At 54.6% G+C, this 66,255-nt stretch overlaps 19 protein-coding genes across 19 annotated transcripts in view; 6 read left to right on the plus strand and 13 right to left on the minus strand.

Moving 5' to 3' along the window:
- The window catches only part of GMORB2_3100 (vacuolar protein sorting-associated protein 72), a gene marked incomplete at both ends in the record, with an annotated part of 2,793 nt that extends 2,745 nt beyond the window's left edge, over positions 1-48 (minus strand). The window contains one exon of the mRNA XM_035465076.1: positions 43-48. Coding sequence (XP_035318951.1) covers positions 43-48 — 6 coding nt within the window. The remainder of the gene's footprint in view (positions 1-42) is intronic.
- Positions 49-462: 414 nt separating this feature from the next.
- On the minus strand, positions 463-2,424 carry GMORB2_3101 (lipase ATG15; the record flags this gene model as incomplete). Its single annotated transcript, XM_035465077.1, has 1 exon — positions 463-2,424. One exon carries the CDS (start codon positions 2,422-2,424, stop codon positions 463-465), a length of 1,962 nt encoding a protein of 653 aa, XP_035318952.1.
- A 966-nt stretch (positions 2,425-3,390) lies between these two features.
- On the plus strand, positions 3,391-5,346 carry GMORB2_3102 (uncharacterized protein; the record flags this gene model as incomplete). Its single annotated transcript, XM_035465078.1, has 3 exons — positions 3,391-4,208; positions 4,276-4,647; positions 4,701-5,346. 3 exons carry the CDS (start codon positions 3,391-3,393, stop codon positions 5,344-5,346), a joined length of 1,836 nt encoding a protein of 611 aa, XP_035318953.1.
- A 978-nt stretch (positions 5,347-6,324) lies between these two features.
- GMORB2_3103 (sphinganine C4-monooxygenase) lies at positions 6,325-7,543 on the minus strand (the record flags this gene model as incomplete). Its single annotated transcript, XM_035465079.1, has 2 exons — positions 6,325-6,731; positions 6,829-7,543. 2 exons carry the CDS (start codon positions 7,541-7,543, stop codon positions 6,325-6,327), a joined length of 1,122 nt encoding a protein of 373 aa, XP_035318954.1.
- Positions 7,544-9,570: 2,027 nt separating this feature from the next.
- GMORB2_3104 (Translationally controlled tumor protein) lies at positions 9,571-10,599 on the plus strand (the record flags this gene model as incomplete). Its single annotated transcript, XM_035465080.1, has 5 exons — positions 9,571-9,585; positions 9,797-9,908; positions 10,045-10,182; positions 10,256-10,418; positions 10,515-10,599. 5 exons carry the CDS (start codon positions 9,571-9,573, stop codon positions 10,597-10,599), a joined length of 513 nt encoding a protein of 170 aa, XP_035318955.1.
- A 346-nt stretch (positions 10,600-10,945) lies between these two features.
- GMORB2_3105 (uncharacterized protein) lies at positions 10,946-12,426 on the minus strand (the record flags this gene model as incomplete). The annotated part of the gene is made up of 3 exons (XM_035465081.1): positions 10,946-10,971; positions 11,293-12,292; positions 12,355-12,426. The coding sequence occupies 3 exons, from the start codon at positions 12,424-12,426 to the stop codon at positions 10,946-10,948; spliced, it is 1,098 nt and encodes a 365-aa protein (XP_035318956.1).
- A 431-nt stretch (positions 12,427-12,857) lies between these two features.
- Positions 12,858-14,022, plus strand: GMORB2_3106 (kinetochore protein Mis12/MTW1; the record flags this gene model as incomplete). Its single annotated transcript, XM_035465082.1, has 2 exons — positions 12,858-12,917; positions 12,985-14,022. The coding sequence occupies 2 exons, from the start codon at positions 12,858-12,860 to the stop codon at positions 14,020-14,022; spliced, it is 1,098 nt and encodes a 365-aa protein (XP_035318957.1).
- Positions 14,023-14,263: 241 nt separating this feature from the next.
- Positions 14,264-16,813, minus strand: GMORB2_3107 (PPR repeat; the record flags this gene model as incomplete). The annotated part of the gene is made up of 1 exon (XM_035465083.1): positions 14,264-16,813. The coding sequence occupies one exon, from the start codon at positions 16,811-16,813 to the stop codon at positions 14,264-14,266; it is 2,550 nt and encodes an 849-aa protein (XP_035318958.1).
- A 2,771-nt stretch (positions 16,814-19,584) lies between these two features.
- On the minus strand, positions 19,585-20,623 carry GMORB2_3108 (glutathione S-transferase; the record flags this gene model as incomplete). Its single annotated transcript, XM_035465084.1, has 3 exons — positions 19,585-19,988; positions 20,051-20,433; positions 20,577-20,623. The coding sequence occupies 3 exons, from the start codon at positions 20,621-20,623 to the stop codon at positions 19,585-19,587; spliced, it is 834 nt and encodes a 277-aa protein (XP_035318959.1).
- A 1,015-nt stretch (positions 20,624-21,638) lies between these two features.
- GMORB2_3109 (DDT domain) lies at positions 21,639-25,752 on the minus strand (the record flags this gene model as incomplete). Its single annotated transcript, XM_035465085.1, is given in 6 exon segments — positions 21,639-22,704; positions 22,799-24,546; positions 24,632-24,697; positions 24,711-24,878; positions 25,038-25,103; positions 25,723-25,752. Coding segments are annotated over 6 exon segments (3,144 nt in total), but the record flags the coding sequence as incomplete, so codon positions are not given.
- A 385-nt stretch (positions 25,753-26,137) lies between these two features.
- On the minus strand, positions 26,138-28,341 carry GMORB2_3110 (alpha-1,3-glucosyltransferase; the record flags this gene model as incomplete). The annotated part of the gene is made up of 4 exons (XM_035465086.1): positions 26,138-26,206; positions 26,578-27,212; positions 27,275-28,041; positions 28,277-28,341. The coding sequence occupies 4 exons, from the start codon at positions 28,339-28,341 to the stop codon at positions 26,138-26,140; spliced, it is 1,536 nt and encodes a 511-aa protein (XP_035318961.1).
- Positions 28,342-29,269: 928 nt separating this feature from the next.
- GMORB2_3111 (lectin, mannose-binding 1) lies at positions 29,270-30,710 on the plus strand (the record flags this gene model as incomplete). The annotated part of the gene is made up of 2 exons (XM_035465087.1): positions 29,270-29,325; positions 29,411-30,710. 2 exons carry the CDS (start codon positions 29,270-29,272, stop codon positions 30,708-30,710), a joined length of 1,356 nt encoding a protein of 451 aa, XP_035318962.1.
- Positions 30,711-31,309: 599 nt separating this feature from the next.
- On the minus strand, positions 31,310-33,293 carry GMORB2_3112 (uncharacterized protein; the record flags this gene model as incomplete). The annotated part of the gene is made up of 5 exons (XM_035465088.1): positions 31,310-31,526; positions 31,623-32,771; positions 32,867-33,011; positions 33,082-33,140; positions 33,244-33,293. The coding sequence occupies 5 exons, from the start codon at positions 33,291-33,293 to the stop codon at positions 31,310-31,312; spliced, it is 1,620 nt and encodes a 539-aa protein (XP_035318963.1).
- A 1,404-nt stretch (positions 33,294-34,697) lies between these two features.
- Positions 34,698-35,144, minus strand: GMORB2_3113 (uncharacterized protein; the record flags this gene model as incomplete). Its single annotated transcript, XM_035465089.1, has 1 exon — positions 34,698-35,144. The coding sequence occupies one exon, from the start codon at positions 35,142-35,144 to the stop codon at positions 34,698-34,700; it is 447 nt and encodes a 148-aa protein (XP_035318964.1).
- A 1,219-nt stretch (positions 35,145-36,363) lies between these two features.
- GMORB2_3114 (Fungal trans) lies at positions 36,364-39,807 on the minus strand (the record flags this gene model as incomplete). Its single annotated transcript, XM_035465090.1, has 4 exons — positions 36,364-37,350; positions 37,525-38,512; positions 38,687-39,510; positions 39,670-39,807. 4 exons carry the CDS (start codon positions 39,805-39,807, stop codon positions 36,364-36,366), a joined length of 2,937 nt encoding a protein of 978 aa, XP_035318965.1.
- Positions 39,808-44,863: 5,056 nt separating this feature from the next.
- Positions 44,864-46,543, plus strand: GMORB2_3115 (COP9 signalosome complex subunit 1; the record flags this gene model as incomplete). Its single annotated transcript, XM_035465091.1, has 3 exons — positions 44,864-45,364; positions 45,469-46,230; positions 46,328-46,543. Coding segments are annotated over 3 exons (1,479 nt in total), but the record flags the coding sequence as incomplete, so codon positions are not given.
- Positions 46,544-47,218: 675 nt separating this feature from the next.
- On the minus strand, positions 47,219-48,105 carry GMORB2_3116 (pre-mRNA-splicing factor 18; the record flags this gene model as incomplete). Its single annotated transcript, XM_035465092.1, has 2 exons — positions 47,219-47,263; positions 47,353-48,105. 2 exons carry the CDS (start codon positions 48,103-48,105, stop codon positions 47,219-47,221), a joined length of 798 nt encoding a protein of 265 aa, XP_035318967.1.
- A 1,156-nt stretch (positions 48,106-49,261) lies between these two features.
- GMORB2_3117 (uncharacterized protein) lies at positions 49,262-49,780 on the minus strand (the record flags this gene model as incomplete). The annotated part of the gene is made up of 4 exons (XM_035465093.1): positions 49,262-49,315; positions 49,401-49,516; positions 49,669-49,704; positions 49,768-49,780. 4 exons carry the CDS (start codon positions 49,778-49,780, stop codon positions 49,262-49,264), a joined length of 219 nt encoding a protein of 72 aa, XP_035318968.1.
- Positions 49,781-50,896: 1,116 nt separating this feature from the next.
- GMORB2_3118 (pre-mRNA-processing factor 8) lies at positions 50,897-58,465 on the plus strand (the record flags this gene model as incomplete). The annotated part of the gene is made up of 2 exons (XM_035465094.1): positions 50,897-55,488; positions 55,972-58,465. The coding sequence occupies 2 exons, from the start codon at positions 50,897-50,899 to the stop codon at positions 58,463-58,465; spliced, it is 7,086 nt and encodes a 2,361-aa protein (XP_035318969.1).
- Positions 58,466-66,255: the final 7,790 nt, after the last annotated feature.

Here is a 66,255-nt window from a genome sequence, read left to right on the forward strand (position 1 = left end):
GTGGCACGCGATCGAGGTTCCCAAAAAGTTCAAAGGCCCCACGCGCATCTCCGCATGACGTCTAATGCCGGCTGGCATATTCTCGTAAGCCGCACGGCACAGAATGCATTCAAGGCTTTACTTGTCCGGAAATTATCCAAATTTTCTGAAATCTAACTCATTCTTCGCTTATATACAGATGTAGTTAGGCTACAAAAGAGAGGGCATGTATATCGCCCTGAAAGTCTGGTAGTCCTTATGAACACCATTCGTTTCCTCGTGTACACGGGACCGACCTGGGATGCCACAACCTCCCATCCCATGTATTCGTCATGATGCCCATTTAACCAAGATAGAAGGAGGGAAAACCCAAGTTTCGATGCAAATCAATGATTCAATGGTCAATGGCCACGCATGCCAGTAGTCGTGAACACCTCTTCAGGCTAATAGATAAAGCAAGCAGCCAAACAAGATGGAGAAACGCTATATCTCGTCAAAGAGGGAGCCGTTCTCCACATCTTCCAATTTGTCCTTACATATTCCGAGCCAGTTTCGATGGCGGCATCCTTGCGGTTGCGTCGGCGTCTCCGTCTGCTGTGGCCCTGTGTATGTAGGACCGGCTGTGATGGGGGGCGTGGAGACGGCAGTCGACGTGGCTTCAGGCTTGTCCCGGCAGCCGCCGAACCATCCAGGAATCTTGCAAGTAGTTGTTGATGCTGTTGTTGTTGTGGGGTAAGTCTGCGCCGTAGTCGTCGTGGTCGGGTCGTTGCATCCAAACCATCCTGGTGTCTCGCAGGTTGACGTAGGCTTCGGCGTGGTGCTCGTGGATGTGGGTGTGGTTGTAGTGGTCGGGTCCTTGCACCCGAACCACCCGGGCGTCTTACAAGTCGATGTCGACGTAGTCGTCGTCGTCGGGATGGTCGACACCGATGTCGTAGTCGTCTTATCGTCGCAGCCCCACCATCCGGGCGTCTCGCAAGTGGCCGTCCGAGTCCTGGTACGCGAGGTAGTGGGCGGTGACGATGTCGTCGTCGTCAGAGTGCCGTTAGACTCGTACATATCCCATTGAGCGCAGTCCCTGCACTCAGGCGTAAAATGGCACTCCGGCACGTCGTCATATTCCATGATGACGTCACTGATGACGGAGCGGATCCTGTGAGAGCCGATGCCCACGCGCCATCCCTTGTCGGCAACAACATCGTAGACACACTCCTGACCGGAGTGACAGGCCGTCTCCATAGCGTATCCGGCGAACGAGCAGGAAGCAGTGGCACCGTTGCATGTTCCTATGTAGACGGGGTCCGCTGTGTGGCCGAAATGGTAGGCGCCGGTGTTCTGACGCGTCTGCGGCGTACGAGGGTCAGCGCCGGGTGGCACAGGGAGACCCAGGCGGGACGCTGGGAGGGCCTCTGGGACGGCTTCGAATGTCACGGCGGGAAGACCGTATGTCAGGCCCAAGAATGATGTGATGGCACCGCCGAGTGAGTGCCCGGTCAGCCAGATGTTGGCGTCGGGGTACCGCTCCGTGACGTTTGAGTACAGCTCACGGGCAGCGGCGTAGTAGCGATTCTCCTCCATCAGTGCTCCGGCAACGCAAGTGTTGTTGCACGAGTACGTGCCCGTTGCGCAGTCACAGACCTGATGCCATGTCCACTGACCCTGCTGACCACAGCAGCAGCTGAAGAAGAGGTTATCGTTTACCTTGTCGTTGGTCGTGGTGCCATCGCCGTCAAACACAGCCATCGAAGTACCCTTGAGACCGACGACGAGCGTCGAGTTGGTCTCGTCCATGAAGATGTGGCCCCTCAGCCCGTCACTCTCCCAGCCAAAGTCGTCTGTGGGGTCGTAATGGTCGCCGACATCTACCCAGTCGCTCTGGTCCTTGTCCGCCACATAGGCATCGGCAGCCATGTACGCCAGGGTCAAGACGGTCTCCTTATCTGTGATGTCGGGTGACGGCACCTCTTCAGTAGTCCAGGCTGAGGCATCCAACACTGCCGCACCACCCCGGAGCCTGGCCTCGGCGACCATCGGATCTACAACCGAGGGCCGCCGATCCCTCAGGCGCTCTATCGGGTCGCCCCGACTCTTTGCGGCGAGGATGTCGATATCCTGTGCGGCAAAGCCATCCTCAGCAGCTAGTCGGATGCCTGAAGTGGTGTGAAGGACGTCCCGTGTGCGGTGAAGGCCGGGATGTTGGTTCGTTCCGTGGTGATAAACATGTCGGAGGGTGAAGATGTGATCTGACGGAGTGATGACGCTGGGATCTGAAGGGATAATAGGAATAGGCCCCGGCGCCGAAAGCAAGTCGTTAGCTGAAGGGTCCCGTTGAGGAGCCAGAGCAGCTGCTACGGGGGAGATGGCTAGGCAAGAGAGTAGGATGTTGGCCGTGACTCGACTGGTAGATGTGCATCGGCGGCCCGAGGGCCTCGAGAGGTGTACCATGGTAGGTCAGAGGCAGGTCGTTCTCCGTTTCCCGTGGTTTCCGGCTGGGACCATAGGGACAGAGTTCGAGTTCGAATGGGTAACGGAGGTGGCAGGGGGGTGATAGGCTCGTCGGAACGTAGGAGAGGATAAAGGATCAGGTGAGAGGAGAGAGTTGGGAGAGGGGAGAGTTGAGATGAGGGCGATAACGGGGACGGTCACGGACTCTGTCGTCACCGGGTGACTTTGAGCGTTCCGGGGAGGGGGTATTGCATGACGCACTGGCTTGTATCTACTAGCAAAAATATTAAGGGATACTATGACGAATGAGTGAGGGTGCTAACACGGCCAGATAAATAGGCACCTACTTCAGGTACTCGAGTACCACATCTAGGCAGGGACATGTGACACTTCCCCAACAGAGTAAACTTCCAGCGCCGGGGAAGTCTATTGCTAGCGCTATTTGTACTGCGTGTTAGCGGGTGAGACGGAAGCCACAGGGGATGCAAAATGCAGGCACAACCAGCCTGCTAGAGATGCGGAGGTACGTACTGCAGCCCGTGGGCGGTGAGATCCATGGACGGGAGTGTCCATGCCTGGGGACTCACCTGTAATACTCTGTAGAGGCAGGGCCCCCTAGAATCACCCACCAGCGATGCCTTGGAGCTGTCGTCTACAGCAGTACCTAAGCAGAACAGGTTGCTACAGCCACTCCCAGCACAATACCGCCTAATGGTTGCCACACGTTAGAGGCGCGCTTTCCCTTCTCCCAGCGCGTGCGCCTCTACCGTGAAGCTCAAATTTCGTGTGCTGCTAGTTACACGGACACTGAACAAGTCCTATCACTTCAACCTCGCTCGTCCCCTTTTCCTATCAACTCACTCTAGGCCTATCTTCGTTCTTCACCCAAGATGGCCGCAATGTAAGTACAACAGCAATGCATGCTCTCTTCTGACGAGATGCATGGCCGTCCCCTTTGCTTCGAAGATGGCCCAGCGCATGGCACGACGACGAGACGAGGAGACTAACGAGCTTGCGCATGTTGCGCTCCCATCACGACGTAGCGAGAGCTTCGACAACATCTACCTAGACCTCTCCAAGCAGAGTGGCAAGTGCAGGTTCGCCGAGACGGGGTTCGGATGGAAACCGACGAGCGGCGGCGAAACCTTCACCCTCGATCATAGCAACATTGGCGGAGCGCACTGGTCCCGCGCAGCCAAGGGGTACGAGGTGCGCATTCTACAGCGCAACTCGTCGGCCATCATACAGCTCGACGGTTTCCAGCAGGACGACTATGACCGCCTTAGCAAGGTCTTCAAGAACTGGTACAGCACCCCGCTCGACAACAAGGAGCACGCCCTGCGCGGATGGAACTGGGGCAAGGCCGAGTTCTCCAAGGCCGAGCTCACCTTCAACGTCCAGAACAGGCCGGCATTCGAGATTCCCTACACCGAGATCGGCAACACCAACTTGGCCGGTCGCAATGAAGTGGCCGTCGAGATGGCCTTGCCCCTCCGCCCCGAGGACGTAAACGCAAATGGCCACCTTGGCGGCGCTAGAACCGGCGGCAAGAAGGCTGGCGGCGGCAAGGACCAGCTCGTCGAGATGCGATTCTACATCCCCGGCATGACGACGACGAAGAAAGAGGCCGACGGTGATGATGCCGGCAGCGACGCAGGTGAAGAGGAGCAGGAGAAGAGTGCTGCCACCATGTTTTACGACACGCTCATGGAGAAGGCCGACATTGGCGACTCGGCCGGTGATGCCATTGCCACATTCCTCGACGTCCTGCATCTCACACCCAGGTGAGTTGATCCCTCTGTTGGCTCATCCGGATGCCATCTACTGAGTACTGACCACGAACACCTGCAGAGGCCGTTTTGATATCGACATGTACGAGTCGTCATTCCGCCTGCGCGGTAAGACGTACGACTACAAGATCCAGTACGAAGCCATCAAGAAGTTCATGGTGCTGCCCAAGCCCGACGAGATGCATTATCTACTGTGCATAGGCCTCGACCCGCCGCTACGCCAGGGCCAGACGCGCTACCCCTTTGTCGTGATGCAGTTCAAGAAGGACGAGGAGGTCACCATCGACCTCAACTTCGAGGAGGAGGAGCTGCGCAGAAGGTACCAGGACAAGCTGGAGCCTCACTACGAGGAACCCTTGCACCACGTCATGGCCAAGATCTTCCGTGGCCTTGCCAACAAGAAGATTTCTTCTCCAGCCAAGGACTTCCTAACGTATGTTTACGCACTGCCCTCGAAACCCAAAGCGGAGAACCCGAGAGAAAAAGAGAAGAAAGCTTACTGACAGAACCTAGCCACCGCAACCAATACGGCATCAAGTGCTCCATCAAGGCAAGCGAAGGATTCCTGTACTGTCTCGAAAAGGCCTTTATGTTCGTGCCCAAGCCGGCCACGTACATTGCCTATGAGCAGACGCAGAGCATCACCTTCTCTCGCGTCAGCGGCGCCGTGTCAGCCCTGTCGACCTTTGACATCACTGTCGCCCTCAAGGGCGGAGCCGGCTCCTCGCAGTTCAGCAACATCTCGCGAGAGGACCTCAAGTCCCTCGAGGCCTTCTTCAAGCTCAAGGGCCTGCGCGTCAAGAACGAGATTGACGAGGACGCCAAGCTCCTCGCCACGGCCCTGCGCGACGGAGACGACCAGATGGATGATTCGGACGACGACGTCGTCAATGCCCACGCCGACCGTGGCTCCGCCGACGAGGACGAGGAGAGCGTCGACGAGGACTTCCAGACCGACAGTGACAGCGACGTTGCCGAGGAATTCGACAGTGCCCACGAGAGTTCCGGAGGCAGTGACGACGAGGACGCGTCCGACGGCGGCGACGACGACGATGACGCCGTCGACGAGGACGATGATGAGGAGGAGGAGGAAGAAGAGGAGCGGCCCAAGAAGAAGTCCAAAACCGGTTGAAGTCCTCTTGTCGTGTAAAGAAGAAACAGAAAAAAAAGTGTGCGTTCTGGCGTTTCGGAAAGGGGAACAAGACTTGGGGGTTCTCAACTCGGGTTGGGGTATTTGGCCCTGCCCTCATAGTTTTGTTTGTTTCAGGGTATGACTGTAATCTACATCCATCGATCGTATTGATATTGTTTCCCATTCCCTTGACCATCATGTGACTTATCAGGCACGTTCTGCTAGCATTGCTACTACTGGTATACCGTCATAGAGGGTAAATACTAGTAATAGTACTCATGGTAGGAATATAAAGGATCAAAACACCATGTATTACGAATAGACAGCAACGCAGTAAGCATCTGTATTATCGTGCAAAAGAAAATAAAGCATAGCAAAGATAGCACAACATAGCTCGCTCCACGAGCCATCCCGTTCTCTGATTGATAACGACAGATAATACACCCCTTTTTATTTCTTTTCACAAAGGGATTACAGTTCTCTCCGCATTATAACCACCACGTATACAAAAGACGAACAAGGAAAGGGAAAAGAAAAGGGGGGGGAGAAGCCTCTATCTGAATGACGAGACCTCGTTCACGACCAAAGCGTTCCCCTGAATTATTAAGTGATGCGGTTGTTTCCTGAAAAAAGACTCCCCTTCAACAAGTGCTAGACATCAACCAGATAAGGAAAAAAGAAAAAGGAAATGGGAAACGTTTGTCTCCCCAAAAAAAAAGAAACACGAAAAGTGTTGTACATCTGGTGGGTGTCTATCCCTGAGGGACAGAAACCCATTGTTTTGAAGGAAGTGGAAAGAAAAAATAAATAATAATAAACAAGGTGACGTCGTGTAGAATAAAAATGAGAGGAAAAAAGAAAAAAAAGAGAAATCGTGGTTTCATCGCTTGTTTTGAAAATGTATGCAGAGTACCTCGAAAAAAAAAGATTTTTTTCGGCCGTGTTTTTTGTTTTCCCCGTCTTCATCATGTGCGCCATTTATTGAGCCTTCTTCCCGGTCTCAGACTCCTTCTTGGCTGCGTGGACGCGGTTGGTACGCGTGCCCTTGTACATTGTGCCAAGGACGCGGTCCCAGAAGGTGAAGAAGGGCTGAGAGAAATTGGTCTTGATGCCCCAATTCTGATGGTGAATGTCGTGGTACTCAGCGTTGTTGTTGGTAATGAGCTGGAGAGGGTCCCAAGGGAAGGCGTATCCGCAATGGTCGTCGACAGTTTTGATCGAGGAGACGACGAAGAAGACGATTCCCTGACGAAGCGTCATGAAGGAGACCTTGAAGGCGATGCTGGCACCGAGGGTGTCGAGCAGGAAGCCCTCAAAGGGATGGTTGTAAAGGGCACCGTACGCGTAGGGAACGTACAGACGGTGGTGGCGTGAGTGGAAGGTAGCTGTTGAAGGGTCCTTTGCGTCAGTGACAGAAACAATCACATACTATCACTGCGCACAGGAGAGAGGGGCGTGAGGACAGAAGGGAGGAAGACGTACTGTACATCCACTTGTTCATGTGCATGAGACGATGGAGGAAGTACTGCCAAGAGTCGAGGAAGAAGATGGCGACGAAGAACTGAATGCCCGGGATGGCGATATGGTAGATGAAGCTAGCGGCGGCCATCTCCCAAGGAGCAAAGGCGGGCACATCGGAAGCACCGGACGAGGCTGAGAGGAACGGGTAGTAGCCCCCGGCGAGCGCACCGGCGAGGAAGGGATGCGAGGCGGCGAGGTTCTTGGAGACGGCAGTGGCGTTGAGACCGAGAAGGCTGAGGAAGCCGGGGAGGGCGCGCTGGAGGAGACGGAGGCGGGTAGCCCAGACGGCGACATTATAGGCATCCTTGCCAGTCATCTCGGGAGGCTCGGTCAGGGCGAGAAGGGCACCGGTGCTAACCTGGATGACCTGCTGGATGATGACGTCGCGAGCAACCTGGTAGCGCGAGACGTGGTTCCGTCGCGTAATCTCCTCGGGGGTGTGAAGGCGGTACTGGGGGAAGAGGTCGTAGACGTCTATCATGTGGAAAAAGATGGAAACGACCCAGTAAACGACGACAGGCGACAGAAGGTTGAGCCAAAAGTCCGAGATGAAGGGTAAGATATCGCCCTGAGGAGTCAAAGTGTATTCGGGGAGAGGTGGGAGACTAGTGTCGAAGAGGGAGTGGTTGGCGGGCGTCATGGCTTCTAGGCCGACGGCGGCCGAAGAGTTGGCCATGCTATGAGTAGCAGATCGCGTGTGGACTACCGCGAGAAAGATGCGGAGGTCGGTATTATATAACAGCAAAAATATCGTAGTTTGCGAGCCCTCGGAGGGGGGGAAAGAGGATTTTAAAGAGAAAAAGTTGGTGTTGGAGTTGTGGTGTGATGTTTGGTAACGCGAAGAAAAGGAAGGCGTGGGTCTCAAAAGGTCCAAAGGGGGGGCAGGAGGGACAAAAATGAAAATGAAGAAGGAGCGACTGGGTAAGGGGGATACAATATGGGAGACGACTGTTTTCGGATGGCTTTGGGAGGGCGACAATTAGCTCGGTCAATAAAGGTGACGAGATGAAGAAGGAGGAGAAGAGAAAAGGAGAGGGAAAAAAAATCAAAGCATTAGTAAAAGGAGAGTAGGGCGTTTGTATGTGTGTGCATAGAAAGAAGAAAGAGCATGGTAGGAAAGTTGAAGGTAGCGAGTATTGGCCCAGAGTGCGGGAGGCGGCACGCGGAAGACTGGGAGTCCGGGTCTGCTGATAATCTGATGGCTCAGGGAAAAGTCTCCAGTTAATTATTGGGCGCTACAGCGCATTGGTCCATGCGAGTCTTGGTTCATCTCCGGTTCTGGCAGCGTACGAGGGAGTCGAGGACTGGCTCACTGAGTACGAGAATACGTACTGCTACTGTACTCGTAGTCTGCACAGGTAGTGTAGTAGTTGTAGAAGTACTCGTACACCACCAAACTTCCTACGACTACCTGGACAGCCGTTGACGCATCGAAAGCGGCGCGGCATCGGGTCCATTCTACTCCACGAGTCCATTACCTGGAATCTTGTACTCATTAATCTGTACATGTACGGAGTAATATTACTTTACAGCCCAATGGCAACCCCCGTTCTCGGGGCTCCGAGCATGTTGCCCCTCGGTGAACATCATCATTCATGTCCCCGTAATACTGTAGGTCCTGATTCCTAATATGCTTGGCGTAGATCTAGAGTTATTATTGAGCCTAACACAAATAATGAATCCTCGATGAATCCCACATTGCATGGGCATGTGCATCCACGGGATGGCACGACCTGGCGTCATCATCTTGGCCGACTTTCAGGCGCTTTCAGGGGGGAAACCATGTGTTTTTCAGCCTTTAGTGCAGGACCGCAGTGCCGTGATCTATGAATGGTGCCACCGAAAGGTGACGCCACAGCAAATGCAACCTCCATGCTCCAATGTATTGCACCGGTCACTGTAACGAGTCCTCGTGCAGCGCCATGCGCGCCGCCACTAGCCACGCCATATGGATATTATTACCAGCCACACCAGTCAATATCAGCCCCATCAACCGTGGTCAGCCATACCACGTCGGCCTGACAGGCAAAGCTACACGAACTCGTGGAGAGCATCCTCGAACACTTTCCTCCCCTCGGCAGAGCTATTTGATAAACTTGTCGGCTCTTGAACCGTGAACTATGACTACAATTTATATTGTGTGCATGGTTGTGTATACATCCAGTATAATTTCTTCATCAGAGCTCCTCCTGTCTGTGTGCTGTGCATGGTTGGCCTGCTCCCCTCTACCCGTTGCCGTACAACCATTTAGATATCAGAGAGGAAGGGTCCAAGACCCCTCTTCATCGCTGCAAGTACTTAACGAGACGTTCTTTAACTGCTTCCCGAGTACTTGTATGAGTAGCTAGTAGTACTCATAGTCTTCATTTTTACTTTAATGTCTTCTATTTTTTTCTTTTCCGTCTTTACTAGTCTCCTCACCCATCGGGGAAGAGAAAAAAAAAAAGGTAAACCAATTGATTACCATTAAATTGCCCACGACCACCAAGGTTTTTGCAGAGGGGCACTACCCATTACAGTTTAGCGCCTAAACCCCCACCAACCCAGCCAAGAGACAAGGACGTTGCCCCCCTCACCCTTCCTTCCCTCTTGAATTTTTGCCCGCCTGCTTTGCCAATTTTCAACCTCGACCCCTCCATCTCTAGATTTTCCCTCTTGCTCCTCAGGTTTTTCTGTTAGTCACGTCCCGACACAACCGCCAATATGATTATCTTCAAGGTACGATACATCCAATACTTGTGGCCCTCCTTTCCTTCGTGTCTCCTACGAAAATCTCCATCATAGTACTTTGCGCGGGGGCGGCGCGCGTTGCTGTTGCCCCTCTTACACTTTTTTTTTTTTTTACCTTTCATTTTTTGCTCCTCCCTGCCCTTGCCCGTGCCACTGCACAACTAAAGGATGATGTTTTTGACTAAAATGATGCCACCAGGACATTATCACCGGTGACGAGATGATCTCGGACTCCTATGATCTCAAGGAGATCGACGGTATCGTCTACGAGGCAGACTGTGCCATGATCAAGGAGGGTGGCGTCGAAGTCGGTCAGTCAACCCCCTCGATGTCATTCCTTGGACAACGTCCTACAATCCAACCCCGCCTACGTATCGCAACCGGGCAGAAGATAGAGGAGACAAGCATCTCGAAATGGGCATGTATGCTAACTCCATCTTCGTTTAGACATTGGTGCCAACGCTTCCGCTGAGGAGGCTGAGGAGGGTGTCGAGGACTCCGCGCAGGTTGTCAACAACGTCGTCTACTCTTTCCGCCTCCAGTCCACCGCCTTCGACAAGAAGTCCTACCTCACCTACCTCAAGGGTATGTAGACAAAATCTATACAAAACAACAAAGACGTGAAGCAGAGCTCCTATAAATTAACACCTTCCTCTAGGCTACATGAAGTCTGTCAAGACCAAGCTCCAGGAGAAGAACGCTCCCGCCGAGACCATCACCGCCTTCGAGAAGGGCGCCCAGGCCTACGTCAAGGAGAAGCTTCTCCCTAACTTCAAGGATCTTGAGTTCTACACTGGCGAGTCCCAGGACCCTGATGGCATGTACGTATATCTCCGACGGAACAAGCACCAAAAGAAGAACGCACAAAAGATACCCCCGTACCCTTTAGAGTTATTTGCTAACGGCCCTTGCCATAGGATTGCCCTTCTCAACTACCGCGAGGATGGTGTCACCCCCTACATCGTCTTCTGGAAGCACGGTCTCACCGAGATGAAGGTCTAAGCGCAACCCTTAGATATCAAGGGATGGAAGCCTGATGACTGAAATCTGGCGATTTGGCATCAGCAAAGAACTTCTTTGCTACGGAGCAAAAAAACACGAGATGAAGTACTCACAATCATGATGATACGAGGCAAAAGAAAAAAAAAGAAAGAATTCAGTACAAGGTTTTTAGGAAATTTATTTAGCCCACTAGTGGTCGCTCTGTCTGCCACGCAATTGAATTTTCCTTTGTGTCAAAGTCGTTCGGTGTGTAGTTTATTGTCTATGCCTGATAACTGTGCGACTGTGCGTGTATGTACAAATTTCAGATGCCAAGAAGCTTACCCCCCCCCCCCCCCCCCCCTTCTTAGTCTGGCATGGCGAAGGTAAGATCTACTTAAAAAGCCGGCTTTGTAGACATAGGCACGGGTGGAGGTTGATCATCGGCCGAGGGTGTAGAAGCATAAGACGTCGTCCTCGAAGTTCCTGCGGAGATGCCACCTAGCGACGCTTTCTTGGGAGGCGGAGGCGGAGGCTTCTTCTTGCCTGCCGCGGCAGACAACATCCCTGACAGAGCTGGTGCTTGCATTTGTTGCTGCTGCTGGTGTTGCTGCTGCTGGTGTTGCTGCTGCTGGTGTTGCTGGTGGTCTTTGGAGCCCATGAGCCCTCCTACCTTGTCGGACAGGCCGTATTTCTGATTCAAGTTGCTGATACTCTTGGCACCAGCAGCGACCTGGTGACCGTGACGCTGACGGAAGTTGTTTACCGTGCCGGCGGCTGTGCGGGCGTCCGACACGGACACGGAGGATGGGTCCTTGTTGAACGACGAGGCCGTGCGCAGGGCGGCCTGCTTCTGCGCCCACGTCGTGCCACCTGACAGCTGACCCTGCTCCTGCTCCTGGGCCGGCTGTGGCTGCTGCTGCTGCTCTTGCTGGACTTGAGGAGTAGCATTAGAACTGGAGATGCCATAGCGCGCGAGGCGGTTCTGAAGCTCGTTGACCTGCCCCTGAGGCTGGTTAGACGGTCGACGAGGCGGAGGGGGCGGCGGAGTCGCTGTCGCTGTCGCTGTCGCCGTCGCCGTCGTCTGTTTCTGTGATCCGATGCCTAGCCCGGGGACTGATACGCCTGCTGAGCCGAGACGGCTGATGGCCTCCTGGTTGAGGTACCGGCTGCTGCTGTCTGCTGACGGCGACTCGGCCATGGATGAGGCTGCCGTGCCGGTGTTTGTGCGGGGTGGCAGGCGCGGCGGCAGACTGGGTCTCCCCGCCGCGGCGGTCTCGTAGGCTGGCGGTGGGGCTGCCTCGATGGCCTGCAGTCCGCCTGCACCGGCAGCGGCATCACCGCCCGTGCCGTCTCTTCTCCCCGGCGGAGGAGGCAGGTGGTCCGTCGACAGGCCAGTAGTGTTGACGCGGTACGGACGCGGTGCCGCCTGTCCCTGCTGCTCGCTCTCATGCTCGTGCTCTTCCTCTCGGATCCCGTCTGTGCTCCCGTATAGGGCCAAGGACTGGCCCGTGCGAGGATCCTGGTACTTCGACGGCGAGGGGACCGTCTTCCGCTTGCCGGTTTCTGTGGGCGCCGGTGCCGGCGCGAGTCCCGACCCGGTACGTTTCGGCGGAGGGGCAAAGCTAGACGGGTCACGCAGCTCGGAAATGGGACGGGCCACGTGGTTGTTTGCGGCGCTGTTGTCGGGCTTGACACGACCCGCGAGGCTGCTCTGAGAGACTACATGTTAGCAGGTGGTGGATGAGAAATCAATGGAAAGTAAAGGAAGCATACTACGTGGCCGCGGAGGCTTCCACCAGGCTTCTCTTGCCATTTGGCCTTGGCCATGTCCTTGTATTTAGACATGATGACAATCGTTTCTCTCTCTCGTTTTTGTTTATGAGAGTCGGCGGCGGCGGCGGTGATGGTTGTAGGAGAGAGACTTAGTAAATATTGGCTGTAGCGCTCGTAATGGGTGCATATGTATGAGTACAAATTTTGGGGTTTTGGTGGGGGAGCGGGACGAGGAGGATAGAGAGGAGGAGCCAGCCTACTAAGGCCGGCCCCTCCCTCCTTGTCAGTTGGCCAGGCCCAAATTACGTCGTCGTCTTGTAGTTCTTCATATGAAACACATGCCCTGTCCAATTCGACGAGACCTTTCTCTGCTGTACACACAAGATTTCTTTCTGTTTCTCCTTGGCTCGATTGAGGGGTGCTTCCGTCCACCTCTTGTGCGCACACGCCGAATCCACAAGTACATATCCTCTCGTGACGCGTCTCGTCGCGTCGCATCCGTCATGGCCCAACCCGACTCCGACTACGAGCTCATAACCGAGCATCTGGGCTATCCCCCTGTAGTATGTCCCCCCCCCTCCCCCACCCCCGCAGCTCTCTCCTCTCCGTCTCTCTAGTCCATCGTGGTAGACACTGACGCCTCTCAAGGCCCTATTAGACGACATCATCAACACCGTCAACGTGCTAGCTGACCGCGCCCTCGACTCGGTAGAGCAGCTCCTCCTGTCTATCCCGCCGTCGAAACTCGGCTTCCGTAAACCGTCGTCCAAAAAGGACGCTCCGTCTGGCGGCGGCGCGGGCGGCGCTGGGAGCAGCGAGGATGAAAAGCCCGAGGATGCGGCCCGTCGCGAGATCGAGTCGGGCACGCACAAGCTCGAGACGCTCCTGACGGCCGCCATCGACCGCAACTTTGACAAGCTGGAGCTGTACGCCATGCAGAACATCCTGACGGTGCAGCCCGTCGACCTGCGGCCGCACGTGCGCCTCGCGCACTATAAGGATCTCGACCTCTCGGGGGACGACCAGCAGGACGGGGACTCCCTCGAGGGCGTCACCGCGCTCCTTCGCAGGGTCGAGGCCTCGCAGCGTCTCGGCCTGTCTCTGCAGCGCGAAAAGGCCCGCAACGACGCTCTCCTCGCCTCCTTGCGCCGCGTGGTCGGTGCCAATGCGCCGCCCACCATCAAGACCGAGGCTGTCGAGTCGCCGCCGCCGCCCGGCCCCCTCGCCTTCCTCAACGACGGCCCCTCCACCCTGTCGTCCGTCGGCTCCGCCACTCCGATCACCACCACGGCCGAGTTCACCCTGTCCCAGCTGACCTCGCTGCGCGCCCTGTCCGCCTCCTTGCGCGACCTGATGCCCGAGCTCACCGCCGCTTCTCTGTCTACCGACAACCCCTCGTCGTGGAGGCGCCAGCGCGCAGAGTACGTCGAGCATTCGTCCCGCAAGTACCTCGAGAAAATTTCCGGTCTCGAACTCGGCCCACAGGGTGAGGTGCGTGACGGCGATTACCAGGGTAGGGGGAGGAATCTGGCCCGTGACGATGTCGAGGGCCTCGAGAAGGCTGCCGGTCTTTTGGGTCAGACTGCCAGGCTACCACCTGATGATCACGGTGATGATCACGGTGATGACGACGGTGACAACGATGATGAAGTCAGAGGCGAATCTTGAGTTTTAAAATTTTGCGGGGGGAGGGGTTTTTCTTTCAGTCCATATTCATTTGGTATACCCACCAGCGTCGGCGTCATCATGTATATATTTGGTCTTGGGGGTCCAGGCCAAGAAATCTATTTCGAACTTTCGTGTGTCTTCTAGTTACTATGTCTATGTAAGAAGAAAGAGGGGGAGAGGCTTGCCGATACAGAAACAAGCATGGTACACTGTTCTACATAAAAGGGTATAACAAAGCAAATTACCTTCTCTCCTGCACATCCGCCAAAAACCGCTGCTCATCCACGACACGCTTGACACCAGCCGGTGCCGTATCCCAGTCAAACAGTCCATACCTGTACGCGCTGTGCCAGAAGTGATGGCGCCACCCCCTGTCGCGGACATCGGTCTCCCCAGCCAACTCAGTAAGTGCGTTATCCACCACGAGGCGGGCATCCTCCCATTCTTCCTTCTCGATGAGCGCGACAAGCAGATCGCGCAGCGAGAACAGGCGAGTAACGGGGCGCCCGTGCCGTTTGAGGTCGTGGTACAGGCCCATCGCGCTAGCCGTGTCGCCCAACCCGGCATACGCGCTCATGACGTGCTCCCACAGTCGCTGATCCCCCGACTGCACCGTCGCAAAGCCGTGGTGTTGCAGCAGGGCCCTGATGCCCGTCGATGAGGGATGCGGGTCCTTGAGATGCCGGCTCACCAGGATGAGGGCCATGTGCGGCGATATCTGGCGGTGGCCCGTAGAGCGCATATGGCCCAGAACCGACTCGATGGCCGCCGCCGCGGAGCCCGAGGGCAGAGACGCCACGGCGTGGAGCATCTTTCCGTACGTCTCGAGGTTGGGCGTCACGTCGGCGGCCTTTATGTCGGCCATGATCTGGTCAATCGCCGCCACCTGCTCTGCAGGTGATGCCTGGCCCAGGTTTCCTAGCACCTCGTCGAGCAGGATGGTAAAGGTGGCGGCGTCGGGCTCGATCCCTTCATCCTTCATGCTTTTGAGGAGCTCCTGCACATCATCTCCCGTGCCGGCGTCGCGGAAGCACTCTCGGAGGAGGATGTTGTACGTCAGCACGTCGGGCTTGATGCCTTCCTGGCCCGCCCACTTGAGCACCGCGTATGCCGTCTGCTTGTCCTTGCGCATCAGAGGCTTGAAGGCAGCGTTGACAACTTGTATGGTGGGCTGAACGGCAGCCGGGGGGGCAGTGAGATCGTGTCCTTCGAGGTCGTCGGCGGTCGCTGGTCCATGGAAGTGGCTGCTGCTGCTGGCCTTCTTCCACCTTTCCATCATGTCACCGAGCGTATCGATGCCCTTCTGCACCTGGCCCAGCTCAATCAGACCCGAGATGCGCTCCGTCCACGAGTGCGTGTCCAGCCTGACGGACGAGGCGATGAGCATATCCCACATGGCGTCAATCTTGCCCGCATCCCGCGACAGCTTCCACCCGTGCATCATGGCCGTGTACGTCTTTATGGTCGGCCTGAGCCCGATACTGTTCATGACATCCTGCGTCTCGCGCAGGAGGTCGGGTCGCCGCTGCGCGCACCACACAAAGTGCCAGAAATCCATGAACTCGCCGTCGTCGCGCATCTCTGACGACCGCGACTCGCTGGCCTCCTGCGACGCACGAAGTTTGCGCCAGATGGACACGATAGCCCCCGTGTTGTCTGTCGCTAGCGCGGAGCGCGCCTGCTTGTGGATATGCGCCAGGGATGACACCGACTCTCGGGCCGGGTTGTGGCTATTCTTGTTGTTGGCTGTGGGTACGCGGCCCTCGTGCCAGATTTTTGGGTCGCCGAGAAGCTTGACGATCCTCGGCCAGCCCTGGTGCAGCAGCCTCTCCAGCTGGGGACGGCGTCTGCCCACGAGGTCTACACTCTTGGTGTTGAGGGCCTGGTCGACAAACGCATCATCCATGCTGCACTGAAGGAGCGCGAGACGCGAGAGGTCGAGGAGCGGCGCAAGCTCCCTGAGCACGTCGTTACTGACTAGTCGGTGGTCGGCGCAGATGGCTAGGGTGGCCAGCAGCCCGGGCACAGCCTTGCGCGCTTCACTGGCGGGGAACTGATTAAGGATAGCACTCACGGCCGCGTTGGTATTGTTGCGCGAGCCCGGTGGACCCGACCGCGCGTCCCGGAGCAGCTCGGAGACGTGGTCGCTGTCTGGGAGGGCCCATTGCGGCGGCATACCCCTTTGCGTAGGCCGTGTCATCTGCGAGACGGACTGCCACATGGTAACAAGGTCATGGCACATGGCTTGGCGAGCAGACGCGTCCCTCTCTCTGGCAATGGCGAGACAGGAGTTGAGAATGATGCCCGTCCTCACGGCCAAGTCGTACTTGCCCAAGGAGTCGTAGATGGCGAACAAGAGGGGCCCCACGGGTCCATTGAGTCCGTTTGTCCGCTGCAGGGCCTCGCATAAGCCCTTGAGAAGCTGGCCGGCGGCCATGTAGACGTGCCGGGGTAACGGAGTTCCCATCTCGCGTATCCGCGGCCATATGTCTGTCTCAAATGTCTGCAATCTCTGAGCGGCAGGAGCCTTGAGGTGGCGTAGCTCGTTGATCTTGGCTGTCAATTCCCATGCGGAGAGAGCGATTCCATCGGATTCGGGGTGCGCTTCTCCAGGGTGTTCCTTGCCGACCACGTCGTTGAAGACGGCCAGGGCGTCCTCATCGCCTGGCCTGGGGCCACCTCGACGGGATGGACGATGTGCCGTCTGGCGGCCTGTCTGTGACTGTTTCCCGAAATTCCTGGTAGGATACGGTGTCGATGATGCGCCGCCCTCTGCTAGCGTCTCACTCATGGACGAGTAGCATGCGACGACGGAGCGGGCGACGGCAGCCCTCCCCAAGGGACGCAATGCCCTGGCGGCGCAAACGGAACGTGATGCTGACATTTACGCTCGCCGCATGCTATTCCTGCGGGGAATCGGATGGTCAGACGAGGAGGGAGGGGTGAAGATCAGGATAACGCAAGTAGAAAACCGTGATGAGAATGAGTGAGGCGGACGTGGTGATCTGAGGAGTGGTGATAGCGGATATTGCGATTTCTCCAGGTTTCCCGTATTCTTATACCGCGATACATGCGGGGAGCCAATGGGGAAAGTTGGAGCTGTCGGTCCACTCGAGGAAAGTCCACTCCACTCCTCTATTAGACAAGTACGTCACTCGTGAAGCCTCACCAGAAGGGAAGCGCATGTGGCGTGGTCTGGAGCTGAATGAGGGTCTTGGTGTTGAGTTATGGACGAATCAATCCCTTGAAATACGTTCCTAGACACTATTTCTCATAGAAAAACAATAAGAAGAACGTGACAGGAACACACATCGAGTAAAAAAAAAAAATAATAATAATACTACTGTCTTCTACCACTTCGATCGTTGCATACCAATGCTTGCTTGTGCCCCGTCCCACTTTATTGGCCACTCGGCTAACCTCAAACCACTACAGGTGGTGCTAGTCACCATCGCGAGCAGATCACCATCGCGAGTAGGATTTTTACCATTCTATTCATCTATCTATCCCCGCTATCAATCCCGCATAGAATAGCCCGTTTTATAGATTGTAAGCGGTCCTAGCCTTCTGATGGCATTCCTCAATTCTCTACCCTTTTTTTTGCAGCTTCAAAAGCGACTTCTTAGCTAGAGATAGTGTCATGATTTTACCGTGCATTTCATCCATAGATTAGGTAAGCAAGATCCAACTATCGTAACGTCGGATCCATCCCTTCGAGCATAGACAAGAACAGCAACCGATACACACATATCAGCCGGCAGAGCCACGAAAGAGCAGGGCAGCGACTCTATTTCCCAATTCTTGAATGGAGTGGATAGGGATGCGATCTCTAGTCTGATGACGAGACGCACCGGACGTCAGAGCTTGGAGTATCGTAAAGGAGTTGCACGGCTGATTCAATGTCGGCTTTTTCATGCGGCTAGACAACGATGGGTTGGAGTATATCGTCCGGATCCCTATCGCCCCTGTCACCACTTCCCCACGGGAAAAGATGCAAAGTGAGGTTGCAACGATGCGGTACGGTCTTCCCTATAACTTCTTTCCTTTAACAGCTGATATGGTGGTGGACACATTGAGCGCAACACCGCTATTCCTACATCTCGGATCTTGGCGTATGGCACGGACGGCTCCCTTCTTCCGAACGCGAAAACGCCCTTGATCGTTATGAGTGTCATTCGTGGATAGCAGCTCGATAACAACGCATTCTTCTCGGAGGCATCGGCAGCCCAGCGTAATAACCTGTTCACCGATCTCGTCGAATTCATGGCTCAGCTACGGCAGCTCAAGCTCTACACTGGGGGTTCCCTCCTACTCAACGACCCACCATCGTGGGTCACGGGCCACGATCCAGACATGGCGCAAGAGTCAGTCTCACGTCCCTACGGGCCTACGAAAGAGACTATGCTAGCCGAGTTCTGTTGCGTTCTTGCTGAAGGGAAGAGATCTCAGGGTTGCCGGGAAGCTTTGTGGGAACGACTGGAGGCTCGACGAGCAGGGGAGAGGATCGCTGCATATGAGATGGGCCATGTTCCATATTTTTTTTTTTTTTTTGCGCGAGCTGTCGAGCTCGGTATATGTCTCTCTGCCGCTCTATCTTCCCTATACTGCATGGGAATAGGATAGAGAGGGAAGCGGCGGTCGAACTGGGGTCAAGCCAGACTCGGCACGCGCAGGTCGGACGACTACTACAATCTTTCGGAGCACTATACACAGTACCTAGAACGCGAGGGGCTGGCCATCGGGGACGAGGCGAGTAATCGCATGAGAGGGTGGAATATAGAGGTCCAGAAATACCTCCGGAAAAAAAACGGGGCGAGTAGAGAGTTATCTTCAATATCAACATAGGGCTCCTACATACACGCAAGCTATCACACAAATAGGACAATCACCACTTTCGTCTTTTCCTGCGGCAAACGCAGAGGAACAATGAACAAACGACAAAAATGACAAAAAAGCAACATACAACAGCGGGTATTCGCTGGTCGTCACCGACCCAACTACTAATCCACCGCTCAGCGGCTTGACTCTGGGGGAGCGGACGGGACCCCGTATTCTCCACTGGCTATGGTCGTATGTGGGAGTACGTGGTGATGATTTGGATTATATTGTATGATGCTTTGACATTATAAAGACAAACTTCCCAAAGCATGAAGCCGGCTATGCTGTTCGGTGCGCTAGGTGGAGAGCACGGCAGATGATGGCATACGAGAGTACTTCCACCGTGCTCTTCTGACTCTTGACGGCCGAGAGAGAGAGAGAGAGGGAGAGAGAGGGAGAGGTAGTGATGAAGCACCCGAGCTACAGCAACAGCCATTGTACAGTCCAGGATGGCGAAAAGTACTCACCGATACTCTACTAGGCTTAGTATGGCCAAAGTATGTAGTAAATCCGGAAACATCCATCGTCGTGTTCTATAGTCTATTAACTATGGCATATACTATCCTCTTCCGATATGACACGTGTCTCCATCTTTACTTCCTTCTCGTATATACCGCATCACCTCGGTGGGCGGGAGAGAGCAGTAGAGAGTAAGGAACGGTACGCCTCGGAGGGCTCGCAGGCTCACAGCGTCGGGGTAAACTCGCCGTCGACCTCCTCAATCTTGCGCACACTCCCGACGTAGCCCTCATGCTTCTCGAGCATGGCAGTGTAGGCGCCGAGGCGAGGAAACTCATCTGTCCAGCAGCCGCCTTCCCAGGGACCGACCTGCCGCAGACGGCCCTTTGACGCGATGAGGGGGAAGCTCATGAGGATGTCGGCGGCGGTGAGATCCCTGCCGCAGAGGTACACCCCCCCGTCGGGCGAGGTGGCCAGCTGATCCTCCAGCATGGCGAGGTGCCTGCGCAGGTTGGGGTAGATGTAGGCCGAGAAGATGCGGCCGGCGGCGGCCGAGGTGATGGGGCGGATGAAGAAGGGGACATTGGGGGATTGGAGGCCTATGTTGTCGTCGTCGTTTCCCCCCCTCTCTGGTCAATGCTGGGCGGAGATTTGAGGGGGAGAGGGAGAGGATCGGTTGAGAAAGACTCACGAGAGATGATTATGGTCATGACGAGAAGAGGCATAAGGCTCCCCTCGCAGTAGTGGAGGTAGTACTGGTACCGGAGATAGGCCTCGGTCTCACCACCGACCTGGTCCTCCTGACCCGCCTTCCAGCGCGGGGGTATCAGCCTCTTGCCCCCGGGGAGGTGCTCGCACAGGTACTGCGTCATGAAGCCGCTCTCGGCCAGGACGACCGGCTCCCCTCCCTGAGGAGGGGTGATGGAGATGACGGGGGACTTGCCCAGGGGGTGGATCTTGGCTAGCTCGGGGGGGGCGAGCATCTCCTTTGTCCGGTGGAATACTTCGATCTCGTAGGGTACTTGCAGTTCTTCCAGGAGCCATACGATTCTCTGAGATCGAGATTGGTTAAGCCTGTTGTGCGTTGTCAGCCATTGACTCTTTCTTCTTCTTTTTTTTTCTTCCTTTTTCAATCCCCCCCCCCCCCCCAGCGAAAAAAAAAAACAAAAAAACATCCAGATTGACATGTTGTCCCTTGAAGCTCAGAATTTCCTTACCAGTACAGCTTAATCTTGGGAAGGCTTTGCTCTGGAGAATCAGCCATTATGGGATACCGGATCTCTCTCTCTCTCTCCAAGAAAAAAAAAAAAAAAAGTTTCTTCTTGAGAAAGGAGAAGAGGAAAAAGAAGAAGAAGAAAACGGAATGGGAAGAAGGGTCGTCATGTACCGGATGATGACGGTGTGATCAATCTCGTATCATGATTCGGAAGTTGAAACCAAGGAGAAATTAAGCACCAAATATCGATGCCCCGCTTTCAGATCTGACATCATCGGACATCATCGGACCCCAGATGAAGAGGTACGAGACTAGACGATTAGATCGAGGGCGAATATATTGCCGAGGTAGGAGATTCTTCCATCATCATCACAGCTGATGCTAGACTCTAGACTCTAGTACACGTACTGGCAGTGCAATTCCAAGTAGCACTCTTTCATCATGTGCAGCTGACAGCTATTGAGCATCTTTGTAATCGTACAAGTACGTGCTGCCTGGTATCGCTACCATTGCACTGTTTTGAGCATCTTCAATCACATTTCTTTCTTCTCCATGAATCTAATCATCAACTTCAATAACAAGTATGCTTTCATTCGCCAATCCCTTTTATGCAAAAAAAAAAAAAAACACAACTCTGTTTCTCTTTCTTTTCTCTCCTTTTTTTTTTCTCTTTTCCAAATGCCGACCATCTATGTTAAAACAGAACTCCACATGCCGAACGGGAACAAGAAAAGGAATAATGAAGAAAAAAAAAAACTCCCCCCAATTTTTTACAAAATCTTTTTTTCTTTTTTTTTAAAAAAAAACTCCTCCAAGAGATATATGTCCAAAAAATAAGAAAGAAAATAAAAAAGAAAAAGAGGGGAGAGGAGCAATGACAGGTTGAGGGAGAGAAGAAGAAGAAGAGAGGAGGGGGGGATCACCTCTTCCTAGTCTTTGCCGGTGGTCCCGTCCCGGCCTCAGTCGTCGCCTCCCTCTTCTTACTCTTCTTAGCCTTCGGTTTAGGCGGCATCTCACTATGGAGGTGGCCCAGCTCCTCGACGGCCGTCGAGTTCTCCCACTCTAGACAATGGTAGCTCGGCGCTTCTGGTGTCTTATCCCTTATGCGCGAGCTGGTACGTTTGCCCACGGCGGACATGGACACGGACATGGACTCGTCGTCGTCGTCATCTTCGTCTTCTTCGTCCTTGTCCTTGTCCTTGTTCTTATCTTTGTCCTTGTCCTTGTCTTTGTTCTTGTCCTCGCCGTTGATCTGGTGCTCGGCAGCGAGGTGCTCCCTCCTCCTGACCATGTTGACCACCATCTGATCGTGAAAGGTGAGGAGTTCCTTCCGCAGCTTGCACTCGCGGTTTCCCCTGGTGTCGAGCCATCGTATCAGCCTGTCCAGGTCGTCCGGATCGGATATGTAGCCCCACTGGCGGGCCGTGGAGACGCGAGTGTCGCCCTCCTCGAGCACCTTGCGCTGGGACACGGTCAGGTCGAAGCGCGACGCGTACTCGTCCGACAGGTCGGCCGGCAGGTCGATGTAGCCCTCGCGCTCGAGGTCGTCCGGGCCCTGGACCCATATGCAGCCGTTGGCGTAGCCGGCAGAGGCCGTCGAGCTGGTCGGCAGCCCGGCGTACGGCATGCCGTTGCGCTCGAACCAGTAGTATCGGTTCCAGAACCGGTCCTTGCCGAGGACCCGCGTGCGCGGGCAGTCGGCCTCGCGCAGGTCGTTGTCGATGACGGCCACCTCTTCCTCGCACTTCCTGATCAAGTCCTCCTTCTTCTGTATCTCCTTGAGCACCTTGGTCAGCTCACGGGACCGCGGGTTCTGCTTGGCCGCCGCCGCCGCCGCCTTTTCGCGCTCCCTCTCGCGTTCCCTCTCCTCGTCGCGCTTCTGCTTCTCCTCTTGCACGCGTCTCCGCTGCTTCTTGCGTGACTTGGCATTGCCGTTGCCGCCGTTGTCTTCTTCTGCCGCCGACTCGCCGCCGCCGGCATCCGTCTGCGTCTCCTCGGGGTCGACCATCTTGGTGTCCTCTTCGGCAGCGCTGCCCTCGACCTTGATGCTGCCATTCTCCACCGGTGACTCCACACGCTGTGGCTCCAGCGTCTTACGCTGCTCGTTAAGCTGTCGAAGCTCCTCGGTTCTAGTTTTATCCCCCCCCCCCCCAATGTTAGCTGATACTCTGTGGGTCCTCCTGCCGGGCTTCTTTCGCGCAAAGGGGGCTGCTTGCTACTCACGCCTGCTTCCTCTGCCTCTGCCACTCGATCTTGTCCTTGCGGTACTTGGTCATGGTCTCGCTACACTCCTCCATGTACCCCCTGACCGTCTTGGTCTCCATGGTGAGCATGCAGATGATCTGGAGGGCCTGGACGCGGCGGTCGACGTCGAGCTCGGCGTATCTGAGCCGGACGCTCTCCTGCGTGGGCTCGTCGTCGTCGATGCTGGAGCGGGGCGGCACCAGCTGCAGGAGGAGGTCCTCGCACTGCTGCTCCCGCCGGGGGTCCTTGGAGAGCTGGTGCAGCAGGCCGACCATGATGCGCTGCCAGCCGCCGTCCTCGAAGTCGCGCTGGCGGAGGTGGTCGATCCAGCTGTAGTCGCGCAGGAGGTGCTCTGCGCGGTGTCGCGTCTCCATCTCGGCCTCCTCCTCTGCCGCCGCCGCCTCGGCGGCCAGCCTCTCGGCCTCGAGCTTGGCCAGACTGCTCCTCGTCGCGCGGCCGGTGGGTTTCGGTTCCGGTTCCGGCGTGGCCTCGTCTCCCTCGTCCTCGTCGTCCTCGTCGTCCTCGTCGGACCCATCCTCGTCATCCAGCTCGGGTAGCGTGATGCGCACCTTGCCGCCGTCGCGCTCAGAGTCCACCAGGACCTTCAGCACGGCGCAGTGCACCTCGTCAAACAGCTGGACGGGGACTTTGTCGGACGCGACAATCATTGCCTCGACAAAGTCGTCAAATGTGAAGGAGTCGAGCTGGAAGATCTCGCAGTAGACGTTGAGCGTGTCCCACGTCTCCAGCAGCAGACCCACCGTGTCCATGCTGATCTTCTGGCTCCTCCAGTCGTCGCCGGCGCCGTAGCCGTGGGGGGGGTCCTTGCACAGGAACTTGAGGGGCGGTCGTCGCGCGGGGGTTCCGTCTTCGAGGAGGTTGGGCGCCAGGTCGAGATCCTCGATCGGGTACTTGGGCGGAGGAGGGGGCGGGGTCGGGGGCGGCGGCGGGGTCGGCTCCCTGGGTGTGACTGCCGGGGGCGCAGCAGCGGCGGTCTGCTGCTGCCTGGCCTTGTGGCTCTTCGGCGCCGCAGGTTTGAGCTCGGGCAGGCGGACGGGACCCGAGTCTCCGTTTGTAGCGGCGGCGGCGGCGGCGGCGGCAGTGGTTTTGTTGTTGCTGTTGCTGTTGTTGCCGTTGCTGTTGTTGTTGGCAGTGTTGGCGGTGAGGAGGCCGTTGATGTCGTTTGACGAGTGGGAGGCGCGCTTCTGGGCCTGGAGCATCTTGCGCTCCTCGCGCTTGGTGTCGTATCGTAGATGTGGCGGGATGCGCGTGTCGATGTGGTACTGGTCAGCGTACTCGTCCTTGACGAGCCAGGGGGCGCCGTTCCAGGCCTCGCGCGTCGTGGTCCGCTTGATGAAGGACCGCAGCATGGCCTTTGTGAAGACGCCCCTGTCGCGCGCCACATCCTCGTCCTTGAACTGGATCTCCTCCTTGCCGTCGTTGAGGGTGACCAGGTACCGCGAGAAGGGGGCCAGCTTGGTGCCGTCGGCCATGATGCGCGCGCCAAACGACGTCTTGTCGCGCACCCGGCCGTGGGTGCGCTGGCCGCCGCTGGCGTCGGATTCGACCACGACCTCTTCGCCGGGGTAGAAGTCGTTCTTGAATTCGTTGAAGAGCGCGTCGACCATGCTGTCGAGGCGCGATGTCGTCTGGAATTGGACTTTGCGGAGGACGGGACCCTTGAGGGCTTCGGGAAAGTTGGCCTCCACTTCTTTGCCGCCGGTGAGCTGGTTGCCAGTGTCAGTTTCCGGGCTCATCCTGTCATCGTGTTCACTCCCTCCCCCCCACTCCTTTCCCGTCTTCCATACACACCTCGCTCTTGAGGGCCTCGAAAAAGGTCATGGCCGACTGTCCTGTTATCTCGTCGTTGAATCGATGCTGTCAGGCACACACGTGTCAGACAAGGCTGTTCAGAGGTCTCGGAGTCTTGCTCCCTCTCTTCCATGATCTCGGAGGGGAGACAGGAGAAGAAAGATGGTGTCTCACCTGCTTGTAAAAGTCCATCCTGCAAAAGACACCACGTCGTCAGCAGAGCCACATGCTTCCGAGGGAGACACGGCTGCAGTCGTTGAAGGGAGAGAGCTCACCGGGTGAGGTAGTCTTCATAAGAGAGAAAGACCTCGCCAGTCTCGCGAATGTACCACACCTATTTTCGCCATCGCGCATATTAGAGACAGGAGAAGGGAAAGAGAGACGGGGTCGGAGTAGAGGGCCGCACCTCGACATCGTCATTCGGGACGTCAACCGGGGGCAGAAACTGCACAGGTTTCCGTTTGTAGAGGACCTAGAAGAGGAGAGAGAGAGCGCGCGGTGCGCAACGGTGTAAGCCCCCCCAAGTCCAAGCTCGTGGTTTTTTGTTTTTCTGTCTCTTTTTTTTTTCCATATAGAGGAGGGGGTTCGAGACAGAGGGAGAGAGCAGCAGTACCATAGCTATGAAGTGAAGGGAAGAGTTTGTCGTGTTTGTCGGTAGGAATTGGTTGGTCGTAGGCAATTGGTCGTGACCAGAATAAGCGCCAGGAGCCCGTGGGCGTCGCGGGTTAAAGTGGCATGGATCGGAGGGGAGCGCGAAGACGGTCCGGGGGGGGGGAGCAGTTTATTTTTTATTGTTCTGATCGGATCCGTGTTTCCAAGAGAGCAGATGTTTTATAAGAGCGTAAGTGCGTTTAAGTATGCGTACGTGTGTGTGTGTGTGTGTGTGTGTGTGTGCGTGCGTGTGTGTGTGTGTTGTTTTGGGTGAAGGAAAGGATTCAAGTGTTGGTGAGAAAAGCGGTGGTAGAAGGGGGGGGGAAAAACGCGGTCCGGTTGTGCGCGCGGCGGTGGGTGGGGAGAGAGAGAGAGAGAGAGAGGGGGGGGGGGGGAGGAGGAGGGAGGGAGAGAGAGAGAGAGAGAGAGAGAACTGTTACCTGTCCTATCCCATGATCATTGTTGCTCATTGGGTCTTCGTATGCCAATCCTCTAGGATTCTACCCAGGATGCTCTGGAGGACTAACCCCCAACCCTCAACCCCAACCCCAACCCCAACCCCCCTCACCCCATCGCGTCATGTCATGTTCCTAATCGGGTAATCTTCAATCAATAGGGTGTATTAATACTTGGCAAAGGAGAAGAAGCCTCTGGCCGAGTCAGATCTGGCAAAAAAAGGTTTAGGATGTATGCGCATGTGTTTGTTATAAAGTCTCAGATTGTAAGAAAGAAAAAAAAAAAGGACGAAAACATGATGAATGAGAGAGTACAGAGATTGCGATTGAAAAGAAAGATTTCTTTTGAGACATTTCAACGCTTCATCGTAAAAAAAAAACAGTTCCTACCAGCAGCGGTTTAGTACTGATTCGGCACTTTGTCTCGCGTGGAAGCTGTCGGCTCGGTCTCCACACGCACAAAAATACTCTTTGCCTCTTTTTTTCTTTTTTTCTTTTCTTTTTTTCTTTGGCGCGTACCTGTGCTGAGTCATCTTTCAATACTGCCATTCATCTGCTACGACGACTAGTAGCTTAGAGAACGATTAACTGATGGATTTTCTTCGTTCCTTTCTTTATTCATCTCTCAACATACATGTATGTATATATGTATATATACATACATACATACACACACACACACACACACACACACACACACATATATATATATATATACACATTTAAACTTCATATCTTTGCATTACATCAGGGTATCCTGCGACACCAGGTCAGCCAATGACCCAGCCTGAACTTCTACGACGTAAAATACACAACCATGTACCCAACCCAGCTCCCCACCACCCCGATAGCACAATAAGAGCTGGTGAACATGAGCGGCAGAAACTCGTACGACTTGCCGAACACGACCGAGTGGAGCAGCGAGCAGTACGCGATCAGCGGTATGCTTACGGCGATGTAGATGGTGCTGAACCGGTCCAGCAGGAAGAACCGCTGCTTGTTCGTGTTGGACGCCGGCGCCAGCCGCTCAAACGCCACCAGGAACGTGATGAGCCAGAAGATGGTGTAGGCCGTCTTGATCGGGAACTCGGCCGGCGTGAAGAGGAGTGGCATGAGCGACACGTGGCCCGCCACCGCGAGCGGCTTGAAAGCGCCAAAGTGCCGTCGGTCGCGCAGGGCCACCAGGCTGAAGGGGATGATGACGAGCAGGATGGCCTTCTCGTGCACGTGCCAGCCAAAGAGGAACGACGCGTACCCGCACAGCGTCACGGCCCCCACAAAGTTCTCCCACGTCGGGGCCCCAAACAGCTTGATCAGCGGGAGCGCCTGGAAGAAGACCGTCAGGAGGAAACACGTGCGTGCGCTGATGTCCGGGAGAACGGCAAACGAGGTGTCGCCCACCAGACCGCGCGTCACGCTCTCCAGGGCCTCGACCCGCACCGTGAGGCCTAGTCTGGGGGCGGCTGCGAGGGGCACTGTCAGCATCAGCTGTCGAGAGAGAGGAGGGAGAGGGGGGAGGAGCAAGAAGAGATCATACCGTGGATCAGCGCCCGGTCGAGAAACGAATACATGGCCCAGACATTGGGAGCCCAGTACGCGTGGCAGAGACCGCGTGAAAAGGGAAACAGCCGACTGAGCAGCTGAGGGATCTGCTCCATGGCGACAAACGGACCGAACGCGGCGCCGGCCACAGCGGCCAGCCCCGTCCCCAGCTTGAGGCAGTTGAGGAGGCGGATGCGGAACAGCGACTTGGGCGAGAGGCAGTAGGTGCGCAGCAAAAAGACAAAGTAGGCCGGCGCGAGGTACAGGTATATGTGCTTGAAGCACAGCAGGGCGGCGAAGAGCAGGCCGCTGGGGAGCAGGGTGGACCTGCTCCGGGCCAGGACGAGCGACCACACGAGAAGGCCGTAGAGGAAGCCGTTGTACTGGAAGTGGATGTGGTCGATGATCAGCAGGCCGGGGGAGAGCATGACGGACACGGCGGCGACGTGGGCGGCGCGGCGCCAGCGGGGCGACGTGGACTCTATGTAGGCCTGCAGGGCGAAGACGAGGACCAGCTCGGTGATGATGACGGAGGCGCGCTGGAAGTAGACGGTGCGCCAGCCGTCGTATTCGAGGTTGTAGATGCGCACCATGGCCGGGTCGAGGAGGTGGCCGACGTGCGAGAGCACCCACTCGAAGTAGGCGAACAGGGGCGGGTAGTCGAGGGTCCATTGCGACGTCTTCTCGTAGTACCACTCTGATATCGGGAGGGAGTATGTCACTGCTAGCCAGTTACGGTGGACTTCGAAATCGGTCGATTTGCTGCCGTTGCCATTGTTAGCTGAGATGTTTTAGAATCTTTTACATGTGCTTATGCCCTTCTCTTTAGCTCAGCATATATATATATATATGTGTGTGTGTGTGTGTGTGAGAGAGAGAGAGAGGGGGGGGGGAGGGAGAGAGAGCACACAAGTCTCTCTGCCTGTCGGATGAGAGAAGAGACGGAAACCCAACGCCGACGACCCGGCCAAGACGGGAAACTCACTATGCAGGGAACAGGAGCACCTTGAATGCAGCCGACACCAAGGTGCACTGGCCCAACGAAGGCCACGACTCTGCCATCAGTGTCCTTTGACCTCTTCTTTTTACCTGTATAATTCAACCGCGTCGTCCTTATGACAACGGCCCCTGCATTGGACGCAGTGTGACGGTGGTGGTGATGGTGGTGGTGGTGGGGACGGCAAAGGAGGAAGACTGAGGCAAGATAGCTTAGGAGGAAGAGTTGGCCACTAGAATATAATAAACTTGGGGAGAGCAAGCTCCGTTCAATGAAACTGGGGCTGGTGTCGGTGATAAGGCTGAGCCACGGGAAATGTCAAGCCACAGACTGTGACAGCTCGAGGTCCCTGTTACCTCAGCCACAACTTCAATGTGGGCTCTTTTTTTTTTTGAGGGGGGGAGGAGAAGATTATATTATAGCAACGATAGTAACGACGTAATGATACCCAAGTACGGATGAATACATACATCCCTAAGCAAGAGCTCACCATTTCTTCTCTCTAATCTCTTGATAAGCTTCACCGCATTTGCCATTGCCATCTCCCCCTCCCCCCCTCTCGACCTTGCCAATTCCCGACTTGCTTTCCTCCACGAACACGCGTTTGGTCTCAGATTGGCTTTCTGCTCCTTTTTACGCGCTGCGCGCCACGAGGGACAGAGTACGGCCAGGTTGGGGAGTCTTTTCCCCCAAATCCTTGGCGTTGTTTGCAAAGTGTCCTCTGCTCGTATTCTCTTTTAGAACCTTTTCAGTCCTACCGCCAACAACAACAGGAACAGAACATATTGGTGCATTTTCTTTTTTCTTTTTCCCGTTCATTCCTTCATTCTTCTTTTTCTTCTTCTTCCTCTTTTGATTCCAGCTCTTTTTCTTGTTTTATATCCACTCCTTTTGCTCCTCACGGAAAAAGAAAAGAAACAGAAAAAGAAGAGAAAACATCCCCCGCCCATCATGCGTTTGACCGGGGCGATGGCAGCTCTGCTGTCGGCGGGCATGGCCCAAGCCCAGCAGGTTCTCATCAGTGAGCTCAGCTTTGGCTACGAGGGGAGGTTGGTTGGCTTGTCCCTCGTTTGGGGGTTCTCTTCCTCCGCACAGGATAGTCGTGTAACTGACAGTTTGTGTGTCCGATCACAGGATAAACCAAGGTGACTCCCGCGGACAGATCCCCAACTTTGCTCTCCAAGGCAGCTCCTACGGCCAACCGCAGCTCCTGTCGAACAAGGTGATACTCACACCCGTGGCCCCCGGAAACCAGCGAGCATCGATCTGGTCGGAAAAGACGCTGGACGAGCCGGCGTGGGTGGCAGACGTGGACCTGCGGGCGACGGGCCCGGAGCGCGGCGGCGGCAACTTCAACATCTGGCTGGCCAGGGACGGCAAGGCCTCGGTCGGTGACAAGAGCATCTACACCGTGGGCAAGTTCGAGGGTCTTGCCCTGGTCATCGACGCCCACGGCGGTTCGGGCGGCATGCTCCGCGGCTTCCTCAACGACGGATCCGTCGACTTCGGCGCCCGGTCATCGGTCGACGAGCTGGCCTTTGGCCACTGCGCGTACTCGTACCGCAACCTCGGCCGACCCTCGCAGGTCAAGCTCAGCCAGTCGCGCGACATGTTCCGCGTCGAGATTGATGGGCGCCTGTGCTTCCAGAGCGACAAGGTCAGTTTGCCGCGCGGGTACAACGTCGGTCTCACCGCCGCCACGCCCGACAACCCCGACTCCTTCGAGGTCTTCAAGCTCGTCGTCCTCTCCGACCGGAGCGGCGGCGGCAGCAGCAGCAATGACAACAGCTACGGCTACGCCAACCCGGCCGCAAAATCGGAAACCAGGTCTCGTATCCAGCAGCAGCCCCCCAAGCGTAACTACAACGACGGTGGCAACGACAGCAATCAGGGTGGCAGAAACGACGACAGTAACGAAGACGGCGACGACTCATTCGACGACGTCATCGATCAGGACCCGGACATCTTCCAGACCTCCAAGCTGCAGTTCCAGGACCTGCACAACCGTCTCCAGTCCACCCACCACCAGCTCTCGTCCGTGTACCGCTCCGTCTCCCGCCACCACCAGCTCGACGAGCAGCGCCACGCCGAGCTCAAGACGCTCATCTCCAACCTGGGCGCCGACGTCGCGTCCATCCGCTCCGACGTGGCCGCCAAGATGGAGCGCGTCGAGGCCCTGGACCAGCGCTTCCAGAAGCTAGAGGGCGAGGTCAGGGGCGTGCGCAACGACGTCAGCCGCAAGATCCGCGACAACGAACGCGCCTTCAAGGGCTACCTGTCCGACCATCATGCCACCCTGTCCCAGACCCTGCTCGACAGCATGCCCAGCCACCGCAAGCTCTTTGCCCTGTTCGTCGTCGCCCAGGTCGTCCTCGTCGGAGCCTACCTGTTTTACAAGTATCGCAAGGCCAATTCACCAAAGAAGTATCTGTGATTCAATCACTCGCTTCCAACACACCCACTTTCTCTTTCCATATAGAAATTCAAAACCACACTACACACAACTACACACACACACACACACACACACACACACACACACACACACGAGGGGGGGGGGGGGGGGGGGGGGGGGGGGGGGGGGGGGAGTTGGAGTTGGCGTCAGCGAGGGAGGAGAATAAGAGGGGGGGAGCTGTACAACATGTAAACACACATTGGCAGAGCGTTACGGGAGATCAATTTATCTACATGTATCTATGAATTCATTTTTTTTCTTCTTTACCAAAAAGCGTACGAGCACAGAGTAAGGCAAAAGGTCGAGCATGCACATCAAATCATCGATCGTCACAACCATGAGAGAAAAAGGGATAAGGGATGGGACAGCATTCATATTCGGGTAAACAAAGCAAGACAAGCATCAACTCCCAGACGCCAGACAGAATAAGACATGGAAAGGTGAGGGAGCAAGCGTCGTAAGAAGGGAAAGATCAAAAAAAAAAAGAGTGTATCCCTGACAACAAATAGACATTCTCCCAATTTCAGTCCAAGTATGGCATCCATCAGACAACAGACAGAGAGGAAAAAGGAGATGGATCAAAGAAACTCGTACGTCCCATTAATGATATCCAGGAGCTCTTCGCCCTTGGGAGCCGTCGTCAGATTTTCATAGCCATCCTTTGTGACGAGGATGTCGTCCTCGATACGTACGCCTCCGACGGGGTAGTAGCGCTGCAGGACGTCGGTGTCGATGAAGCGGGCAATATCCGGCTTGGAGAGGTAGTATCCTTGGAGGTAGTCGCGGTTAAAGTAGCTGTATTTGCACGTCAGAGGAGGTAGACTACATGGATTAAAGGAAGAGGAAGAAGAACGGAGGAGCAGAAGGGGGGGTGGGGGAGGAAAAGCTTACAGTCCAGGCTCAATAGTGACAATCATTCCAGGCTGAAGGACCTGTAGCTGAGGACGCACCTCACCCGCGTGGGCCTGGGAATGGAGAGCAGAATCCTTAGCCAGGGAGATCAGACCCTCGCGCGACATGGACTGCAGCTTGGGGCGACGGGAAGCAGCGTGGCTGCTTGTGTCATAGGTTTCATTATAGACGTCGAGCCCGGTGAGCAGCTTGTCATCTCCGGTAACGTCGTGGACCTCGAGACCGACGTGGTGGCCGAGGCCGTGGGGGAAGAAGGCGGCGACGACGCGGCTGGCGTGGACGTCGGCCTTGGGGCCGCGCAGGATGCCGAGGTCGAGGAGGGCGTCGGTGGCGATCTGGGCGGCGAGGAGGTGGAGGTTCGCGTAGCGGAGGCCGGGGCGGACGGAGCGTATGCATGCGTCCTGCATGCGCTGGACGACGGCGTAGATCGCACCGGACTCGCGGCTCCAGGAGCCGGAGATGGGCAGGGAGCGGGTGATGTCGCTCGCGTAGCAGCGGTACTCGCAGCCGGCGTCGATAACGAGGACGTCGGACGCGCGGAGGGGGGCGTCGTTAGCATCGTAGTGCAACGTCGCGGCGTTGGGGCCGGACCCGGCGATGATGTGGTAGGCCTGCTTGTGGGCGCCACGTCCGATGCAGGTGGCCAGGAAGATGGCCTCGACGTCCTGCTCGTTGCCCAGGCGGAGGAGGTTGGCGGCGACCTTGCGGTGGGCGATGCTGGAGATGGAGTTGGCGCGGCGGATCAGGGCGATCTCGTGGGCATCCTTAACGACGCGGGCGCGGTCCATGGCCGGCCTGAGCCGCGCCCAGTCCACGCGGGGTCTCTTGTCATCGCCGTCCTTGTCGGGAGCCGGCGCCATGAGCATCACTCGGTGCACCTGCGTCCGACTCAGGACGTAGAAGGTCGTCGACGGGTTAGACTTGGCCGCCACGAAGCCCGGGAGCTCCTTGGAGTACCTCACCCTGTCCACGTCGAACATGTCGGACATCCTGGCCGCGTCCGGTACGTTACCGTAGTAGAGGGCCTGGCGGGGCTCGATGTACGGGATCCACAGCGTCAGCGTGTCGCTGCCAACCTCGTACGTCACGGTGCAGTCGGCGTATTCGACGCCGGTGATGTAGTAGAAGCTGATGGAGGGACGTCAATATCAGTGAGGACGCGGGAGACGGGGAGGGGGGGTTTGTCTTGTATAAGAATGAATGGGATGTAGATGGGAGCTTACTAGCGACGCTGACGGAATTCGGGACCTTGATCCGAGTCAACGTACTGCCGAGTCGGCTCGCCGGGGATGTAGATGATGCCCGATTCACAGCCGTGACCAGCCCCGATCTTGAGCTCCTCAGCTACCTTGCGAGCATGAGCTTTGGCTGTTGAGGCTCTCGTGTTAGAGGGGTGACATGGACGGAGAGGGAAAGGTCTAGTGGTAACTAGTCATACCAGGGTATTTCTGACGGAGGAGCTCAGCATCGCTGAATTCAGGCTGGACATCGAGCTTCCTATATCTCGTATAAGCCCTTCATATTCACACAAGAAAATGCTGCTGCTAATGCTGCTGCTGCTGATGCTGTCAGTCAGGAAAAGAACAGTAGTATTTCTCACAAGGCATCAAACTCGAGGTCGAGGACCGCATCAACTCCTAAATGAACCATGGCGTCTGAGATCAGACGTCTGGGTCTACCTCTGATGTTGCGCGGCGTGATAATTCTGCGCCCCCTCCCAAAAAAAGAAAAGACAAACTCTCCACTGTGACCCTCTACTAAATAATAGCTGCTACTTGAGGATAGAAGAACGGGCGTCGTAGAGGATATCAAGTTGGATGGAAACGAGAATGGCGGTGATGCTGTTACTACTAGCCTAGAGTGTCGATCTCGAAATAAGTAAAGTTGGATAGTTTGTGTGGGGTTTAGATACGTGATATTTTCCTAATTGGGTACCGTAATCCTGCCAATACCAGTATATGTAAATCTTGAGCCCTGACCGTTTTCAGCTCTCCGTTTTTCTTTCTATAGCCACTCCGTTTTCTGTTCCGGTTTTTTTTGTACAGTTTATATTCCTTCTCTTTTCGCACAGTCCATAACAGTGTTAATACTGTGTAAAACTTACAGTCTCCACATAGCACGGATATCCCGCGCTCACACCTCCCACCCCCCCCTTATGATAAACCAAGGTTAAGACGATACATTTATTAGGTGCAAATACTAGTTGAAGAATAGCAGGGAGCAGATATTACGAAATACATGTCAAGAACTTTTTATTTTTTTTAATATGTTTCCTAGTCCACCTGGCTAATCGGCTTACCTTTCCCCGGTCGTGACTCGCTCTATCCATGTCATCCCCCGCATTCCCGTACTATACCCGCCGGCTCCGAACAAGTCCATGGCATAAGGCCCTTTTATTTCTCGTCTTTTTTTTTTCTTTAGCTTTTTTTTTTGTGTGTGTGTGTTATCCACACTGTACAAGGTACTCCCATCGGCACCGGTTCGGCAACTATCAATTGAGGTGGATGAGAAGAGCGGAAGCGTAGGTAACCTAATTACACCCGGGCAGCTGTTATTTTCCCCCTTTCCGTGTCACCTTGGCTTCTTTTCTACCAGTAATAATACTATATTATCATATGCGGCGTGGTACTATTGTCGTTGGGGGTGCTTGTACGTTGAAAAACAGAGGCCGCCCGTTGGGAACCCGTTGGGAGGTGGGAGAGGATTCCAGATCCGTGCCTGGCCAACCCACATCCTACTACAGTCAGCCTCCTAGACGATACCTTCCTAATCACAATGTCCCCTATAGTGGTGGCGGATGTAGTTGTATTCACAGATACTTACGCTATAAGGGGTTTGTTGTCGTGTGACCCTCACGTCCCTGATAATTTGGTGTATCTCCGAGGCTACACCCGCCCATGATCCGTCATCACTACGTACCTACACTCCGTATTATTACCACTCGCCCCATGGCCGTAGGAGCAGTATGTCATCAGACAAACCCCGTCGATATTGATACTCACAAATAGATGCGCCATAAAATAAAATAAAAACACCCCCCTGCCTGCGTCGTCATCAAGGCACAGCCCCTTCAATCAACCTATCCATAAACTCCTCCATAGTATCCTCATACCACGCCTGGGTCTGGAACCCCTCGTCGGCCAGCGTCTTCAGGCCCTCGAGCAGGAAGGACTGGCAGTTCCACTCCCTCTCGTGCGTCGGCCCATGTAGCGGCGTGCCGGCCACGATGTCGGCCACGAGCTGGGCCTCGTCGGCCCCTCCCCGCACCGTTATGGCCCCGACGTTGACGTGCCCGATATAGCCGTCGTTCGTGATCCAGTCCATGTCCTCGTGGCTCCGGTGGAGGACCCAGGGATCGTCCTCGCCGTCCCGCTGCACGTGGATGCTCTCGTTCAGCGTGTCGTCGTCCGGCGAGGTGAAGCAGATGATGCAGTGGCGCTTGTAGTATACGTCGGGGTCGCCGCGGAAGATGTAGATTGTTGGGCATATCATCATGGACATCTTTGCCTCCTTTCTCTCTCACTCTCTCTCTCTTTCTTTCTTTCTCTCTCCCGCTTCTCCCCCTCTTTCTCTATATGTATCTCTCTCTCTCTCTCTCTTTTCCCTTGCGTGCGGTCGGTGTGAATGATTCTGTTTCTTTTGTCTCCTTCTCCTCCTTCCCTCCACGCTCTCGCTTTCGCTTCCGTATGTCGAAGCCGTTGTGTTGTAGAGGTGAGTGTGAGTGATGATTTCGAAGATTGGCATGTATCATGTGTGTCATGGACGTGATCCTCCCCCCCCTCTTTTGGTCTTGGGGCTTTGAAATTATTAGCAGCCAACGGGGCGTGGCGAATAGACTTGGCTACCAGGTTTACTACTAGCAGTGTCCATTTTCGATTGCAGGCAACATCAGATCAAGTAACATCGTTCAAGGTGCATCGACTCATCATCACCTTTATTTATACGCATATGCTTCAAATATCTATTACTGATGCACATCATCTTTAATCATCATGGTCAAAAACAGCGTTAGAACATAAGCCAGGCCGATCATCTTTTGTCTGACTTTATTACTCCGTCCAACACCATACACATAGATAAAAGTTTGATTGAAAAACCCCTGGGCGCCTTGCAAAATCCTTTCAAGCCCATTCATATCAACCACCTCATATGTCCATTCCATTCCATCGCCTTTAACCATTGTCCAACAACAACAACATTTACACCCCTTGCCCACTCCTCAAAAACACACAAGACAGATCCCCCGAAAAATAGAACAGAGAGAGAAAACACCGAAACAATGCTCATCCAAAGTGTGCCAGAGCGGGCATGAAAAAGAAAATGGAAAAAAAAAAAAAGACATATAGAAAGTCCACTAGAGAAACGAATAATGTGTGTCGTGGACAGAGGAACCCGGTCCCCGTCCACCACGAAAAATGCCCGTTTTTCGTTTAACATGAGCCCCCCGACACACAGAAGAACCCAAAAAGAAGTCGCCAGTTCGTCCCTTTATCGTGCGACCCCAAGAAAAAAAGGTCTTCTTCTAAACGATGCAACAATGAAAACACAAGACACGAAAAAGGGGAGGGCGTGAGGGGGAAGAAGGGATCCCAAGGTTAACCGATAGACCCGAGAAGGAAGAAGACATGGAAACACCAAGAAAGAGGAAGGTGCAGGGTGAAAAGATGAGATATAAAAAAAAGTATCAAAATAACAATGGGTATCACATAAATCGGCCATTTCACATTCCCTGAAACACACCTCTTCCCGAGCCAAAGAAGCTCCCCCAGTCCGCCTGCATGCCATTCTCTGTAAAGATCTGGTCCATCTGCCTCTCTGCCTGACGGGGCTGCGGCCTCCGAGGGTGGGCAAAGGCCGGGTGGATGGACTGGTTGTGGTGAGAAGGCATACCGTGATGATGGCGTTGGTGCTGCACCTGTGACGGATGCGGTGGCGGCGGTTGCTGTGCGGCCGGGTTGGGAGGGTGGTGGGAACTTCCTTCCGGTCCCCCCGACCCTCCTCCCATCTGTATGCTGAACAGACCAGGGTCGTACATGTTGGCCGCCGGGAAGCCCATGCCCGGGTGCCCGTCGGGCTGCTGCATCATATATGGCGGCGGCTGGCCTAGCAGCTGGCTGTCTACGTCGTCCATGGGACCCGTCATGAAGAAGCTGTTGGCGTCGTTGTGGGGTCCGGGGCCGCTGGTGCTGTCGATGCTGACCCCACCTGCCGTCGACGAGGAGGGGGTCTGCTGGAAATTGAGTTCCATCATCGGCTGGTTCGGGTACGCGAATGGGTCGGCCGACGGGAACATCAGGTTGTCCAGCTTGTTGACGGCATTCTGCGAGCCGATATGCTGATGCTGTTGCTGTGATACGGGGAATGAGGGAGGATGAGAGCTCGATGCCGTGCTTGGCGAGCCCGAGGTGGCCCGCGACGACATGTCGTAGCCCAGCAGGTCCATGCTTGTCGCGAAACCAGGGTCATGGATCCTCGGGTCCACCATCTGCGATGAGGGAGTTCCAAACGGCGGGGGTGCCGTCCTGCCACCCTGGCGGGCTCGCGAGAGCTCGTCTGTCCGCTGGGAGCCGACGCTCGACTGGCGGGGCGGCGGAAACATGGGGTTGGAGATGTCCTTTGATACCGGGGGTGCTGACCTCTTCTTGCTGGAGGACTGCTTCTGAAATGTAGCCGTATCAGGTTTCTCCGGTAGTTGATCGAAGAGGGCCTGTAATATCTGAGTTAGCTGGTTCTTGCTTTCCTCTACCGATGTTTCGTTCATTCCTTCTTTATACCAACCACTGTTCCGATTTTCTTCGAGAGAGAAGACCAAGGACAAGGAGCGAGAAAGGAGGAGGAGAGGGGGGGTCAGGAAAAAGGAAGGGAGTGAGGAATAGCACACCTGCAATGACTCCGTTACCCTGTCTGCCGAGAGACTCCTGTCCGCCAACTCGGCAATCATCCTGCGCCCTGCCCACGCATCAGCCAACACCTCGGCCGACCCAGGCTTCTCCGGGTTCTCGATGGCATAGAAGACCAGAGAGAGGACGGCGAAGAACTCGGTGTACAGCATGAACCAGTAGGGGCCGCTGAGGACGCGCTGCTTGCGAATCTCCAGACCAATGTGCACGATGTTGCGGGAGACGCTGATGGCCGCGGCGGCGCAGGCATACGATAGCTCGTCGACTTTTGTGCCCTGCCCCAGACGCGGAGACACGTAGTGCAGGAACGGACGGTACAGGACAAGTTGGACGTGGGCGTAGATGAAGCGGAGGAGATGGCGCACGCGGACGACCTCGACTGACCCGTCTGGGCTGGGCCGCCAGTGCTCGGGTAGCTGTTCGTACCACGAGTGGAGATCGGCTTCGATATCCTTTATGCGCGAGTAGCTGACTGAGTAGGACGAGACGGGGTTGCTGCTCTTGACGCCCTGAGCAGGCCCGTTCATCGGGTAGACGTATTTAGTGATCTTGGCGAGGATCTCCATCAACCGTGTGTGGGCGTTGAAGGCCACGAAGAAGGACGTCGCTCCCGGTTGCGGTTGCGGTATCCTGCCGGGGAGAAGATACTCGTCGTCAACTTCTGACGGGTACGGTTGGTCGATGTCTTCGATGCTCAGGAGTAAGGGGAACCCCAGAAGCGTAGACACGTAGATGTCCATCTGGCGGATCACGTAAAAGACTCGCCGGCGCGTCTCATCCTCGATGGTGTCGATGTGCGAATGTTTGAGGTGACGGTGGAGTCCCATGCGCAGGGCCGACCGAAGAGCGATGCCCACAAAGGCGTAACATGCGCTAAGATTCGATGAGGCCTGCATGAAGAAGATGGTGAAGACGAGCGCTTGTAGCGATGTGAGGTCGCGACAATCAGTAATGTCCTGCAAGAGTACCCTGGCGCTTTTGTAGTATTTCATGCTTTTTTTTCCCTCCTGTCAGCATCGTTCCGTCTTTTCGTTTACACCCCCTGCCCTGCTTCTCCTTCTTCATTCTTTCCACAGATATAGCAGCTACCGTGAGCTGCTCATAAGAGGGAAGGGCGGTGCGCATGTGCATGTGAAAACTTACCCTTCGTCGATGGAGTCTCTATATGCCATCTTGGAGGTATTCGCGTCGTCGAGGCTGTTATACATGCATCCAAGTGCCAGCACAGAATATACCAAGGCCATAAAGTGCGACTCTTCCTGGTTGAGGCTCTCTATGGGCCTGTCGTAGATCTTGTCGAGCTTGTCGTAGAACGACGGTACATGGACTACCCGCTCCAGGCACGTGGCGCAGCTGAGTGAGTAGTAGCACAGGTTACGGGCAACCTCCCTTGACGGCAGCTCCGTGTAGCTCGTAGACGTGGAGGAGAAGGGTGATGCACCAGCCGGGGTAGGTGGGTCGAGATTTGTCAGGCCGGACGGCTGCTTCTCCGGGCGTGACAGGAAATTGAGCCTCGTCGAGGGGCCCAGCTTCCCACGGAAATGCTCCTTCATGCGCCTGAGGAAGACAGATCCGGATGATCGACCCTGAAAATCCCAACCGCCCTTGTCGTCTAGATCAAGCTGGCCGGTCGAGTCAATCATGGACACGAGCTGGGCATCCTGTGAGGCCCTGGAGGGAGGGGGGTGATGTTGCTGCGGCGTCTGCAGATGCTGGCCGGGAGGGAGTGGCCTGCCACCAGCTCGAGCACGGGCCTGTTCACGGTTGTGGAACTCTTGCTGGATGGCAGGGTCGAGGTTGGGGTCGGCGAGGTCGACGTCGGGGACGAACTTGCGGAGAAGGTTCTCGGCGCGCTGCAGTCGACCCTCTAAGGCCTCTATATACTGAGGGGCAGGATTTCGCCTCCTATTCGAAGGCTTGTCATATGTGCATTCTTTTGGTTTCTGGTCAGTTGATGGGACGGCAGACTTGATATATCAAAGAACGCGTGCCGTAGGGTGAACAGAGGGGGGCGGAGAGAGGGAGAGAAGAGGCGAACCATAGCTGTATACGGAGCAATGTGTGCAAGGCTGCTTTCCGTCGCATTTAATCTTTTTTCGACGGCACTCGTCGCAGGCGCGCGTGACTCGACGTCGCTTCTGGATGGGTTGCGAGGGACCATCGGGACCGCCGATGCCATCTTGTTCGTGCTCGGAGTCGCTGTTGGCCGGCGATACCTGGGCGGTCCATTCATGGGCGGGCAAGCCGCCGTCGTCCTCGGACATTTCCGTGGGCGCGGAAGCCTTTTAGGTCGTCGAGGGTTAGCAAATAGTCGAGCACTTTCCCGTCCTCCAGTATGTCCTCTCTGCTGAGAAAAACAAGATGGTGGTAATCATCTGGCTGGGAACGGTCGCATGCGGCAGGCGGGGCTCGGTGCTCACCATATGGTACGCGTAAGGAGGAAGAAGAGGATGCTGAGAATTCGACGGAAATGGATATATATGTAGCAGAATATCCGGGTCGCTCTTCGAGCGGCAGGACAGTTTATTCTCTGGCTCGACCGGCCCGTGGGCTTGCTGAGATTACGTCGGTCGTCCTGTTTTTTTTTTTTGGGGGGGGGGACGACGAGAGAGAGGAGGGCAAGAGGGATTGGGAAGAAGACGCCGAACTACCACAAGTCGATCGGCTCTGTCACGGCCAAGTCGCGGGCGGCCAGCAGAATGCCCATGTCCCAATTGCCTTTAGGGTTGGCAATTTATGCCACGGGCAGTCGGTCGGGATTCATGTGTCGTCGAGTTCGCAATGTTGTCGTCGCGTCGAAAGGTTATGTGTCGTTGGTTGGTTTAAATGCGGGATCCGTATTGTAAAGATGACTGGGAAGTACGGCGTAGGAGGTTTTTGGGGGGGGTCCAGGTTGGATGACCAAATGGGAGGGAGGGGGGGGGGGGAGGGATAATGTTGCCAGTCAGCGCGCGCGAACAGGAGAGCGAAGTGTGAGCACTAGCACAGAGTACGGGGCTGAAGGTGGATGGAGATTGATTATTAGAGCATCTCCGGGCGTATCGACTGTTAGTGCAGCACGAGAGGGACTGTAAGCACAGTGGGAAAAGAAAACAATACGTCGTAACAGCGTTTGAGAGGGAGCGAGAGAGGGAGCGAGAGAGCGAGAGAGAGAGAGGGTCGAGGGGTGTGGGAGAATTGGATGGATCCCATGGTGGGCAAATCAGCCGGTCGTAGTTGATACAGCTACTACTATGACTACCACGGGTACTGCTGCGAGTAGCACTACATGTACTCCGTACTACATCTAGTCATAATACTCTCTGCAGCAGGTAGCGATACTGCGAGCTGTCTAATCTGTACAGTTGCGGTAGACTGTGGGCTGTAGGTATTGCTGCTGGTAATAGTAGTACGGGTGTGCTGCATGCACGAGGATAATGAGGTATTCGAGGGGTTACGGGAGTACAGTATCAGTACATGCATGTAGGCCAGCGATCCGGTAGAAATTCAAGATGGTCACTAAAACAGTACAGTAAGTCATGGGGAGAGGGTCAGAACAACCCATGGCAACTGACCGATGACTACGGAGTAGAAGAGGGCGCCCATGCTGCATCATGTACACCGGGTCGGTCGTCAAGGACTGTGTGGGCTTGTGTGGACTGGACCCGTCTGGAGTACCACAGGTACGAGTATCGTTCTACATCGCGGACGGCCTCCCAGCAGGACCTGAATTGGAAGCCTGGAGCCTGGGCTGGAGGCCTGCCTGTCTCCCTCTCTCTCTCTCTACGAGTATTACTACATAATATACACGGATACCTGGGGGCATGAGGTCTACCTGTAGCCTGTGGCCTGTAGCCTGTAGGGGATGACGGATGGGGGGCCCTCCATGGGGCCATGGTGGACGCCGGGAGGGCATGGACCTTCCTCCATCCCTCCCAGGCGACTAGCTCACAGTCCATGGTTTCGGCCTTGCCTATTGGTTTGGCCCACTACGAGTAGAAGGCTATATGACCCACTATTACGGTGTATGGTCGTGGCCCTCGAACTCGTCGCACCAATCAAGTTTTTCTTTCTTTTTTTTTTCTTCCTCTCTTTCTCTTTTTTTTTCCATCTTTTAAGTATGAGTAGGTCGTCGCTCTTACCTCCGTGACTGTCTCTCTAGCTAGTCCTTTATATACAGATGTATATTAAATATGTATATACATATATACGAGAATTCCCCTTTGGGTATTTGTGGGAGGGCGCCCATGGACCATTTATTCACGGAAGGCGCGTCCATGACGCTCCTGCCATGTAGTGCCATTACGAGTAACGGATATGCTTATTACGTAGAGCCGGACAGCCAACCGTTGACTCTACTGCTTCCCTCCACTCTTCACCTCTTCATTCTTCTCGATTCCAGAACTATTTATGCTGCATCCACTAGCAAAACATTACCACGATCCCACCACGCTCCCCATGGTAAGACAGTGTACGTGTGTATGTACGTACCGCTGACCGAAAAGGAGGAGGGGGGGCAGGAACGGGAGGAACAAAAAGGAACTGCTACCCCCCAGGTACCGCTGCTACCGAGTACGCAGGGTTGAAGCTAGAATCTAGATGCAGCCAGCTCACTGACGAGCCGAGGCCAGCCCTCAACCCTCCCCGCCGGGCCTTGAGACAGGTTGCCTTCGGCGATAGCGTACCCGGAAGCCGGAGGATGCCACTCGCTCGCTCGCTCGCTCGTCCTCTTCTCGCGCTCTTCTCGCTCCTCCACCACGCCACTGACCGCACTCACGGGCTATGGGTAGGCCGGCAGGATGGAATACTCGTACGCGTCAGGTTGTGTGTATCTTTGCACCCCCACACACACCCGAGATCGGGCTGGTGGCCCTCGGCATACAGTAATACTCGTACAGATACTTGCAATATGGTCCATGGAAAGGAAAATCCCGATACTGATGAGCACCTCTTTGCATTGTCCATCCCTGCCTCGGTTTTGTTTTTTTCTTTTCTTTCATCTCTCATGTTCATACTTGATATGACAGACTGATACGGAGTGCATGGTTGAGAGCCTTGTATTCTTGGGCTACGGAGTATTACTACGAAACTACGGAGTACTAAAGCACTAACAATCATATAATACTTCGCTCGTAATACCTTTTGCCAGGGGTTCCATCCCCCCCCCCCCCCAGCTCGACAGTGTATTATTGTTGTACAGATGAGTGGAGCTGCTGTCGACCCCGAAGCTCTCAATTTCGTGGTGTGCTCACGGAAAGCGATTCGTAATATGTCAGACCGTTTCTCTTTTTAGAAGCCAGGGCTCTCCGGCAGGTAGCAAGTCATGATGACGATGATATCATGTGTGCGACGTGGACGGGGAAAGGAGGAGGAGCATCTGTACTCGTACGCCTACTAATAACGGCATTCCCGTACGAGCACGCGAGATTTGTGGTCAGTGCTACGAAGTATCATCTTGGTAGTAGCAACATACGAGTATGTACGGAGTACAGATTACTGTCAACTAGTAATAATATCCATTTACCGCTCTTTTTATGCCGCCGCCACATACGTGCATGTACGTTGCAAGTTGCAAGAAAGCGGGCATAAGAGTCTCTCTAATCTGCACATGTATTATGAACTTCTTTCGCATCTCGTCATAAATTTCCCGTCTCCGTACTCGGCCTACTGACTGTTTAGCCGTCTATCAAAGATCATCTCTCCGGTGTAGCACGAGTCAGTCGTACAATACGAGTAAACAGTACGGCATATCACTCCGTCAACACGCACACACCCTACGGGCCTCACAACTACTACCGAGTACCGTAACCCGAATAGGATCTGGATAATCTTCTTTTGTCCTCCCCTCCTCTTTCTACTCGTATTCTTTTCTTCTACCGAGATTCCACAGAAACATAAAACTGAGAAGCGTCTCGTCAACCTATCCATCTCCCGACGATAATACATCCCATATTTTTTTTTTCCAACATTGAGCATTCCTAACCAATGCCAGGCTATCAATCCCTTTGTTTTCCCTTTTCCCTTTCTGCTACACTTTTTTTTCTTCGCCTCCAGCTCCACCCAATTCGACTACTCGTAGAGTAGTATGATTTTCCCGCACAAGCCCAGGCAGCTACGGGTTACTTTTTAAAGGTAAAAAAAGGCAAATATTAAGTCTAACCCGGTTCCTCCGGACCACGATCCCCCGGGCTCCAGTAGGATCCAGTTCTGCCTGCGGTCCTGCAGCCCAACAACTCAAGTACGAGTGCGATTCAGTATACGGTAGTGAGTCTTGACAGGGTCCGAATTATGCATGACCTGCTAGATCTTTTTTTTTTCTGTTTCCTTTTTGCCTCCCCGCCCACGAGTGTCAGTATGCACGTCCTACGTCGTAGTAGAAACAGAGAGAGCCAACCGAGAGATCCACACTCATTACTACGTCGTAGGTAGATAGTGTTACGAAGTAGAAGCACAGAGTAAACTTACTCACAGTAACGGCAGGACAGCCTAAGAGAATCAAGCACGTATTAATAGGCACGCGGATGCTCGATGCCGACGGCTGGTGTTCTACGGCTATTGCCGTATTTCCAGGGTTCTTTGCTTTGCGTTCCCGCTTGCAGTATCATCTTAGCACCGCACGTACGAGTACACTCCTAGACATATTACTGGCAGTACTACATGTATTGCAAGTAGCGGATGTAGTCTGTACCTGTATCCGTGTATCAGCAATGTGTTCCGGGCGAAACAGCCTTATATCGTACAGCAGCTGCCTCGGCATCACCTCTGCTACGAGAATCACAAAACATCACTTCAGCTGGCTCACCTATACTGCTACGACTACAACTACTACTATCCTGGTTTGCTTAGAGGACAATTACCGCTCATGACTAATCATGCTCAACATCTGAATAACGAAATCAACAGACCAAGTACACACACAACTGACTGTGCATGTGCATATGCACAGTGCCCATTTTTCACATCCAGGTTCTGCCTCTCCACAACGTACGCACTGCTCAGAGATACACTGTCCAGCTCATTCGTCACTGTGCAGCTACCTTACTAAGTGCTTGTAGCTTCGACACCCTACCGTTTCACGTTTTCCGTTCTTCGTTCTTCGTTTTCCGTTTCCAACTCAGACGTGACGGAGTCTGACGCAGCACTCCACCGTTTCTGCCCCTCCACTCTTCAAGCCTCGACTCCATCATTCAAGCTCCCCGCGCATCACCAGCCCGGAAGAGGTACAGGAGAAAGCTGGGATTGCTTCTACCTCTTGCTACACACGCCCCCCAAAAAACTGGCTTCTTGACCCAGACTGCAATGATGGCATCGCAAACAAGCGACCTGCTGAACTTTTTTAGCCAGATGAAAGCCGAAGACGGCGTCATCCTGCACGGTACCGCTCGCCCCCATCGTCTAACGGTGCCGTATACGTCTTCGTGGTCGTTTGCTGACAAGTACCAGAGTCACCCAAGTTCGATCTCGAGAGTTACATTCAGAACTATGAAGGTGCAGCTATATCTCGCCCCATCGAATCTCTACACTAGCCGCCGAGTTGACGTACTGACGCCTCACCTCGCAGGCCGAACCCGCTTCGACCGACTGATACACATTGGAAAGTGCTGCGTACCGCTGTGCGTCGAGGCTCTCAAGTTGGCCGTGCAGGAGGCCAAGAAAGGAGACGATGTGGGGAGATACAAGAACGCATGGCAGCTTCTCCGGTTGGCGGCTCCGAATGAAGATGAGGCCAACTTCGACGACGACTGGGTCACGAACAAGGAAGACGCCAATCGGAGGGAGATGGCTCGCCTCGAGTCCGAGTTGAAGGGATACAAGAACAATCTCATCAAGGAGAGCATCAGGGTACGTATCTACTCGCTGAAGGGGACGGGAGGCGTACTGGCAGGGCTGGGGGGGGGTACGGCGTCGGAGCATCGTTGCGGCTGACAATGAGGGGGCGACAACAGATGGGACACGAGGACTTGGGTCACCACCTCGAGGAGACGGGCCACCTCAAGGAGGCGGCCGAAGCCTACAGCCGTATGCGCCACGATGTGAGCACGACCAAGCACATCATGGACTGCTCGCAGCGCCTGATCAGCGTGGCCCTCCAGCGACGCGACTGGTCCTCAGTCCTGAGCAACGCCGGCAAGATTAGCGGCATCCAGGGTGTCGAGGAGGAAAGGGGCATGCAACCCTACACGCGCATCGTCCATGGCATCGGCCAGCTCGGCATGGCCAAGTTCCACGATGCGGCCCAGAGCCTGCTCAGCGCCGACCCGAAAGTACCCTCGGACACATACAACGACATTGCCACCCCCAACGACGTAGCCGTCTATGGCGGCCTGCTCGCCCTCGCGACAATGGACAGGGCTCGGCTGCAGACCAGCGTCCTCGACAACCAGTCCTTCCGCACATTTCTCGAGCACGAGCCCCATATCCGCAAGGCCATCAGCCACTTCATCAACGGCCGCTATTCGAGCTGCCTGGCTCTGCTTGCCTCGTACGAGACAGACTACCTCCTCGACATTTACCTCCAGAGGCACGTTGCAGACATCCTCGGCCTCATTCGCAGGAAGTGCATCGTCCAGTCCTTTGTCCCCTTCTCATGTGTCACCATAGAGAGTCTCGATGCGGCTTTCGGCAATGACGTCCAGTCGGTCGAGCCCGAACTCGTCCGCATGATTCGCGATGGGGAGTTGAATGCCAAGATCGACTCCAAAGCCAAGGTACATAAGACCCTCCTTCCCCTTCATCTCTCTTTTATCTCCGTGTTCTTATTTCTTCCTTCTTTCATTCGAGAACCCCGCACTGACCAAAAATTAGACCCTCGTCGCTGTACGGTCGGATGCTCGCCTGGAGATGCAGCAGACTGTCCTCGACGTAGCACACAGGTATGAGCAAGAGGCCAAAGAACGTCTCCGCAGAATCAACCTTGTAGCCGCCGGACTGGAGGTCAGCAATCCCAGGAACGCCGGCGCAGAGGGAACCTGGTACGGTGATGACGGACCCATCGATCTCGTCGAGGGCGCCCAGGGCTAGAAAACTATACATCCAGTGGGAGTCGATGGCGCTCTAGAACTCATTGCCACCATGTTCAACAAGGATTGAATGCATACCATTTGAGAAGAAAAGGGGCGGGTTGGTCTGAATTATATCATAGTAAGCATGGCGTTTAACTTGTTTTGTCCAAAAAGAACAGGGAATAGTAGTCTTGAACTTTCCATTACAATCAAAATTTGGTATTGTGTTCTTTTTCTTCTTGCTTTTTTTTCTCCCTTTCCTCGAATGCATTCCTTCATCCTATAATAATCTTTCTACAACGCTAAAAGAAAAAGATGACAGTAATGATGATAACAAAGAAATCATTCAAGAAGAGCAAAAAGTGAGATGAGGTGACGTGATGGAAAGGGGGGAGGTAGAATCAGCCCATCAACTGCCTCAAATCCGTAGGTGGCCAACGCACCTGAGCAAACGTCAGACAGCGCTTTATGCTCTGGAGAAACTTCCTCGTAACCTCGTCACCCATGACGTGACCCTTCTCTCCATTGTGCAGCTTCTCACGGGCGCTACGCTCGTGGATACCCACCATGGTGACACCGATGGGCCAGGCGGCCTTGCCGATGCTGAGGCGGAGGTAGCCATCGTTGGCGTCGACGTATCGGCGCTCTTGGAGGGCCTTGACTATTTCCACGATGGGTTCCAGGATAGAATCTTCTAGTTCATCTCGTTCGAATTTCCGATATAACTGACGTGGGTTGTCTTGTTAGCTCATGGTCACACTAAAGGATAGGAAGGGGGGGTGGAGAGGCAAGCGAGAGAAGAGAGAGAGAGAGAGAGGAAAAACACACCGGCTTCATATTCTCCTTTGTCTGAACCATGGCATTGTAAGCATTCTTGCTGGCGGTGGTATCTCTCCTCTCGGCTTCCATGGCACGCTGATACTCGGTCAGCACCATTGTGAAGTAGCTTGCCAGCTGGCGGTACAGCCACCTGCGGCCGTCGCGGTCCTTGGGCACGGCCGCCCCGACCTTCATGTCCTTCTCGTCGACGGGCTGGAGGGTGGTGGGTATGGGGCCGTCGGTGAGAACCGTAGTCAGGCGGCGGTAGCGGCGGAGACGCGCGGCGTGTCCTTCGCCAAACAGGATGGCCGGGTGGCCCAGGCCGCGCAGCTTGGCGATCAGCTCCTCTTCGGGCACGTCCTGAGCCCCGTCGTCCTGCGCGCCCGGGGATGTGGCGGTGCCGTCGCCGTCGCCAGCCGAGGATGGCTTGGGCTTCTCAGGAAGTCCCAGCCGTCGCCGCCGAGCCTGCTCCTCCTCCCACTCCGCATCTTGTCGGCGCCGTCGCGACTCCTCGGCTAGGCGCTGACGCTTCTCCTCACGCGCCGCGTGCTCGGCTGCTGCATCCTCTTCGCGCTTCCGCTTGGCGGCCACCTTGGCCTGTCGTTCCTCCTCTAGGGCTTTCTGCTCAGCTCGGTAGGCTGCCTCGCGCTCCGCCTCGATATCGGCGCGCCTCATAAACTTCTTTTTCTTGGGGTCGTTGCCCCCGCTGGCGGCCTTCTTGGACTTGCTTAACTCCTTGCCCATAAGGGCGGCGAAATCCATAGTGGGCAATGAAGTTTGTACAGGGCCTTGTATGTTGTGTTTCAGTTTTGTTTTCTATAGAGTGCGTCCGAGAGATGGGGGGGAGGGCATTATTCGTCGTTGTTGTTGTTGTTGCTTGGTGAATGATCTTGGGAAAGTTTCATGGTGGGACGTTGACGTCGGGTTTATCGTTTATCGATCGTGGACACAGTGTCATAATGTTATCTATACAGTGCATATATTGCGCATGCCTTGACATGGTAACATCACATTGAGCTCTTTCTATTAGGTGGGGGGCGAAACAACACTTTTGTTTGCGTACTTTTATCTTCTGAATGTGAATTCTAAGGGTATTGCTTGTACTGTTTTCAGATTGTTTTCAAACAGAAGAGGGGGACATGTCGAAATCGTCTTCACCCCGATCAGGACCGTCAAGGCCCACCGTTTCTTGTCCAGTCATTGTACAAAGCGGCAGCTTTTCCATCCGTAAGATACACATGAACATACCTGCAATAACCATATTTTAGTAGTAGTTCTGCTGTCGGCTAAACTAGATCATCCGATCTAGCAATATAACGTAGATGATGTGACTTCGCCTCACCCTCCTCTCTCCTCAAGGCAACAGTGTATGCCGGGCCAGACCTCACACTCCACGAATTAGCCCTGGGGCTCCCGCCAACTCTCTCCTCCGCCGTTATAGAGACGAAGCTCATCTTCTGAACTGGTCTGATATGAGCTGCGCAGCTTCAATAAGAGTGCGAGCCTGCAGCCAAGGTTTGGCGTAAAAGATACCGGCAGCATCACCGTCGGGACTGGTGGGCCCGGGGTCATGGATGGCTCCACAACAAGTCAGTAACAAGACGTTGGTCGATATCAACTTTGTCGCGAGCCATTACATATCGTGTGCCATACTGCAACCAATACCTGATAGTTCTTGTCACGCCCGTCCCTCTCGAGGATAAGGGGCACCCGAGTTGAACGATGAGCTTGAATTGGACTAGGTCAGAGTGAGAGTCGGGAGGGAGTTGTGCACACGAGTCGTTGGAAGTTATGCTTTGAATTTCATTGAATTCCAGGGAAAGATCGGTGTGGTTTCGAATGGACATGGAATCCATCCCACGCAACCCGTTTATAAGTACATGTCCATTCATCCTCAATCCGATGTTGACGGCGCCTCTTATTTCTCGTAGACAGTGTCGCCCCTCCGCTTTGCCCTCAAAGCATAGAGTCCCTACAAGTATACCAATTAGCACAAAATGACTGCACACCGACAAGAACGAACTTGACACGCAAATATTGGGAGATTCGGTATTTACGTCGGTCTGGTAGGCAACAACGCCGAGAAGGGCGGGGATGACAGCCACGTAGATGAAGGTGATGCGGGCAGTGCGCGGCGTGAAGCGGAAGTAGTGGTGGCGGTTCTTGGACATGGCTACATATCAATCCCATTGTTAGACCTCATCATCGTTCTGGATCGCTGGCGCTGGCGCTGGCGCTGTCGCTGCGACGACCGGATAATCGTGACGGGGACCATGGTGGATGGCGTGTTCCCCACGGGGTCTGGGGAAAGAGGAGATTACGCACCCGCATACTTCTGGTAGGCCGGGTCCGGCCGGAACTCTGCGTGTCGCCGTGGTTAGCAATGCAAGGAAATGGTCATATGGCAAGTTACAGCAGACTCACTGAGATGCGCCATTTTGAGTGAAGAGGCTGATTGGGATCCGGTATGATGTTGTCAGGTCAATTGAACATTCTTGGTTGCAAGGAAGATGGTGGTCGTCCTTGGTGCTATGGCTGTTGGCAGCGGTGATTAGGTAACCCATTATTTCGGAGATCTGTCATTGGTCAGTTTTCTCTTCCCTCAGCAAGACGCCTACCCCGGACCTCGATTTTGGAGTGTGTGGGCGTTGAAATCCATTTCTGGGTTGCCAGAGTAGATAATATGTATTATTCTATCCTCTATACTAGTATTCGTGGTAATTCTGAATCTTTGGGTGTAAATATTGGCCCGTTTCTAAGGCATTACAATTGACGTACCCTTCGCACATTTTACATATCTGCTTTTAGCTGCACTTAACTTCACTAACAACAGTGTAGATATATATATTAACAACTGACTTAAACACATCTGAATCCTAGCTAGATATCACATAAAATACCCTTTGCTAAACAGGAAAACCCAAGGAGTCTACAAGAGGACGTTTAAGCCCACGTTTCTTAGTGAACCGGCGCCTGAATGGCACATTATCGTATGATAACCAAGCTACAGTATCAACACATGCGCAGCTATGGGTACCAGAACATACAACGGTATACCCTGAAAAGTATCCCGAATGAGGAAAAAGTGAATATCTGACCATAGAAACATCTCTATATCCTGTTTCACTCCCATCCTATAAAAAACGTAGAGCTCCGTCTGAACTGTGAACATGATGCACTCGATGTTGAGACTGGGTGGCAATTTAAAGATCACGTGATGTGCTATACCGATTATGGACTGGTTCATCCCTGCATCATCTTGAATCTAGAACAGAAAATTGTACTCCCCGTCACGTAGGGGAAAGGATATTAGCACCTCCTGCATCATCAATCTCACCATCACCACCATCGTCGCAGTTGGTGATTCCGCGACGCTGTCATCTCTTACCAACCCTGGAACGTACACAAAGTCTCGCACCAGACTTTTTTCTGTCGTTTCGGACCTGAATACCGTGGTGACTAACGCGTCTCAACCGGCGCGTGACGCCCGTCGAGCTCGCGGTACCCTCTTCACCACGACGAGTTTGAAAGAAAAGCGCGACGTGAGGCTATAATGTCGCAACCACCGCCTCCGCCGCCTCCTGGCTGGGGGGACGCTCCTCCTCCTCCGCCACCGTCTTCTCTACCGCCGCCCCCTTCGACACCTGCTCCCCCGGCCCCCCCGCCACCGGGATACCGTCCTCCGGCCGACCCCCAGATCGCCAAGTTCGCGCAAAAGAAGAAGGAATGGCTCCGAAGCCGACGCGGACGATTTGGAGAGAAGCGCAAGGGTGGCTTCGTGCAGACGCAAAAGGCAGATATGCCCCCTGAGCATCTGCGCAAGATCGTCAAGGACATTGGCGACGTGTCCCAGAAGAAATACACAAACGACAAGAGATCTTATCTGGGCGCTCTCAAATTCATGCCTCATGCCGTCATGAAGCTTCTCGAAAATATGCCCATGCCCTGGGAGTCCGCGCGAGAGGTCAAGGTTCTCTACCACGTCAATGGATGCCTGACACTTGTTAATGAGATTCCCCGCGTCATCGAGCCCGTCTTCTTTGCCCAGTGGGCCATGATGTGGACCTTCATGCGAAAGGAAAAGGCCGACAGGCGACTTTTCAAGCGTATGCGGTTCCCTCCCTTCGATGACGAAGAACCCCCTCTGTCGTGGTCTGAGAACATCGAGGATGTCGAGCCCCTGGAGCCCATCCAGCTGGAGCTCAACGAGGACGAAGACGAGGCCGTTTATGAGTGGTTCTACGACCACCGTCCCCTTCTCGACACGTCGCACGTTAATGGTCCGAGCTACAAGAAGTGGAACCTCACCTTGCCCCAGATGGCCGCTCTCTTCCGTCTCAGCCGACCCTTGATTTCCGACGTCGTCGACAAGAACTACTTCTACCTGTTCGATCTCCCCAGCTTCCTGACTGGCAAGGCGCTTAACGTGGCCCTACCTGGTGGCCCGCGTTTCGAGCCCCTCTACAAGGACATTGACCCCAATGACGAAGACCTCGGCGAATTCAATGCCATCGACCGCATTATTTTCCGCGACCCGATCCGCACTGAGTTCCGAGTCGCCTACCCTTATCTCTACAACTCCCTGCCTAGAAGTGTCCATCTCACCTGGCACTCGTATCCTCAGGTCGTCTACAAGAGTCCCGACGACCCCAGTCTGCCGGCTTTCCACTTTGATCGCCGAATCAGTCCCATTTCCTCTCGGACTGTGGCGTCCAAGAATGTCGATGTCTCCCTTGAGGACGAGCTCTTCGGACCCGGGAACATCGAGGAGCCCGAAGAGGATGCTTTCGAACTCCCTGCCGGCGTGAAGCCTTTCCTTGCCGATGAGGAGCTGGAGAACGAGGATACGTCTATGGCCATCGAGCTTTGGTGGGCTCCCTTCCCGTTCGACCGACGATCGGGCCGCATGGTGCGAGCTCAGGACGTGCCGCTAATTAAGCAGTGGTACCTCGAGCATCCGCCTTCCGACCGCCCGCCCGTCAAGATCAGGGTGTCTTACCAGAAGCTGCTCAAGAACTTTGTTCTCAACGAGCTGCACAAGAAGAAGCCCAAGGCCCAGAACAACCAGAACCTGCTCAGGTCCCTCAAACAGACCAAGTTCTTCCAACAGACCACCATCGACTGGGTTGAGGCTGGTCTGCAGGTGTGCCGCCAAGGTTTCAACATGCTGAACCTGCTGATACACCGCAAGAACTTGACGTACCTCCACCTGGATTACAACTTCAATCTGAAGCCCGTCAAGACGCTCACAACGAAGGAGCGAAAGAAGTCGCGATTCGGAAATGCGTTCCACCTCATGCGAGAAATCTTGAGGTTGACCAAGCTTATCGTTGACGCCCAGGTGCAGTACCGTCTCGGCAACATCGATGCCTTCCAGCTCGCCGATGGTATCCTGTACGCCTTTAATCACGTGGGTCAGCTTACGGGAATGTACCGCTACAAGTACAAGCTCATGCACCAGGTCCGTACTTGCAAGGACTTGAAGCATCTCATCTACTACCGCTTCAATGCAGGCCCAGTCGGCAAGGGCCCCGGCTGCGGTTTTTGGGCCCCGGCTTGGAGGGTCTGGCTCTTCTTCATGCGTGGAATCATTCCCTTGCTTGAGAGGTGGCTCGGCAACTTGCTCTCGCGTCAATTCGAGGGCCGTCACAGCAAGGGTGTTGCGAAGACGGTCACGAAGCAGCGTGTCGAGTCCCACTTCGACCTCGAGCTCCGTGCTTCTGTCATGGCCGATCTGATGGACATGATGCCCGAGGGTATCAAGCAGAACAAGGTCAACACGGTTCTGCAGCATCTCTCCGAGGCCTGGCGCTGCTGGAAGAGTAATATCCCCTGGAAGGTTCCTGGCCTGCCCGCCGCCATCGAGAACATCATTCTCCGTTATGTCAAGTCCAAGGCTGATTGGTGGATCTCTGTGGCCCACTACAACCGAGAACGTATCCGCCGTGGTGCCACCGTGGATAAGACCGTCGCTAAGAAGAATGTCGGTCGTCTGACCCGACTGTGGCTCAAGGCCGAGCAGGAGCGCCAACACAACCACATGAAGGACGGACCCTACGTGTCCTCGGAGGAGGCCGTGGCCATCTACACCACGACCGTTCACTGGCTGGAGTCGCGGAAGTTCTCTCCCATCCCCTTCCCCAGCGTTTCCTACAAGCACGACACCAAAATCCTGATCTTGGCCCTTGAGCGCCTTCGAGAGGCCTACTCGGTCAAAGGTCGTCTCAACCAGAGTCAGCGAGAGGAGTTGGCCTTGATTGAGCAGGCCTACGACAGCCCCGGAACTACGCTCGAGCGCATCAAGCGTTTTTTGCTGACGCAGCGTGCCTTCAAAGAGGTCAACATCGACATGAACGACAACTACAGCACCATCAACCCTGTTTACGACATTGAACCCATTGAGAAGATTAGCGATGCCTATCTGGACCAATACCTCTGGTACCAGGCGGACCAGCGACACCTGTTCCCGGCGTGGATCAAGCCATCCGACTCCGAAGTCCCCCCGCTGCTGACCTACAAGTGGACCCAAGGCATCAACAATTTGGACCAGGTCTGGACCACGGAGAATGGCGAGTGCAACGTCATGATCGAGACGGAACTTTCCAAGGTCTACGAGAAGATGGAGCTGACCCTTTTGAACTCGCTCCTTCGGCTGATTATGGACCACAACCTTGCCGACTACATCACGGCCAAGAACAACGTTCAACTCACGTACAAGGATATGAACCATGTCAATAGCTATGGCATGATTCGCGGGCTGCAGTTCTCAGCCTTTGTTTTCCAGTACTACGGTCTTGTCCTGGATCTGCTTCTGCTTGGCCCCCAGCGCGCGAGCGAGATTGCCGGTCCGCCCCAGAGCCCCAACGACTTCCTTCAGTTCCGCGACCGCGAGACTGAGACTCGCCACCCGATTCGCCTATACACGCGCTACATTGACAAGATCTGGGTGTTCCTCCGCTTCACAGCCGAGGAGTCGAGGGACTTGATCCAGCGTTTCCTGACTGAGCAGCCAGACCCCAACTTTGAGAACGTCATTGGCTACAAGAGTAAGAAGTGCTGGCCGCGTGATTCGCGTATGCGCCTTATGAGGCACGATGTGAACCTCGGCCGTGCTGTCTTCTGGGACCTCAAGAACCGCCTGCCCCGCTCCATCACCACCATCGACTGGGATGACAGCTTTGTCAGTGTCTACAGCCGCGATAACCCTAACCTGCTTTTCTCTATGTGCGGGTTCGAGGTGCGCATCCTACCCAAGATTCGCAACCAGAACGATGAGTTCTCGGTCAAGGACAGCGTGTGGTCGCTCGTCGACAACACGACCAAGGAGAGAACCGCCCATGCCTTCCTCCAGGTCACTGAGGATGACATCCAAAAGTTCAACAACCGCATCAGACAGATCCTCATGTCATCTGGCTCCACGACCTTCACCAAGATTGCTAACAAGTGGAACACGGCTCTCATTGCCCTCTTCACTTACTACCGTGAAGCCGCAGTGTCTACTGTGGAGCTTCTCGACACAATTGTCAAGTGCGAGACCAAGATCCAGACCCGTGTCAAGATCGGTCTCAACTCCAAGATGCCCTCGCGATTCCCACCGGCTGTCTTCTACACTCCCAAGGAGCTGGGTGGTCTCGGTATGATCTCTGGTTCTCACATCCTCATCCCTGCTAGTGACAAGCGCTGGTCCAAGCAGACGGACACAGGCGTCACGCACTACCGTGCGGGTATGACGCACGACGAGGAGACGCTCATCCCCAACATTTTCCGTTACATTATTCCCTGGGAGGCCGAGTTCATCGACTCGCAGCGCGTGTGGACCGAGTACTCGCAGAAGCGCCTGGAGGCCAACCAGCAGAACCGCCGCCTGACGCTTGAGGACCTCGAAGACAGCTGGGATCGCGGTCTGCCCCGTATCAACACGCTGTTCCAGAAGGACCGCAGCACCCTCAGCTTTGACAAGGGCTTCCGCGCCCGTTCCGAGTTCAAGATATACCAGCTGATGAAGAGCAACCCCTTCTGGTGGACCAGCCAGAGGCACGACGGAAAGCTGTGGAACCTCAATGCCTACCGTACCGATGTTATCCAGGCGCTGGGTGGTGTCGAGACGATTCTAGAACATACCCTCTTCAAGGCCACGGGCTTCCCGTCCTGGGAGGGTCTCTTCTGGGAGAAGGCTTGTCTTGCTCATGGCACGATGCTGCTCCGCTTCGATCGCACACAGGTCGCAGTCGAGGACGTGAAGGAGGGCGATCTCCTTCTCGGCCCCGACGGCGGACCTCGACGCGCGTTCAATATTGTCAGCGGAAAGGACCACCTCTACCGTATCCAAATGGAGAACAACCCTGAGGACCTGGTCGTCACGGCGAACCACATCCTCGTCTTCCACAAGGAGAAGGACATTGTCGAGATGACGGCGGCTCAGTTCGCCGCCATGAAGCCTACTGAGAGGACGAGTTACAAGGCTTTTAGGTCGTCTAAGTTTGACGCGCCTGACGTCGCCCCCGCTAGCCCGTATAGCTTTGCTATCAAGGAGATCACCCTCGAGTCTGAGGCTACTGAGTGGGCTGGTTTCCGCGTGGACGAGGATCAACTCTACATGCGCCACGACTACCTTGTTCTCCACAACAGTGGTTTCGAGGAGTCTATGAAGTTCAAGAAGCTGACCAACGCCCAGAGGTCTGGTCTGAACCAGATCCCCAACCGTCGCTTCACACTGTGGTGGTCCCCCACCATCAACCGAGCCAACGTCTACGTCGGTTTCCAGGTCCAACTCGACTTGACGGGCATCTTCCTCCACGGAAAGATTCCGACGCTAAAGATTTCGCTGATCCAGATCTTCCGAGCTCACTTGTGGCAGAAGATCCACGAGTCTGTGGTGATGGATCTGTGCCAGGTCTTTGACCAGGAGCTGGAGTCGCTGGGTATCGAGACGGTGCAGAAGGAGACTATCCACCCGCGTAAGTCTTACAAGATGAACAGTTCTTGCGCCGACATCCTACTGTTTGCCAGTCACAAGTGGAATGTGACGAGGCCCTCCCTGCTGCACGACACCAAGGACGTGATTGAGCCGACGACGACCAACAAGTTCTGGATCGACGTTCAGCTGCGTTACGGAGACTACGACTCGCACGACATTGAGCGGTACACGCGCGCCAAGTACCTCGACTACACGACGGACAGCGCCAGCATCTACCCGTCGGCCACCGGCCTCATGATCGGTATCGACCTGGCGTACAACCTCTACTCGGCGTATGGTATGTACTTTCCTGGTCTGAAGGTGCTCATTCAGCAGGCCATGGCCAAGGTGATGAAGGCCAACCCGGCGCTGTACGTGCTGCGCGAGCGTATCCGCAAGGGTCTGCAGCTGTACGCGTCGGAGAGCAACCAGGAGTTCCTCAACTCGCAAAATTACTCGGAGCTGTTCAGCAACCAGACGCAGCTGTTCATCGACGATACCAACGTGTACCGAGTGACGATCCACAAGACGTTTGAGGGTAATCTGACGACCAAACCCATCAACGGAGCCATCTTCATCTTCAACCCCCGCACTGGACAGCTCTTCCTCAAGATCATCCACACGAGTGTCTGGGCCGGACAGAAGCGTCTCGGCCAGCTGGCCAAGTGGAAGACGGCAGAAGAGGTGGCGGCGCTGATCCGCTCTCTCCCGGTGGAGGAGCAGCCGAAGCAGCTGATTGTGACGCGCAAGGGTCTCCTGGACCCGCTGGAGGTGCACCTGCTCGACTTCCCCAACATTTCGATCCGCGCGTCGGAGCTGCAGCTGCCCTTCCAGGCGGCCATGAAGGTGGAGAAGCTGGGAGACATGATCCTGCGCGCTACCGAGCCGCAGATGGTGCTGTTCAACCTGTACGACGAGTGGCTGAAGAGCGTGTCGTCGTACACGGCCTTCTCGCGTCTCATCCTGATCCTGCGTGCTCTGCACGTGAATCCGGACAAGACGAAGCTGATCTTACGCCCGGACAAGACGGTCATCACGCACGAGCACCACATCTGGCCATCGCTGTCTGACGAGGAGTGGATCAAGGTGGAGACGCAGCTGCGCGACCTCATCCTCAACGACTACGGCAAGAAGAACAACGTCAACGTGACAAGCCTGACGAGCAGCGAGGTGCGCGACATCATCCTGGGTATGGAGATCTCGGCACCCTCGATGCAGCGTCAGCAGGCGGCCGAGATTGAGAAGCAGCAGGCGGAGCAGCAGCAGCTCACGGCGGTGACGACCAAGACGCAAAACGTGCACGGCGAGGACATCATCGTGACGACGACGTCGCAGTTTGAGCAGCAGACGTTTGCGTCCAAGACGGAGTGGCGTACACGCGCCATTGCCACGTCCAACCTGAGGACGCGGGCCAAGAACATTTACGTGTCGTCGGTGGACATCGAGGCCGAGGACATTACGTATGTCATGCCCAACAACATCCTCAAGCGCTTCATCACCATTGCCGACCTGCGGGTGCAGATTGCGGGCTACCTGTACGGCTCGTCGCCGGCGGACAACAGCGACGTGAAGGAGGTGAAGTGCATCGTCATGATCCCGCAGGTGGGCGGTCTCCGCAACGTCCAGCTCCCGCAGCAGCTGCCGCAGAGCGAGTTCCTCGAGGGCATGGAGCCGCTGGGGGTGATCCATACGGTGTCGGGCAACGAGCTCCCGTACATGTCGGCACCGGACGTGACGGAGCACGCGCGCCTCCTGGACGCGCACAAGGACGAGTGGGACAGCGCCAGCACGGTGACGGTGTCTGTGGCCTTCACGCCAGGCAGCGTCTCCCTCTCGGCCTGGGGTCTCACGGCACAGGGATACAAATGGGGAGCCGAGAACAAGGATATGCAGAGCGACCAGCCACAGGGCTTCACGACGACCATGGGAGAGAAGAGAAAGCTGCTGCTCAGCCCACGCTTCAAGGGCTTCTTCCTGGTCCCCGACGACGACAGGTGGAACTACAGCTTCATGGGCAGCGCGTTTGCGGGCATGGAGAAGAAGCCGATCCACGTCAAGCTCGACACGCCCATGTCCTTCTACAGCGACCAGCACAGGCCGGTTCACTTCCAGAGCTTTGCGGAGCTGGAGGACATTGGTGTTGACATGGTTGATAACTTTGCCTAGAACTATGTCGGGAGATGAGAGAGATGATATCCAAGGAGGGAGGGAGTCTGTCACTCTGAGAAAAGAACATGGAACAAAAACAAAAAGGGGGGGGGGATGATGATTGTAATTTGACATGTACAGTTTCGTCTGTTTCGTTTTATTTTTATCTTTCGCCTGTCTTGTCGACTGGAGAGGAGATGGGGGGGGGGGGGGCTGTGAGATATGTGTGTGGACTTGAGGGATTGTTGTAATAACTGGCGTTTTGTTCTCAACTCTTTCGTTTTAAGAGATCTATCTGTTTATTGAACCCTCACGCATAAGAAAAAGCCCATGAATTAGAAAAGATGTTGGTAGCACATTGTATGGTAGTATCATGCGATTAAAAGTGTGTACCTGCCTGTGTAGTTGACGGCATCTCCCACCTGCCATGATATCCGACGTGAGTAATAATACACGACAGGAACGCGTCCCGCATCCGGGTGTTGGCGAGAACCGAGAGACGACTCGGAAGAGGAAGAAGGATGAGTTTGATTTCTAATAATAATATCACGATGAGAGGAGCATAAGGAGGTGGCAGAGCCAACACGTAACCTATCCGTATATCTACGGCTACGTATACACTGGACGCGTGCGCACGCGCACACGGGACAAACGGGTGAGAGAGCGCGCGCGTGTGCGTATGCATGTGCTCTGCGGCTTTGACCGACTCGACAGTGACGGAAGGGAAGGGTGTTAATTGGCAATATTGGCAAGTAGAAGAATGAGAACAGGCTGGGGTGAGCCGAGATTGCACCTTACCATGCGCATTATAGGTGTATGATTTTTTTTTTTGCCCCCCTTCGCTTTCTGAGGTCCTTGCCTGGTCAGGTATCGGCATCTCAGTACGTGCAGTAGACTACAGTACTACTCCGTATATGGAGCATCTATAGAGTATCAGTGATTAAGAGAAAGAGGGAGAGAGAGAAAAAGAGGAGAGAGAGAGGGAGAGAGAGAGAGCCGACATATCGGAACAGCATGAGTGGGGCATCCAGGGGTTGGGTTGTCGGGGGTGTGCATATATAAGAATATTACAGGTACAGGGTACATGTAGAGTAGAGCAGTACCTGTAGATGCAGTATTACGAGTACAGCAGTACTCCGTAATATTAGTGGTTTACCACTCCGTACTACTAGCACCAGAGAGCAATCCCTAGTATTCGGTCGAACTGAGAGATGCATGACGGGGGGTTAGAGGGAGGGGGGGTAATGACGATTCTGGAAATCGGCTAGAAGGAATTCCTATGGAGGGCAAGGCTCGGAGAGAGGTGAATGATTCTCGGGAAGCCCTGTAAGTGTATAATGTGGCCGAAATTGGCGGTTTATGCATCTATGCATTGGCTTGGGAATTGGGGCCCCTCGGCGTGATAGTACTTGTATCGGTCTGCATCTACAGATTACAGGCACTATACGTACACGTAGAGCCTAGAGGTACTGGCCGTACTGGCCGTACTGGCCGTACTAGCTGTACTGGCTGTACTAGTATCAGTACTGTACTAGTAGTAGCAGCGGCATAGCCTGCGTGCAGCTACGAGTCCACTCCGTACTCCTACTAGGACCCAGAGAAGAGTACAGAGTACGTATACCGTAATAGCAGATTGCTGTTAATGGGCATTAACACACGTATTAACCAGACTATTACCTTATTCCTAGAGCATTATTACTCCTCTTATTGTCTCTGGAGCGTCTGTAGCCTGTAGTCTGTCCCCCATTGTGGCGAAGCCCACCACCCACCACCGCCACCAACGTTACCGTACATCATCCCTGTTTTCTTGACGTGGCGGCACTATTATTTTCTTTTCTCTTCCTCTCATTGCCTTTATCTTGCTTTATTGGAATACGAGAAAGAGGGATGGAGAGAGGGATAGATAGACATAGGCAAATAAGAAGAAAAAAAAAAAGACTCGCAGCCCATTCTCATCGGAGCAGACTTCTCTTTTCTTTACACCTTTGACGCGCTGTGACGTCTTATGCCCCCCCCTCTCCCCCTCCCCTCCCCTCCCCGATGCAGGCAGTATTGCTGCTGCTACTACTACTACTACTACTAACTAATAATACTATCAACTACCACCACTACTGCTAACTCATATATTACTATCAACTACTACTACTGTACCTAATCTAGAGGGCACGGACCGGGGGTGGCTGATGGCAAAAATAGGCTATAATGTCAATGTCAATGTGAGCGTTTCTTTGAGTTAGGGACAGGCATAACTCGTCCTATTCCTAGCACCTGGATCGCTGATAATTACAGAGATTGTGTATGGGCGTCGTGGAGAAAAGACATGTATCTTTGATAGTATGAAGAGAAAAGATGGGATGAGTTCCGGGAATATCATCGCCAAGAGGAGGGAGAGAGAGAGAGAGAGAGAGAGAGAGAGGAGTGGCGGTATACAGAACCAACAGACAGATGGCAGTCAATCGAATTACAGAGTATCAACACAAATCATGGCTTTCTTTTCTTCGAGCACCTGCGGGGGGGCCAAGAGACAAGGATGAAAGTGCGAGCGAACGGCCGGAGAAAAGACCCGGATCACGGATCAGAGGCGGCAGATGGCTGTATCACGTCTAGGCGTGGCCAATCTCCACGACCAGTCTCTTTACGAGCCTCTTTGCATGTAGACTGCTCGTGACTCGTGCACATTATCTGTACCCGTACATGTCCCCGTGCTGATACTCCATACATAGACCTACATTATCAACTGCAGCAGGGATTATACATGGCCTCTGACCGAAAGTGGCACCAACGCTACAGGGAGAGGAAAGAAAAGAGGTTGTGTAGACATTGTAGGCGCTGCAGACTCAGCATCAGCAGACTCAGAGCCGCTAGTACGATAGATCACGGCAGATTAATCTGTACAGTCACAGCAATAGCATCAATAATAGCAGTGGCACCCTACAGGTAATAGTAGTGCATACATGTACGAGTATAGCAGCAGCCGGGGAGTGGTGGCAGTAATACTATTACCCACCTAGAGGCTAGTGCTAGTATCAGATTATACTACCGAGTGTTATATAATACATCTGCAGCTACTCCGTACTCGTGGTGCCGACACACTTGAGTGGACCGAGAGAACTAAAAAAAGGTAATAAGACATAGTGTTAATGTTCGTGTTTTATCAATATCTTTTTTTTTTCTTCTTCTTTTCTTTTTCTTTTCTCTTCCTTCTCTCCCTTCTCTCCCTTCTCCATCCTCTGGATCGTATGAGACAATAAGAGAAGAGAACAACCAGAACGAGGCTGTCCGTCAAAGTGCGCATGCGGTGTGTCTTGGGAGAAAAGAAAAAAAAAAGGAAGACAACAGCAGCTGCAGAAGCGCAAACGGATTGGGAAGGTGCTCTGCCGAAGAGGGTGAGAGGCGACTCGTGAGAGAGAGAGAATGTGTGTGTGCGTGTGTGTGTGTCGGCTCTTGCTTTTACGACGCAACGATCAATTACGTCGTCATCGTAGTAACAATGAGTATTAATAGTGCCAATATCGGAGCATGTGCCTCGACGACTCTAGGCAGTTGCTGTTAGTTCGCTACTGCCGAATTAATACCAAAAGGTATATGCCAGCAATTACGGATACACATCGTAGGGCATAGGGCAGGAGTGAGACACACGGGGATATCATATGGGTATTACTATTTCCTGCTTCTTTTCTTTTTTCTGTTTCTGCCAAGTAATACCACCGCTACCATCACAAGTACCATCACTCCAAGCCTATGCACTGGTGGTGTATGCAGTACTCCGTACTTGTGCATTTATGTTCTCATTCCCCTCTATTTATCTTTCCTCTGGATACCGACAACAATCATGGAGAGATCCTCTTGATGACGAGGCCAAATCGAAATCTCTTGCCCYCCCCCCCCCCTCTCTTTCACACACACACACACACACACACACACACATTCTCTCTCTCTCACGAGTCGTCTCTCCTCTCACGAGTCGCCTCTCACCCTCTTCGGCACATTTCTTCTTCCCTGCACCAATGGCAACCACATGAAAACACACCCCTGTCTCCCCCCCACCAAGCGACTAACGAACGATCACGGTACAGAGGTACAGCAGACACGCACGCACAGGCTTACGTCGGTTGGGGACAGAAGTCGAAGCTTCTTAGCGACGGCCCTTGCCGAAAAAAGTCCTGGTTCGAGGACTGGTGTCGCCGTGCCAGACAGCCGACTCTTGTCTTGCGGAGACGCCCCCTGGATGCATGACGATGTTGGCCGGCGCTAATCTCAATGACCCAACACACCGTCTACGGAATATTACAGGTAATAATATATGTGCTTGCCGTTAATGCGACTGACGCTTCTGTTTTTATCTTTTCTCGTCTGTCTTGGCTCTTTTGGACGACATGCACGAAAAAATCAAAGAAGGGAAAAAAAAAAGAAAAAAAGCTTGAAGGGAGACTTAACGCTGGCTGGTCACCGTCATGTGGGAATTCGTCCTCTTCCAGTCTGCCAATCGCCGCCGTCGCATCGTGCCGTCTTCTCCCTCCCTCTCACCTTTTTGCCGCGTTGCCTGCAATGATGCAAATCGGCTTGGTACTCAGAACATTTCATTACAGTCCGCGGACACTCCGCACCCGTACCGCACTGGCTCGACATAGTGGCTCCGCTCAATGCCATCAGGCTAACAATGCAAGCAAGCAAGCCACCACATTCCTACGGAGCAAGAATCTTCAACAGTAGAAGCAGCTGCGGGTATTATCACGTACGTTAGGTACGGAGCACAGAGCTTCAGCCAGCCTGCATGCAAACCCACCGTGGCCAGTCCCGAGTCTTGGCTACGCCCGTAAACGTCTCGTCTCCGTCTACCGAGTACGGAGTCGTGGTGGAGCCTTTTTGCCCTCATCCACAACTCTACTCGTCACCGGCGGTCCCTTGTTTTTGTTTGAGGCTCGACCTTGACACTCGGCCTGGTCTCCGCGAATGGTCTCATTCGCTTTACGGGTGACGGAGCAGAACTGCATATTCGGTATCTGGTGTACAGGACTGACTGTACGAGCATATCACCCCTCTCATCCAAAAAAGAAACGACCAGGGCGCGCTCCGAGCTCTGAGCTCTCTGCGACGTGGAGACTGGAGTGCAGAACTGACGCACGCATCATCCACGCATTGCTTCTGCACACCCATGCTTACATCCTCCATATCCCACAATGGCCCGCGCAGATTGCGGTGCGCTTCCGTCTCCTAAAAAAAGCTGACCGCTCGGCCTACCGCTTATTTGGGACGGAGATACCGAGCTATTCGTCCTTCTCTTTATCTCATCATCTCTCTCTCTCTCTCTCTCTCTCTCTGTGCGCGTGTGCGCGCGCGCGCGTCTCTCCTTTTGCAGCTTTGACATGGCTCTACCGGATATTGTTGGCATGCTATTATTCGAGAGAGGGAAATCATTCATACTCGTTGCATACTATTATTATACTAACACCCTGACGTGCTAGCAATACCGAGTAACGGGTATTGGTATACATCTATGGGTTACTGCTAACAGTATAATACTCCGTACTACCCAGATAGATACTCGTACACGTACTCGTACGGATACAGTTTGGGCATAGACAACATACGACGTACACCCTGTCCGTACCCTGCCACGCCCCCCAGGCTTTCATCCACGCCCCTCCAGGGCCCCTCACACCCTTTTCCTCGCTCCGGAGATCTGTCTCAATCATTCCCAACTCTAGGGATCAACCAGTTCATCATTTCTACGCGCGGTAGTGCTCTGCCATCACACCCTCAAACGCGTACGCCCCTGCATGTGAGCCCGTATTACAGAGTACGGCTGTACGACGACGTACGGAGACGCTCAATTCCCAATGGGATGGTCCCTGATTTCCTTTGCTGTCCCTGCTCAGTGCTCGGTGCTCTCTAGACTCTCCCTCGCCATCCACACTGGCAAGCAGTCGTCTACTCGGGCAACCATGTCACGTTGACTGCAAGGGTAGTATTGCTACTAACAGTAGTGGTGGGTACGAGCACCAGTATTACTCCATCGTAGTAGTACTACGGGTACTCCATCGTGTGTAATGCTTCGTCATGACATCCTGCCCACCGGCCACACCGGGGCCTGCGTGCATACAGGACTCGTACTTGGAAACAGCAGATCCCACCTTTGGCCGTTCGTTGTCGCTGCCTTGCAAGCCACCGTGCAGCGCCGGGAACGAGACCGTTTCTTCCCCTTCTCATCGTATCTTGCTCTCGTCTCTTGTCCCATTTCGGAAAAAGGAAAAAAAAAAAAAACCCGGGCTGACAGGTAATATGTGGTGTGAGAGGAGAAAAGGGCTCCTCCCGCTTGGGGCGGACAGGGAAGACAGCGACGATGCTGGCAAGATTGACCCATTCCCGGACCAGGTCGATTTCCCCAGGCCCGAAGTTGCATCATCGCCCTCATGGAGCCCTGTCTAGGGGGGGTGGGGAGAGAGAGAGGAGGGGGCGGGCAAAAGCAAGACGGCATGGGCGTTGCTAAAACTGGGAACCCTGCAATTGTCATGCATCCCTGGAGGGACCAGCATAACGTTTCTCATATTGGCAGCCTCTGGGGGGGGGGGGGGGGTCCTACCGAGAGGATTCCAACGGCCAAGGATCAAGGACACACGCCAGGGACACACATACTCGTACACCAGGGTGCGAGGAGAGTGACGGGAGCTGTCCATGCCGGGCCAGTTCAGGAGCCCACAACACCCTTCTTTCTGTTCGTCGGGGGACCCGCGGCTTGTTGGTGGAGTTTTCTTAAAAACCCCCGGATAGCCTGCACAAACACCCAGAGCTCCCGATTTAGCTCACAGAGTCGTTCCTTTATTCTTTCGCTCTTTTTTTATTCTGATTTATTTCATCATTTTGCATTTTACCATTCCGTCACGATCCGGCAGAGTTATATCATAACCTCCTTCCTCTTTTCTCACCTTCTCTCTCGTTCATCGTCCTCCCCCCGCCTCGTTACAAGCCACCGCACAGCTTTCGCCTCGAAATACGCCACTACCAAGTTGTCGTATATATCAACTGCCGACCGTCACACCAACCTCTCAAGACAACCAGAAAACCTGGAGACGATACTGCGGATAGTAGCAAAAGTCTTGTTCTCGCGTCCGGACTGTCTCGCGTTGCGATAGTGGAAGGTCACCGCACTCCTGTGGTCGCTCATCATCATCGCCGTTGCATTCACACCAGAGGGGAACGACATCGGACGCTGAAAACCGTTGACCTACTTGAAGGCAATTCGGTGATAGCCTCCTCTTGTCCAGACACGGAAAAGACGTACCCCCTTCCTCTCCTCGGGCAAACTCTGTCGCGAAACGCGCGTGTTTTCAGACGACAGTCAGCACGTCAACATAACCAAGGTTGTGATTGCTAGGAGGGTTATAGCGCAACTCACATATAGGCGCCTGGGATCGAACAAGGAGTGGTTGAAAGACCATTTGACCCAGTACTCCGCGTCGCAGATTTCTTCTTTTTTCCCTGTCTTGTGGGAGAGGAAAAAAACAGGACGAGTCAGAAACAGGAAAGGAAAAAAAAAAGCCGTCTTCTGTCAAACGTCGTCATCATCAACACCATCAACCACCAACACCCATCATTATTATCTCTCCCCACAGTCCGGCGACCAGCCAGAGCAGAGGGCTCGGGCAGGTCCCATGCGCTGCCGACAGTCTGGCGAGCGACTATCCTCAAGTTGGACACCACAATGTGGACTATCAAAGCAATAGGCCTTTCATGACAACAAACCAGCCGGATCGCGGCAACCCTCAGCAGCAACAGCAGCAGCAGCAGCAGCAGCAGCAGCAGCAGCA

Source organism: Geosmithia morbida (genome assembly GCF_012550715.1).
Source record: "Geosmithia morbida isolate 1262 chromosome Unknown scaffold_16, whole genome shotgun sequence".
Taxonomy (NCBI): Eukaryota; Fungi; Ascomycota; class Sordariomycetes; order Hypocreales; family Bionectriaceae; genus Geosmithia; species Geosmithia morbida.